We start from the raw sequence: 72,089 nt of genomic DNA, 5'->3' as shown, positions 1-72,089 counted from the left end.
TTTAAATTATTTCTTCCTGTTCACATGTGAAGTTAATGTTGGGATGTATAGAGTTAATGTGATTGAAAAAATTAAGTGTGTGTTCTGTAGACGTGAATCCCGCAATCGTGCCGTCTACATATCTGTACCAGTATAGTGGTGGATGTAATGCTGTGTTACTTGCTTATGTTTCAGCTTGTGTCATAAAAATATTGGCTAGAACTGGTGATACTGGATTGCCCATGCTTAGGCCATTTGTTTGTATATAGTTGTGGTTGTTAAACATGAAGTTTGTCTTCATTGTGGTGAATTTTATGAGGGTTGCTAATTGGTTGCTGAGAATGTCTATTGTTGTGTTATGGTCTCGGATATAGAGTTATAAAGCTATCTTGAAGGCTTCAGTGGTTGAGACTTCTGTAAAAAGGTATATGACATCGAAACTAGCCATTTAGGCTTTATGGCAAAAACTCGCAGCAAAATATGACATTCAAGTTAATACCAAATTTATTCAAAAACTAGTAACATATATGCATCTGTTCATAGGAATTCGGTTGACTTGAAGAAAACGTGTGGAAATGTTGACTTTATTCTTAATAAATTAAAATACAAAAAACATGGTTGATTACTTTGTGTCTTGATGGGTCAGTTTGTTATACATAGTTTCCGTATTTTTTGTGAATGGGACAGCAGAGCACAAAGTCAGCACTGGATAAAGAAGTAATGGCCACACAGAGTCAGCCTGATGTCAGGATCGAAAAATACTGAACGTGAAAGTTTGGTTGACTTAAAGATAGTCCTGTTACCTCCACTTCATGTAAAACTGGGCTTGATGATGAAGTTTGTAAAGACAAATTTGGAGACTGTTTCAAGTATCTACATGAGCAGTTTGATTGACTTAAAGATAGTCCTGTTACCTCCACTTCATGTAAAACTGGGCTTGATGATGAAGTTTGTAAAGACAAATTTGGAGACTGTTTCAAGTATCTACATGAGCAATTCCTAGCTTTTTCAAAAGAAAAACGTAAAGAATGAATTTTTATTGGCTCTCAGATAAGGAAATTGAATTTGGATTAACAGTTCAAAAGGCCAATAAGGAAAGTTGGAAAACAAGGGTGGATAACCTTTAAAAATGTTACTGACAAATTTTTCGGAAACAACAAGGACCAAAATTACGAAAATATTGTCAAAAACATGCTTGATAATTCAAAGTTGAGTTATAATATGAGCTCAAGTTCTTTTCTTACACTCACTTATTGAGTACTTCCCAGAAAATCTGTGTTGTCAGTGAAGAACAAGGGGAAAAGTTTCATCAAAACATCAGGGAAATGGAGAGGAGATGTTAGGGAAGGTGGAACATCAACATGAGAGATATTAGGGAAGGTGGAACATCAGCATGATGGCTGAACAAGGAGAAAAGTTTCATCAAAACATCAGGGAATTGGAGAGAAGATGTTAGGGAAGGTGGAACATCAGCATGATGGCTGAACAAGGGGAAAAGTTTCATCAAAACATCAAAGAAATGGAGAGGAGATGTTAGGGAAGGTGGAACATCAGCATGATGGCTGAACAAGGGGAAAAGTTTCATCAAAACATCAAGGAAATGGAGAGGAGATGTTAGGGAAGGTGGAACATCAGCATGATGGCTGAATACTGCTGGTTATTGAAACGAGATGTTCCAGATGCAGTACATGAAAAAAATACTATAATACGTTGTTTGGCAGACGTAAATTTTAGACACGCACATAAACCAAAGCTGGGATGAATGAGGATTCATTTTTGTTAACATAATAATAATAAATGTTCGTTGTTGTAAATAAAATAATAATTTGATCTGAGAAGAACTTTTTTCTTCTCCATTTCTAAAAAAATTCTTACGTGAAAGAAAAAAACAACTTTTTTTTTTCGAAATCTGCGTCGCTGAATTATGGAAACTTGTTCTTAAAACCAACACAACTTTCACGAAGTTTAATTTCGCAGGCCTGTGTTATGTTTAGACGTGTCAAAATAAGTCAAACGTTTACATTCACTTAATCATACTAATAAAGTTAAAAGCATACCAGAAAATTATATAATGTAAATAGATCCTTAAAATAAATCTCAAGTCACAAATTATGCGTTTTTTTGTTGTTTTTTTTCAAAAATGTGGCAGTAGTCAAAGACCTAAATAAACGGAACCTACGTGACAAGGGTTATCAAACTTTTCAATTGTTTGTTGAAACAAAAGGATTTGAAATAGAAACTACCGAACAAGTAACATTATTGTGCATACTACTAGAAAATGTTGTTTTTTATTTCTTTATTTGGTTTGAATTTGCCGTCATTGTTATCACATACATCGTAATTTAAAGGAAAACTTGGAACGGTATTACAAACATTTTGGATTCAGAGGAGCAGTGTATTAAGGAAGTGTGTGTGTGTGTATATATATATATATATATATATGACTTTTGAGTATATTGAGGACTTGACTAAGAGAGTGCACCAAATAACGACGCACGGTGGATAACACTGAAGAGGAACGATCCTGAAAAGCCAATTAAATAGTTTATATACGTGTACTACAAAAGCATAAGGACACAAAGGATTGCTGACAGCAAGGGCAAACTCTCCTTGATTAACCTGTTCTTTACAGAGCTTGTCTCGTTAATTAAAATTTTTACGGAAATTTCAATATGTGATTACACCAGGCTCCTCAGGCAGGCTTTTATACAACAGAGAACAAATAAGTTTATGATGTTAACGTCTGAACAAATAGAAATAAGATAGAAACACGAGGCTTATCAACATGATAATAAGACATTCAAACCACTCTCTCGCCACAGTGATATAGCAGCATTTTTATCTATGAATAACTCTGTCTAAGTGAATACAAAACTTGTATACGATATAACACAGACTGCAATCTGGACTTGGTATTAACAGCAAGGTTGGAGCGACTGGATTTTAGTCGTTGTTTTAGTTTCTTGATTTTATGATAATCTAAGTTTCAATTAGCGATTGGTCACAAGCGTTTTTATAACTAGATATTAATTACCAACTAGTTTTTATATGATCCGGCTGCTAATCCACTTCTGTTTTTAGGTAATTCCTGAGAAGGGGTGTTTCTATATTGGCGTTGTGCGGGATTTCATCCTGGGATGGAAAGTCTGGTGTGTTATCTACTCAAGTGTGGTCTAACTATTACTTGAGCTACTGGCTATTTTAATTAAAAAATACAAAGACGTTCATGTTGTTAAGAGGAACGTCCATATTTTGCTGACTTATATGTTAGGTTGACTGAGCAAATAATCATTTAGGTTTATATGGAAGTCTTAAATATTTTTTTCTCGTGTGTATTTTAGAGGTTCCACAATTTGTCGTTTCGTCTTCTCTGTTAAGATGTGTTATTACCGAGCCTCAGTTTCAGCCTTTATTAAACTTCTTGTTTCTCTAATGTACTGAGATCTACATTCAACAGATGTTGTTAATGGTGTTTACTTTCTCCATTGAGTTAATAGGAGGTTTGATGTATTGCGTTTTCTTTGGATACTGGTCTAATTTTATATTGTTTCAAATTTCTGTATAGTTTAAGATACATCTCTGACATGGAGGAAAATGGCATTGTATCTATAATTTTTTTCTTGTTTATTGTCGGTCATTATATTTTATCTTTACTTCCTGAATCCGAGCACCTTTATTAATGTGTTTTTCAAAAACTTCTTCCTTCTCCTTGTGAACTCTATTTCAGTGCTCTGCAACATTATTAAATCCATCCTGTGCAGATGTAGTTGTCATTATTCGCTGTTTGTCAACACGTATAACTTATTTAGGATCATATATCTGCGTGTTTATATGTTTGCAGGTATAGTTGTTCATTGGTCAAGTATATGTGTTGGGAGGTAAATTGACTGATTTAAGATCATACAGATTAAGATCCATGGATCAAATGTACCTGTAAATTAAAACATATGCTTTTGTGACCTGGATAATGAAATTTAGAAATTAACCTATTTTTCAATGTAAAAACGGGCAAATTTGCACATTTTTATTTACATAAGGTCTGAATAAAACAACATATGAATCAAGATTTATATGTATTTATACTAAAGTTATACAAAAATGAAGAGAAATGTTTAGAAGTGAGTAGTTTTTCAAGATTTGCGATTGTAATGTAAATAAATTTCACGTTTTAGCCCCCAAATATAGTCTTCCTTCATAGTTTTCGTTATACACTCCCAGATCACAAACACAAAGTTTGAAGAGAAAAATAGGTCTTTACCATTTACTTTAGGCATAAGCAATCGGAAAATAACGCTTTCTGCCCAGGAACAAATAAAAGTAAAAATTTTGTTACATAGTGTAGTTGATCGGGATTCACGGACGTATATATCGAAATGTACGTATGTATCAGTTTCTAGTTATTTCACTGTGAAGAGTTAGCAAAGTCCATGCTTACAACGTAATGCTGTTAGTGGAAATGGGGGGCGCCTCTTCCTCTGCGTTACACGAACAGTTCATCAGATGCAAAGGTACCCATGCTAATCGAGACCTTTAAGGTCACTTTCGTTTGGCGTTGTATTCAAGTATTTTGCTACCAACCTCATTCACGACATTAGCGCAGTAAAAATTTAAATGGGCTCGAAACTTGAACCATTCTTTTGACTGCTTATTTATATATTCATGAATTTTGTTTGAGATTTTTAAGCCTATGCTATTTTGGGATTTGCAGTTCTGATTGGTCGATATCACGTACATATATACATGTTGAGCATTATAGATCGAAGATAAAGTTTACATGTTTTAAGTTGCTTTCACGTAAAACTTGAGGATCAGTTATATATACGCACGTAACACTCCGCTGATATACTTATTAAAGAAAAACGTAAATATATATGTTTTTTGTTATTATTGAGGTATGCTAAGATTTTTATATATGACATTTACGTATATATTAAACTCTTATTGGACAAGAATAAATGTTTTACAGGTTTTCATGTACATATGTACATGAGCTGTGCCAAACATACCTGTAAATTCCAACACACACACACACGATTATATATATATGTATATATAATATCCAATTCTTTGCCAGCTGGTGTATATGTATATATATATATAAACATATGCGCCAGACATTCCTTAAAATAAAACAAAGAGAAATGCAATATGTAATACCGTATAAAGTGACTTCAATGCACGGTAAATCTTACTCATTTTGGAATTACAGTAGCATCAATGTCAGTAACATCCAATGTTACATGCTAGACAACAGGCTGTATCTAGACTGAGTTAGACAACAACGTTTTTTCAGTAATGTGAATCATTTAATTTTAAATGTGATTTTTTTTATGGTTGGAATGTTAAAATTAACCGGTTATGACAATCCTGCTAATCTATGAAGGAATGAATTCATACATCAAACCCATATTTACAACGTAATGGCGTCACGTAACAAGTAGGGTTTCAAAGTCATCTTGTGGCGTCACCTATATTATTTTTGATATTTATATAAATATGTTTGTATACGCGATGTCATTCGACAACGTTGAATTTTCAATGACATTCCCAACATTTATGCTTTTGCACCCAAAATTATATTGTGTAGAACCCGAGCGTGTTAGAGAATGATGTTGGAAGTACGTTTTTGGTTTTTATTCTAAAGTTGAGCGAGAAGTATCACTTTATTATGCCATTTTTTGTCTGTGCCCTTTGAAGTATGACTCTTGAAACGATACTGCAGATGGTACAGTTTTCACCATTGTTTTTAAAGTGTGCAAAACCTCCAGCACAAGTAGCTAACGAATGACTGATACTTGAGCTATAAATCACGTACCTACTATTAATAGAAGCCTCAGCCATTGGATGACGTTCTATCTCCAGCAAAACGTTAATTAAATGCCTTCAAGATCTAAAAGAGGGTTCTTTTTTTTTGCTCCGAGTAGCATTACAGTATCTACGCATGTGTAGCCTATCTAGATTCATTTTAGTTTCATAACTTGTTAATATATTTTACTTGGAATATTCACATTTTTTTCTGAGATGTCCTAAATCTTTTTTCATGTTACTGTTTTCTACTGTTGCATCCGGCGGTGACAGATAATTTAGGTTTTGCGTGGGAAAGTTTAATGTTCGAACAGAAGAGATCAGCATCTAAGATATGGAGGTTGCTGGTTCCTCTAATAAGATTTACGTCGTTTCCGTTAAAGCTTTACTACTGCATTGTCATATGTGGCGGCATCTGGTGTCAATTATCTAATTAAAGCTTCTAACGTACTTGTTAATGAAATTATTTTTTCTAAATGTCAGTATAATGTATGTCTGCAAAGAGAACACTGGAGATTAAAATTTAATGTCTCATGAACACAAAAATACTGTATGTTATAAATCTGGGTTGAGTTATTAAAAACATTTCTTAGTTGACAGACAATATTTATTTGAGAAAGAAAAATGGATAAAAGCGCGTCTTTTTTTTTCCGTCATTTCTGGTTACTAAATTAATAATATACATTTAATATTTTACATATGTGTACAAGTTGATTATAACACAGTTTATCGGCTACTTATAAAGATTTCACAAGTTAGCTGTGACAACTTGTACAAAAAAATACACGTTTCTACAAGTGAATTATGACGTAGTTTGCAAGCTAGTAAGATTTTGTTTGTTTGTTTGGAAATTTCGCACAAAGCTACTCGAGGGCTATCTGTGCTAGCCGTCCCTAATTTAGCAGTGTAAGACTAGAGGGAAGGCAGCTAGTCATCACCACCCACCGCCAACTCTTGGGCTACTCTTTACCAACGAATAGTGGGATTGACCGTCACATTATACACCCCCCACGGCTGGGAGGGCGAGCATGTTTAGCGCAACGCGGGCACGAACCCGCGACCCTTGGATTACGAGTCGCACGCCTTACGCGCTAGGCCATGCCGGGCCAGCTAGTAAGAAGAAAATCATGCAATATTTCTGTCTATGAATAAACGTAATTAAAAAATATCAAATAAATATTATACGTATTAGTTGAAAGGTAAATAAATGGAGTACAGAATATTACAACAGTTGAACAAAGGCTATTAATTAAATATATTATATCATTTAGAACGTAAATTGAAAAAGAAAACTTATTTAGATAAATTAAGGTTTGGAGTCGAACAAGTAGGAAAATTCGAGGGTAAATTCAATTGAGTAGATAAATGTAGAGGTAAGTAAAACTTATTAAACTTCCGTGAATAAGTAGGTAGACATATAGTGAGGTTTGGTAGAAGATTATATAACTTGATGCAATGCAAGAATGTTTCCACGTGTAATAATTGCGCTTTGATAACAGGAAGAAAACCGAAAACTCTTATCGTTATCGAACATCTTTCCCATGAAGACAAAATCTTCAAGAACAAAATAGGTCTCTAAACGCTATATTCGACGGAGCTGAAAACTGTGTTCTTTACTGCGTGTCGAATTTCCTGTGTTAGCAGGACAAGACATTGATGTAGGGAGGTTCAAAGAATGCGGTACGGTCGGATACAAATCACAGCTGGTCAATTGGTGAAGGAAAGACCGATTTCTGAGGATGATAACAGACCAGGTGGCTGAGGTCGCAGGAAGACAGAACTTTACCTACATTGCAGATGGTAACTGGCTGGTAGTTTCTGTCTTGAGTTAGACTAGATTTGTAAGGAATCGTTTGGAGTATTTTGTGTAATTCTACAACTTTCAGGTACAGCTTGTATTGAACAGATCCAGGCTTGTAACGAACCAGCGACGACACCTACTTCATATTATAGCTAAACAGAGAAACATGTAAAATACATCTAAAATAAGGCACATGTTACAGAAACAAAATAATGAAATTAAAGTAGACCCAGTGTCATAGAAAATCTGTAGTTCTTTTGTTTGTTTGTAGTTAAGCACAAAGTAACACAATTTACTATCTATAGTACTATGTGTACCACGGGTATCGAAACTTGAATTCTAGCAATGTAAGTCCGTAGAAATGCTGCATTGCCACTGTGGGGAACGACATTCTATAGAGAAATACAAAGTAAGGCACATATTACAGAAATAGTGAAACTAAAGTGGTCCAGATGTTGTAGAAATGTATAGGGTCAGTCTCAAGTAAAGTACTTGTATGTACGTATGTATAACGTTAAATCCATCACAATGCCCTCTTTGATCCAATGGTTGGCAATCATGTTTTCCAATTCACCCGATTTTCGTTCGATGTCTTCATTTGCGCGTCGTCTGTAATATTTAATCTGGCTTTTATGTCATCCTAGGCCGGGCATGGCCAAGTGGTTAAGGTACTCGACTCGTAATCGGAGGATCGCGGATTCGAATCCCCGTCACACTAAACATAGTTGCACTTTCAGTCGTGGACTTATTATAATGTGATGGTCAATCCCACTATTCGTTGGTAAAAGAGTAGCCCAAGAGCTGGCGGTGGGTGGTGATGACTAGCTGCTTTCCCTTACACTGCTAAATTAGGGACGGTTAGCGCAGATAGCTCTCGTGTAGCTTTGCGCGAAATTCAAAACAAACAAACAATTAATGACATCCAGGCTCACTCTTCGCCCCTACCTGTTTTCTGGTTGTCTTTAATTTATATTTCTAAAATGACAGTCTCCTAGTGGCACAGCAGTATGTTTGTGGATTAATGTTGCTACAGTCTCCTAGTGGCACAGCGGTATGTCTGTGGATTAATGTTGCTAGAAAGTGAGTTTCTGTACCCGTGGTGGGCAGAGCATAGACAGCTTTTTATGTAACTCTGTGCTTGATAACAAACAACGAACAAGAACCTAAAATGACTAAAGATGTGCTGCTCGGTCCTCAAGTATTATGTAAGCAATACGTCCACTGAAACGTGAGAAAACATGAGTTGACATTAATGAGGAAAACCAATAAAACTATGAAGCAATGATGAAAGGCTTAATGATACACGTAACAATACAAGAAGGAAGAAGAGAGTGCGAAAAGTATTTTATTGATACTCGCTATATAGACATTGTGCAAACATTACTGGAGGTATCTGATTCTGGACAACTTTCATGTCTAATTTGTGATCAAACTTTGCTATAAAGATAACCATAGAGCTTTGTAAATGAATCATTTCTCTGTTTCTCTCACTATTAAAATTAAACCTGCAATAATAGTAACGTCAACTACTACTTCGTAGACCGTGCTGCAATATACGCATGGATTTTTTGTTGTTGTTTTATTCCCCAGGCTGGAAGAATCTTTACCCTTCACTGACACAGTTAACTGTTTACGTGGTTTTCCCTCACTCGCATCCCAAAATATTCCTTTTTCGTGACACATACATTTGACAGAGTAAAGCTGTTATTCATTCTGTATTTTGTAGAGACGACAACAGAGAGGAAAAGAAAAGTTTATTTGTTGTAACATAGAAGTCTGCGGTAGAAAACAAAAATTATTTGGTAGTTTTGTGCCTATTATTTCTACCGAGATTCGGTCTAGCACCAAATATCACTACCGCATTCGTTTTCGTAGTAAACCAAATTCCTGTGTACACATATAATACTTCTATATGAGATTGTAATTTGAGGTAAGGGAATGTTAACTTTACAATAAATCGATAATTAACTTGTGGATAGAAATTTGCCGAGAACGTATGTATGGTAAACTGGTCTTGTTTTTGACACAGATATCACACGTTAATCTTCAGTCAGATTATAACAAAAGTCAAAGTATGACTTAGGGTTTGATAACTGACTGGACACATAGCTCCACAAGAACTACAATATATGTTGCCTAATTTATTAGCATAGTTTTTTTGGAATTTCTCAAATTAATTATTTAGGTAATTATGAGCTGCGCAACCTGCTCATATTATTATAACGCATATTGCTTTGTATTTCTGTGTACTGATAAACCCTTTACACAGTTGTGGTGCATGTACCACCAACATAACCTGGACAGTAAACCTGACCAAGGAAGTATCTTAATAAAATCAGATTTTTAAATCATTTTCCCGGGGCGTGGGAATCAACCAGCCTCTAGGCTTAATATTGATAAGATCTTCTTGTAGGTTAATGGCTAATTGTCAAGTGCATGGCTTAATCGTATTATAATACCGATTTAGTGTGAGATATTAAATATGGAACTAAATAATACAAAAAAAAAGGTTTGTGTCTTATTTTCCTTATGCCTATTTTTGTCCCTTATACTGCTCAATAACTGTCCGTACTAGGGGTTTATTTGTTTTGAATATCGCACAAAGCTACACGAGGACTATCTACGCTAGCCGTCCCTAATTTTGCAGTGTAAGACTAGAGGGAAGGCAACTAGTCATCACCACCCACCGATATTTCTTGGACTACTCTTTTACCAACGAATATTGGGATTGACCATCACTTTATAACCCCTCCACGGTTAAAAGGGCGAGCATGTTTGGCGTGGCGGATATTCGAACCCGCGACCCTCGGATTACGAATTGAGTGTCTTAACCATCTGGCCATGCCAGGCCACGTATTACGGGTATGTTTTTCAGTGGTTTCTACTGTAATTGCAAATGTGTGTTAACGTTCAATATTTTAAATTGCTTAAAGTAATTGTACTACCCTGTAAACAGGTAGCTACTAACATTTTTAATTTATTTCGTTACTTTGGGAACAGTAAGATATTTGCATTAAACCTTTCCATGGTGGTCAGAGTAGAAGGTCAAAAACCACTTTTAAAGTTGTAAATCGACTTTTCTAAACTGACTCGGACTTCTTGTTTCTCATTGAGTCTGGCTGGTACTGCTTTAATAATAACAGCTACTATAAACATGATAGAAAATATTAAATTCCAAATTTCAATCTTTTTTTTATCATTTACGAGATTACTTACGTAACTAAGTGCCTAGTAAATCCATGACCGTGTTATAATAACGAAGTTTAGGCAAAAGAAGTATCTCGGTTAAGGAAAGTAGTATCAGTTAGAGAAAGTAAAACACCACGTTACCCAGTGAATGAAGTAACGATTAAAGTAAAGTAGTATCAGTTAGAGAAAGTAAAACACCACGTTACCCAGTGAATGAAGTAACGATTAAAGTAAAGTAGTATCAGTTAGAGAAAGTAAGACACCACGTTACCCAGTGAATGAAGTAACGATTAAAGTAAAGTAGTATCAGTTAGAGAAAGTAAAACACCACGTTACCTGGTGAATGAAGTAACGATTAAAGTAAAGTAGTATCAGTTAGAGAAAGTAAAACACCACGTTACCCAGTGAATGAAGTAACGATTAAAGTAAAGTAGTATCAGTTAGAGAAAGTAAAACACCACGTTACCCAGTGAATGAAGTAACGATTAAAGTAAAGTAGTATCAGTTAGAGAAAGTAAAACACCACGTTACCCAGTGAATGAAGTAACCATTAAAGTAAAGTAGCGCTCTCGCAGTTAAGGAAAGTATAAGCGGTTAGAAGAGAAATATTTTGTTAATGATATGAACATTTATTTAGAGAAGAAAATATAATGTTAAAGGAGAAAAACATCAGGCTATGTAGAGCAATATTTACCCAGGAGACAACCGTCACGTGAGGTATAGTGTTTTCTTCTAGCAAAGCCACAAGGGGCTATCTGCTGAGCCCACCGAGTGGAATCGAACCCCTTATTTTAGCGTTGTAAACTTACCGCTGTACTAGCAGAGGGCGAGGTATGGAGATTGACAAATATTAGACGGGAGAAACTTGTGTTAGTTGTAGAGATTATAAATAATATAGGTTACCTGGTGTAAAATGAAGCTAAATAAACAATTAACAGCGGAAAACACATGATGGAAGTTGAAAAAAAGACGCATGTAATTGAATCACATTTTCAAATGTTTCTATTTTCCTTTGATCAAGTGTGATGTGACCATAATTATCTAAGTCTCAGTTAAAGTGCTTCCGTTTCAGCTGATACTTTTTTCACAGTTTGAAATGGTTAGCCAGAATTTCGACATTTACCAAAGTTTTTCAAAATGACTTGAAATAAAACTTCGATTGTCTCTGCAGTACAAATAAATTTACTTTTCGTGTAATGCTAAGTGTATACACAGTATGAAGGCATTCCGGATGTTGTTACGTTAGAAGCGTAAATACAACGTTAAGAAAAGCAAATAATCTGAAATCATACAGTAGTTTATAGCTAAGTAAACTTCGTGAGCCAGTTTCATACATTAGGCCTAACCGGAAGATGTTTGCCGTAGCTTGAGTTAAAGAATGTAGAGTTTGCATTCCCGATTGAATTGAAATATTGCTCCAGGCATAGACCATGAAGGATGAGACGAGTGGAAATAAAGAAAAGCTTTTGTTTTTGCTCTCCGGTAAATCGTTCTTGTTTGTTTTTCTATACAACAGTTGTTCACAGTGGGTCGGAAGAGTATAGAGAAAGCAAGAAATTGATATGTAGGAAAAAAAATAATCACGAGAGGGTACTACTGTGTTAGGTTTCGTTTTTAACATATTTTTCATTGAATGTTAACAGCAAACAGTAAACTTTTAACCAGTTAATTCAATTTCAATAACAAATTGTCGTCACTGACTTTTATTTTTCTTTCGTATTCAGCAGCTAAATTATAGTCCTCAGTTGAATTTAATTTCAATACGTGTCGGAAAGAACGCATTACTGCCTCTCGAGAGGTTCGAATGAATAGAATTACCGTTTCTCACTTTTGTATTGTTGTACCACATTTCACTTCAACTTGTTGTGCTAAGTTTCCTTTTTTTATATTACCTTATACCCCATTTTTGTTTTGAGCTTACGTCATTTTTACACCTTGTTACGCATCGTTTTGTATCACATGTGATTGCTTGTACTTTATCATATTTCCGCATCAAACTCTTTATTAAGCCTTAAAATTCCCACAGTGTGTCACTTTTTACAGCAGTGTTTTGTTATTATTGTATTATGAAACTTTTGTTGTCGAGTTATGACTGTATTATCGTATATGGAATAGATATTGGTGAATTAATACAAACTATACGTTGTGTTTCAACTATGTAGAAAAAAGATCGTTGTTTCTTGAAAGTTCTTAAATCAGTTGTTTTCTTACTATAATCTACTTTTAAAAAAAATATATAAACATTTTGGTGCAAATTTAGGTAATTCTTCATAAGAACGACATTCGTCATCCTTATATAAGAATGTAACAATGTCTCAGTTACTTAAATATTACAGATTAGGTAATACGCTGGAAAATATTTCACCTCTAGTTTAAGCCTTCCAGATATAACAGTTTTTAATAACATATTTTTGTGGCTTTGCTCGAGAGAAAGAAAACCGTGAAAACAAATCAGTTCCTAACTATTTAGGAAAATATATAAATACGTCTTACTAGGTTGCACTTTGCCTCTCCCACATTATATGTCATATTTATTTTCATTTGTTTTTATGGAATGGTTTTAAAACATTATTTAAGATAAGAAAACGTTTTACACAATTTTGTTACCTTCATAAACATACATATATTTGTTTGTTTACATTATGGACATCCATTTATACACATACATACATATCTGCCAACTAAAGTTATTTATAAGTATATTTTACATCAAATGTTAGCAACCGAACACCAAAAATGTTGGACGTACACAAGGATATAAAATATAGTTACAATCCTCAGCTAAATAAACCTACTTTACAGTCTAGTAATAAAAAGAAGAGAGCCATCTACATCTTACGATCTCTTTTTTTTTCTTTTCTTCCTCCTTATGTGTCTCGTTTAGTACAGCTTTTAAAAGGTATTTGGGCAGCTGTCGTAGAATAAGAAAAACGAACTATGTTACAAGCGTCAGGTTCACATACGTTTTGGTCGAATTATAGATGAACTAGAGTTAGATCCCACATCTATGACATTGACTTAGTCAATAAACATCAAAATATATTAACAATCTTTATAAGACATTCATTCCAGAAACTTCAATAAACGATTCAATATCTGAGAAATACCCTAGAATGTTGGCTTTTTAAACAGTATCGTGAAATCCTATTTCGTAAAAACTAGCATCATTTAAGAAAATATTTGTTTTCTGATTTTTATGATAAAATTCCAGAGTTTGGTTAGAACACAAAGGGATTTCGAATATCGGTTAGGACTCCATAAATTAGAAACGTATTAACCACCAATAGAAGCTCGGACATTTTTGTCCAATATATGTTATTAGTAAAATATATCGTGTGTTGTGTTATGTTACGTAACAAAAGAGCTACATGTGCAACAGCGCTGCGAACAACAAATACCATTTCTGAAAACAGGCCATCTCTGAATATCACTACGTTTTCAAAATTTCTTGTTCTTCTTTATAAACTTGAATGCCAAGTATCAATACTAACACCTAAAACATTTCAACCACTAAATTTGTCCAAAGTTTTTTTTATCCTTGTAATCTGATAATGGTTTGTTTTTAAAAACACATTTTAATGTCGTAAGTGAGGCATCAAAAACAGCGCACTTAGACATTTTACAGACTTACTGTACTAAGTTTGATTCAAATCTTCAAGTAACACTTGCGCTAGAATAGATAGCTTAGTCGACTGTTTACTCACAAATTCCCCCTGTCGTCGAATAGACAACACAAGTAGCGGTCAAGTTACAGATATTTGCTGAAGGCACAGTTTAACCCTTTTCCATTCTATAAAATACAAAATTTGACGTACTCAAGTTATTAACAAGGTGATATTACTTAAACTTTGCGTAAAAGCTGTTTAGACTAATGTAATGGGAGTCTTTTATGTATGCATTTCAAATATGATGGTACAGATATAGAGCGTCAGTTGTAACGTAACGTTACATAAATTCTCAGTATGAGTTCAGAGTAACACGGGACCTATGCTGGAGTAACATTACACAAACTCTTAGTATGAGTTCATAGTAACATGGGACCGATGCTAGAGTAAATGTTACACAAACTCTTAGTACGAGTTCAGAATAACACGGGACCTATGCTGGAGTAACATTACACAAACTCTTAGTATGAGTTCATAGTAACATGGGACCGATGCTAGAGTAAATGTTACACAAACTCTTAGTACGAGTTCAGAATAACATGCTAGGACCTATGCTGGAGTAACATTACACAAACTCTTAGTATGAGTTCATAGTAACATGGGACCGATGCTAGAGTAAATGTTACACAAACTCTTAGTATGAGTTCACAGTAACATGGGACCGATGCTAGAGTAAATGTTACACAAACTCTTAGTATGAGTTCATAGTAACATGGGACCGATGCTAGAGTAAATGTTACACAAACTCTTAGTATGAGTTCATAGTAACATGGGACCGATGCTAGAGTAAATGTTACACAAACTCTTAGTACGAGTTCAGAATAACAGAGGGACCGATGCTAGAGTAAATGTTACACAAACTCTTAGTATGAGTTCATAGTAACATGGGACCGATGCTAGAGTAAATGTTACACAAACTCTTAGTACGAGTTCAGAATAACACGGGACCTATGCTGGAGTAACATTACACAAACTCTTAGTATGAGTTCATAGTAACATGGGACCGATGCTAGAGTAAATGTTACACAAACTCTTAGTATGAGTTCATAGTAACATGGGACCGATGCTAGAGTAAATGTTACACAAACTCTTAGTATGAGTTCACAGTAACATGGGATCTATGCTGGAGTAACATTACATTAGCTCTCAAAATAAGATAACAGTAACGTATAGTGTGTATTTTCATATAGGAAAACCACATCGGGCTATTTGCTGAGTCCATCGAGGGGAATCGAGCCCCTGATGTTAGTGTTGTAAATCCGTAGACTTATTGCTGTATTAGCGAGGAACGTAACGTAGAGTCAATGTATAATTATTTAATATTACATATACTTCCAAAATGATATGCAGTAATTACTATTAACTACCGATCAGAAAAAGCTACCCACCTGGAATAAAATTAAATGAATACAGCCAGTCAAGCATACTTTCCTTACATTTTTACTTATAAAAATGATAATGCATTTTTTTGTAAGTTGGGTACGGTATTTTCGATCGTAAACATATAGTTGATGGTTAAGTAATGTTACACAAACCCTCAACATGAGGCGACAGTAATATAGAACTGATACAAAAACAATGTTACACAAACCCTCAACATGAGGCTACACTAACATATAAACAATGCTAAAGTAGCATTATATAAGCTTTTAACACAATATCCGATGCATCTGTTATTAGCATCGTACTTATATTTAGTTTGTACCTAAGTTCTTAAAGAAAGAAAGAAGAAAGAAAAAGCGAAACCTACAAAGTGCACAAGTCGTCTGTTCTTGTCATTCGAAAAAACACACAAAAAAAAAACAACAAGTGGATAACATAATATGTCCTGGTTTGCTTATGTTTACTGGGCAGCTGTCAAACGTTTAGAATCTCATAAAAATCGTGTTAAGCTTACGTTTCAGAGAGACTGCTATGCCATTATAAGACCGAATCGTTGACTGATCCCAGCTGTGTGGATGAATGCTCAGTGGGCCAAGGATAAAGAATAGCATAGCTTCACTAACGAGTTGCTTCAACATGAAGTCGAAAAGTTTTCCTATCCCAGGAGAGACATAATGGTTTTTACACATGGCAGTCTTCACGCTATACGAGCCATGTTTAGTCAGACTTTTCACATTAAATGTTGCTACGTTTCTTAAGTATGTACCACAGGGATGTAGTAAACTGGTATCTTACTACAGAGTGTTCGGAAGTTACTTTAACACACATTTGAAACTTAGAATTTCGAATGTGTTGATTAAAATAATTTATGATACCCTATGTTTGATCTCAGTTTCTTTTTGAATTCAGAACTATAATAAGTATACTAATACTGTAATTGTCATTGAATTAAACCAATTGTTGTTAAATACAAAGCTAAACAAATGGGCTATCTGTGGTCTGCCCACTGCGGGTATCGAAACTCAATTTGTAGGTTGTAAGACCTCGGATTTACTGTTAAGTTACCAGATAATCAGGGCTCTTTCTCTTACACTTTTTACTATCGAAGACATCAATTAAATCTTACATCTAAATCAATGTTCAATTTAATTGGGTGGAATGAATGGTTTGGTTTAAAAATAATTTTCTGAACTGAATACGATCTATTTAATTTGGGTGAATCCTTAGCTGGCATAAGTTCACAGTGTCAAAGGAACCACAATCTTCGTTTTGCTTTTTTTTAAATTGAAATTTACAGTCTGTTGGTTGCGATGCTAAATAGCTCCTCGTGGACGTGATTTTATATTGCGTTTTAATTTGAATTTTATGCTATTACATGACGTCTGCTGGTATTCTTCTGTGAACTAAGTAAGAGTTAGTTGTTGTTGGTTGGTTTGTTTCTTTTTATGTATCCTTCTCAGATAGTTTTTGAAGTTAAAATTCGTAGTATTTTCATTGCATTATATTTAGTAAAAAGTTTGTTCTAATTGGTACGACTTCAATTAAAAGAAAGGAAGACATGTGGAGAACTGAAGTTGCTTGTGAGATTACTATGGTTTTAATCTGGCACTGATCAAACTTATTAACACGCATACCTTAAGTATAAATATTCTAGTGGAAAAAAAAACGTCATCCGATCTCTTTTTTTTTTCTTTTCGATACTGAGCCCACTCGTCAGACACTGAATGTATGGAATGGAGTGTGCAATTCATAAGGGCATCAAGGGTGGGTTGTACTTACGCTCTGAGGGGTAGAGAAAATGTTAAGATGTGCTCTTTATTAAAAGGAAACACCTTAATTTTTATAATGAGCTACCTTCTGTCAAATGTTTTTGCTCTTAGCTTAATGAATAGCCGCGTGCATTGTATTTGACCTACGACCATTGACACAGTGGTATTTTTTGAGAAGTTGGTGTTAGAACAGCCGAAGGGTCATATTTCAGCAGCCTGGGGCTAGTTTTCGTAACAACAAGATAATATAGTCATTCAAGACTCTTGAAAAGTTGAAGAATGGAAACATTGTATATGTTAAAAGAATTCTGCGTGAACCTTTGACCCATTTTGAAGACTATAGTTGCTGTCTTCATATCTTAGATGTAATTATAGAGAGCTTAAAAATAACTTTCTACTTGAAGCGTAATTGTAAGCAGATGTACGTGAAAGTACAGTTGGTCTGACACCTGGTGGGAATTTATGAGTCTACTGCAGAAAAAGAAAGACTGACAGAAAGAAATTTGAGTTTTGGTTTACATTCTGTAATCCCAAGAGCCGATTTTTTAAAATGATATGATGTATTATGTCGAGCCATTTTTCAAGAATTTAAGAAAAGAAAAACAAGGAAAATCATACTTATGAGCATACTTTGTTTCTTTTAACGTATTATATTTTTAATCTAAACATACCACACAAGTGTTTTGGGGTAACCAAAGACGTGTAAATAAACAATCAGTTTCAAGTGCTCTATAAATCAGATATTTTTACCATCAGATAACACTGAACAAGTAAATCATCACTGTGAGGCTATATTAAAGTAGCAAAAAGAGAATGTTTCATTTCTTCTAAGTTTTCAAATCTTTTCATCCTCTAAACACACATAAAAACTCTTAAATTTATAAACCAAGTTTTTTTATTGAACCCCATTTATGTACATTGATAATATAATCAACAGCCAATTAAGAGTCATACGAAGTAAATATATGTACAGAAAATGAACACTTATTTACATATACAGTAAACTCTATAGGTAATGAACACTGTTATATCCTCACACAGTAAATATATATAGAAGTCAAGCTGAAATAGCCATAAAATAACAAGGAATACTTAAACATAATTAAATATTCCAAAGTGATTATTTTAATACAAACTTTATCTCAAAATTTTTATTAAGTTATAACAAAATTACATAAATAACATTTACAGTTAGCTTTCTATCTACCAACAAATAAAGATTTTGAGGTGATTCCAATCTTGAACATTCTACATCTCATTGACTGTAAGAAAAACATGATTGTTTGAAAAATAATTCAGTAACTTCCATACTTTGTCCTTGAATCCCTTTAGTATATTTAACATTGTTTAAAGCGTCAACTTGCTAATATTGTTTGAGATTGACTCAACAGGCTAGCAGTAATTAATCAACAGGCTTTATAAAATATAAATAGGGTTATGTTCAAGTTGACTCCTTCAGAACACTTCATATAGTTTTTAGTATTTACATATAGACTTTGGTTGAGATTGGTCCAATAGGCTTAGAGGAGTTAGAGAACAAACAAGTACACATTTAATCTTCATATATACATGTATATAAATCAACATGTTTAAACTCCATATTTATATTCTTACGTAATAAACGTATACGTGAAGAACACTGTTAAATCTCATACAATATATGTGTAGGTGATGAGTATATTTATATCATGTACAGTAAATATATACATAGGTAATAGTACTTTTATATCTTACACAGTAAAATGTATGGCCCTAGGATTAGGCCGTTCGAGTCATAGTTTGAAACTTGCGGGTCCACATAGTCGGCAAAACATACTTAAATCTGTGAATATCAGTGATGTGGGGTACCTTATTTGTTATGGTAACCGTGACTATTGAATGTGAAACTGAAAAAAACAACAACAACTGGTAGTTGTACACAAGTCTATTTTGCTATTGGCCACGTACCTCCTATTCTGCAGACTAGGCGGATTCGAAACTTGTCACCAAACATGCTTACCCTCTCAGTTTTGGGGTGTTCTGATACGACAGTCAATTTCATTTTTCGTTAATAAAGATAACGTAAGAATTTGCGATGGGCGGCGTTGATTAGATGTCTTCCCTTTAGTCTGTTCTTTTAAATTAGGAACGGCTAGCGTAGATAGCTTTGCACGAAAATTTTGCTAAACGTACTAAAGCGATGAATATGTGTCGTATTTTTACACATTAAAGTGTCTTTAAGTGATGAACAATTTTGACATCCTTACACATTAAGGGAAATTCCGTTCAATCGTCTTTAATTCACACTTATTAATCTGGGTTAAATTTAAGATACTGAGTCTGAGCAGAGAATGTATTGCCATTTTTTAACACTCCTACGAAAAGTGGGGCCTAATAGGCCCCAGAGCAACTTGAAAGGTTATTAATATTAGGCTAATAATTTTGTATTTAAATGAAATTGCCATTTAAATCCATTAATGAATGGATTAACGAGATTCCCACTGTCCCTATTTACTATCTAGCGAAACCACAGCCAGGGGAACGGGCTTGGAGAAATCAGGACTAGAAACGTCTTTTCGTAGGAGTGTTAAACGGTATATAGATATCACGTACATCTGTAATTAAAACCTGAATATAGTGAAGTAACTCGTTTCGATAGATAATGCCCATTCGTTTAAATCTCGAAACTGAACATCATTCAGGTTATTATAAATAGAAATAAAGCAGATTAGATAAAAAAGTGTAAGTTTGGACCCCGGAACACTGTGCGTGTTTAATTAGTATTGTTTCGTGTATTTATTTAGAGTTCTTAAATCACTTTTACACTAAACAGTTATGGCTTTCATCTAAATACAGAAAAGCTAAACTAAACAATCAGAGCTTTCATCTCAACACCGGACACAAAACATTCACAACTTTTCATTTCAAACTCCGAGTCTGTTGTATGTTAGAGTCCTTTTGAAATATGAATCATGTTCTATGACAGGATTCTTGAATTAAATTACTTCATTGGATGTAATTCATTCCCTGAAACTGCAACCAATGCAATCGTACGAACTTTATATCTACTTTTCTCTTTGAATTTATTACATACTGTAGGTCGTTCTCCATGTTAGCTGACACGTTTATCACACGTGATATAAATATAAAGCTTATTTTACAAAAGATAATAGGAAGGCGTTTGAAATGCTGAAAAACGATGTAGGAAAGATTGCAGTATCCACTTGACATTTTGAGATGAGGCTTCTCCATAATAGACACCTTATGTTTCATGATGTTACTTTTATTTAACATGACAGCTTGAAATAACCATATATACACATAACTACTGTAAACAGCTTGAAATAACCATATATACACATACCTACTGTAATGTTAGGATTCCAAAGTGGTGATATGAAAATAGTACTGTGTGATTTAAGATTTTATTTCGCTTTTTTCCACCTCCTTCTCTTTTTACGCTGTTCCATTCATAACGGTTATACAAACCTAGGTTTCTATATATAATTAGAGTTCCTTGGTCGTAGCGTTCGATTTCTATCTGTTAAAGTCAACGGACACATTTTCTGGTTTTTCATTGATTATTATTTGCTATTCTTGTAGTGTTAAACTTGAACAGAAATATGGGTTATTTGTTTACCTGAAACCAACTTTATAATGTATTTTTGTTTATATACAACGTAATTGTGTGGTTTCTAATCCTTCCGTATTATTTCTTGTACGGTTTCGTAAGGCCCGTTACGTGGAGAGTTGTGCCTTTTGTTCAACTGAAACATCACAAGTTTATTTTAACTATCACATGATAATATATTTGTTTTAATTATTTTATCATAACAGTTTGTTTAACTATCACATCAAAACTGATTTTTTAGTTGTGAAATTATAATGATTTGTTTAATGTCGCATCAGAAAAGCTCGTTTAATTGTCAGTCTCAACAGTTTCTTTTTAATTGTCATATCATAAATGTTTGTTTTAACTGCCAATTCAAAACTACCTTTTTAACTGTCACATCATAACAATATCTTTAATTGTTAAACTTTGCTTCAGTAATTGTATGCTGAGAAGCTTGTACTCGATCAGTCAACAGATTCTACCACCACTGTTGACCTTATGAAAAAGCAGAAGACGAAATCACAGAAAAGTTTATCTGAGTCATGCGTCGTCTTTCAGCGCCCCCTGTTGTTCTATTTATTTAGTTGAAATTTACGATCACTCAGCGCGGTGACTACCAACGTTGCGATGAAAGAGACCATTCTTTACCCGAAGCAGCGCCAACGAATAACTGTACAGCGTGCTGCGAATAAATGGCGTTGAAACAACTCAGAGGTCAAGTCAAGAGATGACCTTGAAGTTATGTGGTCAGGATCTCTTACATATTTCGATATGTCGTACGTTGTTTTACGTCTGTGAAAATCATATTTTGGGTTATTGTGACAATAAAATATAGTTTTGTTCTTAATTCCATACGCATGAAATGAAAAAGAAATAAACCAAGAAGTATCAATGACTGTTTTTGTATTGTTTATTTTATAGTATAATATTACAATAATAGAAGTAATAGATCCGAAATGAGCCTTTAAGTAGGCTTAAAAAAACAGCGTTTGTCCGGCATGGCGAGGTGGGTTAAGGCGTTCGACTCGTAATCTGAGGGTCGCGGGTTCGAATCCCCGTCCCACCAAACATGCTCGCCCTATCAGCCGTGGGGCGTCATAATGTGACGGTCAATCCCACTATTCGTTGATAAAAGAGTAGCCCAAGAGTTAGCGGTGGGTAGTGATGACTAGTTGCCTCCCCTCTAGTCTTGCACTGCTAAATTAGAGACAACTAGCGCAGATAGTCCTCCTGAAGCTTTGAGCGAAATTCAAAAAACAAATAAACAAACAGAACAGCGTTTAGCTTCATTCACTTTTATATTCAATTTAATTTAATATTTGTAAATATTCAGTATTTTTCATCCTTTCGTTTGACAGCATTACAAAATTCATAGTTGCATATGGATCTGGATTTATTGTTTAAAGTGGATAATATCAATATCTGAAACAGAACTGTGTCGAATGACAAACAATCGACTGAAGAAACAAATGATTTTTCCCACAGAAACTCCATTTTCGTTTTTTCACCTCCTAGCGAATTGATACGTGATTAGAACGTTTTTTTTTTCCGCTGCGTACAGACTTTTTGAAGATCCATAGCTAATGATAATACAAGGACATAATTCATATTTTTATAAACTGATCCTTCATTCTAAGGAAATGTTGTCTTAGTGTCCGATTGTCCATGACCACTTTTCTATGTTTTAAACTGAAGCATTGGAAATAGGACATTAACCCCGTCAATATTACATGTCTACTATAAACTCGGACCTATGACCTTGCATTCCGAAAAACCAGTCCTATAATCATCCAATATTCTACGTTTCGCCTCTTCTGGTAAAATAGGGGAGAGGGGGGAATGACGTTTATAATATTTTCCTTGACTTTGTAATTCAGTAGATTTGTGGTTTAGTCATGTTCAGAGTTTTTATTCCAAGTATACCTTTATTGTTAAGCCTAGTAACCTCTTTTGATTACAGGACTTCGTTGGTTAACGTCTGACCCTCATATGTCTTTATGTTTGGTGTCATCTCTTATAAGGATATTGTGTAACATTTTAATTTGTTGTTTCCTTGCAAAAATAGACGAAATTTAAGGTGAAAACAAATGTAGTTACTAAAACAATAAGAACGTTAATCTAACTTAAAAGCACAGGAGTATGCTACTAGCCACTGCACGTAATGTTAGTATCTCAACACTTGAAAGTATGAGATGTTTGACAAGTATGGTGTTATACGTATTTCAACTTAACGATGTACTATCAGCTGTTGAAAGAAATCTTTTGATTTTTAAAATATAATAGCTCAGCTGCCATTAGACAATTTCCTGCTTTCCATGGCAGATAATAAAAGACAATTTAATTTTTAATCAAAGCAAAGAAAAAAATGTAAAAGATCAGAAGGAAAGTTTTATCCAATTTTGCCAGTCAGCTGACACACTGCAGGATAAAAAACAAGTGACCATCTTCGTTACTCAGTGGCGGAATCTAGTCCACTGTTTTCGTCCATAACACCCACTGTCTCCATCTTGGCGTGGGCCTGCTGTGCACGTGGGGTAAGAACATAAGGAAACCATCTGGTTGTTAAAACATACGTTCCAAGTTACTGAAGGCCTTTTAAAAACTTCATTTAATGTATGTATAAAAGGCTTTTTATTTTTGTATGATTAGCTTACAGGAGAAACAGATTGGAGTACCTTTGGTCGTATTTTAACGGTTATATTCTTACTTCCTCGTTAATGGAATTATAACTTTTAGTACGCACGGTACATACAACTTAAGGCAGTGCGAGATATTTAAAACGTACGTATAAGACTAAAATTGGCGTGAGAAAATTGAAATGTTAAAAGGAAACTTAAACATATAAACATGAACTGGGAACTGCCTGGAGTTCAGAAAAAATAAAATAAAACATTCCAGTATCTGAGAACTCAAAGTTATTTGGAAGAAATATATTTCAAGAATGAAAATCTGGAAATTTATCAACGCAAGAATAAACCATTTGTTATCAGTTTGTGTTAACTACAATTTTTGAAAGTTAATGCTAGAAGTGAGTTTTCTTAATCTTTCTTTAATGATGTGTTCGTCTAAAACTGCTAAGTAAAGTTTGATATTATATATTATACTGCGCATAAAACACTGCTTTATTATCCGGTTTCAAATGATACAATCTGCTAATTAAGTTTGTCTTTCGACAAAGAAGTTAGGTGTGTTTAAAGACCTATTGTATCAACACATATGTCTACAATAAAAATGATAATACTCCTGAAGAGAGTTAAAAACCACATCAGAAATTTTAACACAGTCATGAAGTCGGTTAACCTGCTATCTGCCATTCTATAGTTGTGAAAAAAAGAAATATAAAGAAGTTATATAAGTCACCGACTGAAGTTAATAAAGACGAGTTATAAAGTTAATCTTTTTCACTAGTTTCAAGGAAGAACGTTCTAGGCTCTGTTCATGTTAATGCTTTGTTAAAATATTAAGCAGTTAAACTGGTATAATTTTGATTATAATGTTCGTTCTTAGGTTATTTTGTGTATTTCTAATAAATTTCATATCCTTAATTACAAAGAGCATGTGTTTGTAAAATTAACAGATCCACATGGTTTATGAAAGTTCATAAAAATAGTCTCAGTTATCAGTTGTTGTCATGCCCATCTCTCAAATAGACTAACCATCTCCTATCATTCACTTTTATACTAATGACACCAGTTTCCGCCATATAACAGAATGATAACTGATTCCAGCTGGGTGGTCTTTTTGCAAGAGTAAACAGTACCTGCTCCAGTCTTATTCTGTTGGTGTGTTGACATATGTGTACCAAATGGAAAACTATAAACTTACTCCTATATAGACTTGTGAATAGATAACCTACACACATCTCCAAGTGATTATTAGTATGTTGAGTTCACTATACGTCCAGTAACTGTCAGGTGTTTTTATGTTCAAAACGTGTTTATTTCCGTTTAATTTTAATCCAAAAAGTTTGGCAAACTCAAACGATAGTGTTTTGTTGTAGTTTTTGTCAGTTTAGTTCAAATTCCGGTCATTTCTATCAAATCTAAACCAATAACCTAGATTTTTAACAGAATAATTATCTACTAATCCATGAATAAAAGCAAAGAACAGCATTATAATATCTCAACATTATAATATCCAGTGCCGAAAACGCCCTTCTCGAATATCAGAGCTCATATGAGTAATATTAAAAGTGGTGTTCTCTTTGTTACACTAATCATAAAGTAAGCGAGAATATTCAAACAATCAAATTTTTATTGCAATTTTAACACAAGAATATCAGAATCCTTCATTATTTAATTATTTAACAGACTAAACTGCTATCATTGTGATAAAATTATCACTTAATCCTTTCACTACTACGATGACATTCAGTGTATCTCCATGTTTCTCTGATACCCTTAACAAATGTATTGATTACGTACTTTTCTATTTAAAACTATCCGCGCCTCAAAAAACACGTTGCTTCCTGTACAGAAAACATAATTATTAAAGGAATTGGAAACTAGTTTTAAGCACACGCACTTGAGAATTACTGAATTTTTTCAACAGTTACAGTTCGGTAATACTGATGTCGATTCGTGTGATTATTTAGTTGACAAATGCGTATTTATCAAAACAACAATCGAGCATTCTTTTAAAATTTCAATCAGAGAGAGAGAGTGTCACTCTAAACGTGTTTGGAATGATTCTGGTTACAATGAGGAGTTTCCTCTCATCACAAATGTGATGCTGATAAAGAAGATTCAGACAGCGCGAAATTGAAATGAAATAAACAAATGAGAACATTGGCAGGAATAAACCTCAAAATACGCGACAAAAGCAAGAACGTTTGGTTCTATATTAGGCGAACACGGTCGACTCTAAGCGCTGGTACTTTTGGTGATATAGGTGGCATTCAAGTTGACAAACAGAATTTCACCCACTTGATTATTTCACCTTGTTTGTAAATGAGAGCTTTGTCAATTACTTGGTAAGTGAAATAAACACTTACACCCAGTAACATATCAATAAGGACAAACTGAATATCTGTTGGGTTGACATTTCTTATGGGTATTGGTTAACTGATCCAGAGGTTACGAAATGTGTCAGCAGTGAAAAGGTTATTAATAGTAAAGTACATAATAGAATGAAAATAAAAAATGTGAACAATTTTGTATTATTAGGAAAATAAAAACATTGTTTTTCTTAGCACTAACCACCTCTTAAGTGCTTCTTAATGTAGCCCCAAGGTGGCACACCTGTAAATCTATGGATTTGTAACGCCAGAAATCGGGTTTCGATACTTGTGGATGGCACAACACGGGTAGCCCATTGGGCAATTATTTGCTTAACTATAAACAAACAAAACATTCTTAGTGCTTATCGACCTTAAAGTGCTCGTATTTTTTATCACTTATTATCTTCAGATTGTTCGTATTTTTTTAAACTAACCACACTTGAATATCTGCATTTTTATGAACTTACCGTTCCCGAATGCCCACCTTTCCTTAGTGCTTACCAAACCTAATATTAGCTGCACGCAAACACTATATCACATAAGCCAGACTGAATAACTTGGATGTATTTTAGTCTGCCTAAACGAAAGAAGTAAAAGTTACCAACTTCGTTACTTTAAATAGATGTATTCTACCATGTATAATATTACAGTAATTCATCGTAAAACTTAAATAATTTCTCTAATTTGTCAACCATTCATATGTTTTTCATACCATCGCAAAAAAGAGAAAGTTTTTAAAACATTTGGTGTTGGTTTTTAAATTATAAACAAAAGTATATGTTATCCACATTAAAATATTTTTCTATTGTAAAATAGTGAGAAAAAAGTTTGTCTTAGAAGAGTTATGTTTCAAGATTACCCAAATCTTTATTTTTTTCTGATAACTTTTAAAGATTATTAGACTTTTGAAGTAAATCATCTCTTTCCTGAAAGAGCGTTTTTCGTTTTCCTAACACAGCAAAATAAGAGGGAAAATATTTTCTGGATTTTATGGGTTTTCGAAAACCTAGAAATTTGTCGTATATTGAAGTTTTCCTCCCGTTACTTTATCTATAATGTTTGTAAAACCACGCTCAATAGAAAATACCATCTTTCTTTTTTCTTCTTGTGTACTCCGTAAGAGAACGTTTTGTTCTCGTGGCGGGATATTATTTTTCTTAAGTTTACCCCTCAAGTATAACAAGGACTGTTTTCTGTTTCCGGAACAAGCTCATGGTGCGCTACTGCTGCACCTTCACTAGAAGGTCAGTTAAGATCTTTTTTGATTAAAAATATTAATGAAAAAAAGATTCAACATTCGTCTCAGTCAAGGCTCTGCTCCTACAGGAGAGATTTCTTTTCCTCACAAATATTTGCCCTTTATCAATAACATTGCAAACTGAACAACTGTTCCATATATCCAACATTCCAGGTAACCACTATTTAGGGTTAGTATTAAGATACACGGTGCCCTGAAGGGCCGACTATACATCACCGTATAATCGTTGCTATCACGAATTATTCAACGTTCGGAGACAATAAAAGGGCTCTAATGAAACGTTGGCTCTGATAAAATGTACACAACATGAATAAGGACCAGGTCGACAGACTCAAAGACTCTGAACTCGTTCCTTGTCTTCAATAATTATTTATTTTTATCTGTAGAGTTATCTATTTTTATCATACCCCCTCCGAATAACATTATATCTAATCTGATGTTTTGATGATCGAATGATTGAAATTTTCGCTTTTGTTGTTGTTAATGGTTGGTAACTAGTGAAAACAACAACGTTCACCTTTCTTAGTGAAAAGTCTAGCATGGCTGAGTTTATGGGCCACCATTATAGTGCCTATTAAGTGGAAATATTTTGATTCGATTACCTCGTTCTAAAAAACTCAACTATATACAGATTTAAACGTCGATAAACGTCGTTATTTAACAACGTTTTGTTTTGTTTTTTATACAAAATTATTTTCAAAACCATCAGAGAACAATGTAGTATAGTAAAAGGATTCCGTTTAAAATAATTACTGGCATGACTAGGTTTTACTGTGATCAGGTGTATGCACATTTTATACATTGGAAGTTTTTAATTATTTTTGTGGTTTGAAAAGTATTTTGAAGGTATTGTTTTATTACTATGACCATCCTCACAGCTATGCTGTATATTTACGTTAATACAGCAAACGATTATTTGTGAATCATGAAATTGGCTAAGATATAAGTTTTCTTTTAAGATTTAAAACTAACAGATTTATAAGCAAGGTTTCAAAAATTGCTTTTTGAGTTTTAAATCCATCAGATTTATGAGCGAGGTTTCAATGACTACTTTTTTTTTACACTTTCTGTTGCTTTAACTGATAAATATAACAAAACACCTATTGTGTCTTGAGTAAATGCAAAGTAATGAACAATATAAACTTAAGACCTAAAAAGAAACTCAGGGAATATAACTGGATGTTCATTAGAATCCCAGTTGATAGGAGCCAGAAAAAAACAGGTGTGTTATTTGTTTGTTATGACAGTAAATCTTTTATCAATGACTCTATACAGTTTCTTCTTTTAAATTCAAGAACTTGAGGGGGTAGCACCCGCCTACACACTTCACTGTTATCTACGAATATATAAACAAACGACGTGAATGGTACGATTCTGCTTGTCAGTTGAGGACAAGAGTTACTACACATGTGTGATGTGTTATAGTCCTGTTCGGGTAGTGTGCGTTATCGATATCTTTTTAGATGACTTTCCACACCAGAAGTCTTCGTTTTGAAAGCCTTTAAGTATCCCTATTTTATGTGATAAACTTAACTAAAATGAACGATGAGATATTACTCATTTATTTTAATAAATTAATAAATGCTATTAATATTTCGTAGTGCCCTCCGCGAGTACAGCGGTATGTCCATGGATTTACAACGCTAAAATCAGGAGTTCGATTCCCCTCGGTGTGCTCAGAGATAGCCCGATGTGACTTTGCTATAAGAAAGAAAAACACACACACGCAGTATACTTCATGATACTTCACAAGATGTGCATGCATAGAATGTAAAAACACACACACGCAATATACTTCATGATACTTCACAAGATGTGCATGCATAGACATGTAAATTGTTTGAAACTTATATACAAAAACGTATATTAAAAATTAGGAAGACAATTAATCTTTGATTAAAGAGCTCAAACGTTGTTACACCAGTTCACTGGAATCGCAGACACACCGAAAACAGACATTTCTACGATAATAATCGTTCCATTAAAACAAAGAAAATTCAAGGTTGTAAAAAAGGTGGAAATCTACTTGAGATACACCTGTCCATCAACAAGGAGGATCTTTTAGAAACGATTATTCAGCAGTTGAGATATGTTGTGTATCATAAAGAAATTAATTATGAGATTTTATAAATAATTGTTTAGCTATTCAGGTATGCTGTTTATCACTCTAAAATAGGTACAGTATTTTATAAACGTTCATACAACCATTGAAATATGTTGCTTATTTTATAAACGTTAATACAACTGTTGAAATATGTTGCTTATTTTATAAACGTTAATACAACTGTTGAAATATGTTGCTTATTTTATAAACGTTAATACAACTGTTGAAATATGTTGCTTATTTTATAAACGTTAATACAACTGTTGAAATATGTTGCTTATTTTATAAACGTTAATACAACTGTTGAAATATGTTGCTTATTTTATAAACGTTAATACAACTGTTGAAATATGTTGCTTATTTTATAAACGTTAATACAACTGTTGAAATATGTTGCTTATTTTATAAACGTTAATACAACTGTTGAAATATGTTGCTTATTTTATAAACGTTAATACAACTGTTGAAATGTGTTGCTTATTTTATAAACGTTAATACAACTGTTGAAATATGTTGCTTATTTTATAAACGTTAATACAACTGTTGAAATATGTTGCTTATTTTATAAACGTTAATACAACTGTTGAAATATGTTGCTTATTTTATAAACGTTAATACAACTGTTGAAATATGTTGCTTATTTTATAAACGTTAATACAACTGTTGAAATATGTTGCTTATTTTATAAACGTTAATACAACTGTTGAAATATGTTGCTTATTTTATAAACGTTAATACAACTGTTGAAATTTGTTGTTCATCATTACAATAACAAGCACAACATAATAGAAATAATCATACCATACAGCTATTGGAATATGGTGTATATTAATTTGACACTCAATGTTGTAGAGAGGCGAGAATAAAAGCATAAACATATCTTTAAACAGAATAACACTGATCGACTTAGTAAAAAAATTACAATAGAGAGCTGGACTTTGCTGCCAAGCCTAAAGGATATGCTACTATGACATGAACGTTTAGTACGTATTACAATCATAATGGGCACGGTAAAGCTAAGAAAAGATATCTCTCCAAATACACCCTTGACTTTCACTTCTCATTCTTAGTTTTGAAACAAAAATACGGTTTTCTACAATCTTAAAAATAAATCCACCTTTGTCACCTTCATTCTCTGTGGTGTCCTAACATAAACATACAAATCCCGAAAATTATTAAGAACAGTGGAAAAAATAACGTTCTTACATGTTATCATAGCTATATTAAGATTTTCTGATAACATGCTTAGATGTTAATCTGTTTCCTTAGGTATGTTAAGGTATTCTGACAATATTTTTACAGATTATCCAGCTTTCAGAGCCATATTAAGGTTTCCTGATGACGTGCTTAAGCGTTAACCTGTTTCCACAACTATGTTAAAGTTTCCTGATAACATACTTACATGGTTACTAGGTTCTATAGCTATATTAAGATTTTCTGAGTTTATTTTTTTCACCAGTTTAAACATTTTCTGTAATTTTGATCATTGACTAGCCCATTGGATCTTCTAAAGAGAAACTACAGTCAGACTTCCTGTACTTTTTTTAGTCTTCAGTTTTTCTCAAATTTCAAAGTCTTTGCAAGTATTTAGTTTTGTACATTTCCATAATTTCAGAAAAAAATCATGAATCACAGGTACACGTATAAAGTCAGTCAAGTTTCACTAGCTACATAAACAGCGTATAATCATTTATGCTAAGGGAACACGAACCAAGTTACTTTTAACTTAATCTCCATCACCAAATAAAATAACTAAATGGCAGTTTCACCTTAATGTATGGTGTCGACATTCTTTTGAAGACAGAACTATTGGCCTAAACTTTAATTAAATATGAAGAAACAATTTAACGTACTTGTAATAACCTTTTGTTTACATTCTCTTTTGAACGAAACATTTTAATTCTTGAGTTTTAAGTACTTTCCAATAATTCATCCTTTTCAAACTTGAAATTAACATTGTCATAAATCTTTTGAGAAACTGAAACCAATTTAGCAAAGACCTATATGTAAATATGTATGTATGTCTGCACATGACTGTGTATATAGTATAAGATTTTTGTGTAACTTCAGAACGGCATTTTGACTGTGTAAATTAAAAAGTAAATTGTTTTACAGATCGATAAAACCCACATGGAAACTGTAACTCAGTTAATGTAATACGTAATGCATCGTATTGATCCTGTCTTTGATTAAAAAGTATCTAGTTCTTGTATAATATGGGTTTAATCATTCTTCTTATACCAAGAATACCCTGAAATTGATTTTCGTATTAAAAAGTTAGTGGTACAAAACCAAGTTAATACTAAATTTATAAAATTTAGTTTTATTTTCAGCAATTCTGTTTAAAGATATTTAAAAAAAAAAAACAATAATCTATTTTCTTCATTAACTTTTAATTTACATTTTCAGGTGATTAAAATACACTGCATACCAAAATGTGTAATAATAACTGTATTATGTACCATTCACGTATTTTTTCTGTAAAGGTTTGTAGCTTTTAATCAACTATATAAAAGCTTATTTTGTATCAATTCTTAAGCAGGAACTATTATTTCATTTCTTTATCAATTTTTGGTTGTTGTTTGTATATGTAAATATATATCATTATACATTTATCCAAAATGGAGGTAAAGTAACGAAAATGTCTCATCATTTGTATGTAGGTTTTTATTTTTTCTGATAGACTAGTTATATAGAACCTAATCTTATACTTCTTGTGGTGGAAGTAAAAGATTCTATGGAACTTGATCTTGTATATGTTTAGGTGGAAGTAAAATATTCCATAAAACTTGATCTTATATTTTTTTCTGGTAGAAGTAAAGATTCTGTAGAACTTGATCTTTTATTGGTAGAAGTAAAACAGAAACGTTGCTATAAATAAAAGGAAAAACAAAACAAGAATAGATTTCTCAATCTCAATAAACTTGGCATGGCCAGGTGGTTAAGGCACTCGATTGGTAATTTGAGGGACGCAGGCTCGAATCCCCGTCACACCAAACATGCTTGCACTTTCAACCGTGCAGATGTTATATTGTGCGGTCAATCCCACTATTCGTTGGTAAAAGAGTAGCCCAAGAGTTGGTGGTGGGTGGTGATGACTAGTTGTCTTTCCTCTAGTCTTACTCTGTTAATTAGGAACGGCTAGCGCAATAGCCCTCGAGTAGCTTTGTGCGAAATTCCAACCAAACCAGAAATTAATCTCAAAACGTATAACCTTAGGAATTCTGTTTCTAACACGTCACCTCGCGTATGAAATATTAAATCTTTTTTTTTTTTTATTTATTTATCAATATTCTCATTTTTTATGCCATTATATTTTATATAAAATTACTAACATCTGAATTTATACACTCGCTATTAAGGGCGCTACGAATTTAAAAAAAAAGATTTACTTATAAGTGAGTGAGGAATGAAAGTGTTGTTCATTAGAGATAATGTTTCTCTCTTCGTAATTTTATATGCTTTGCGACATTTTTCAAAGTTCTAAGTGGATAAGTAAAATGGATTAGACTTTATCTGGTTACCTTATTAATGTGCAGTCTATAAGGTTGCAGTTAGATCTTGGTCGCTTTGAGATGGCTAAAATCTTCTCTTGGTATCTTCGGAAATTTTAATGATAATGACGTAGCAATCTGGATAATATATATATATATGTAATCGTCAAATTCATGTTGAACATTTTATGTTACAAATCTTCACTGTGCCGGTGATAAATTTGACATCATTTTTCACCCGAAACTTGGTTTAAGTGGTTAGTGAGTACATTAGTTTTAGAGGTTTATTGATTACGACAGGACTCTTTTAAAATGTGTGAAAGAATGAAGATTATGATTTAAAGCGAGCCTGGCAGAAGACATATCTTCTTCTATGTCTCAGCGGTAAGCCTCTGGGGTTATAATGATAAACACTTTGTTTCGATACCTGCGTCAGGCAGAGAGCTCATAGTCCTTTGTGTAGCTCTGCAAATAGCAACAACCAAACCAAATTCTTCCATGAATAGTTGTGATAAGTATTTAATGTTCCTCTTGATGACGAGAAACCCACTTGAAATAAAAATGTATCTCAGAACGGTTGGTATAGGTATTAACACATTTATTGAAAAGCAGAGAACAACATTTCGACCTTCCTAGGTCATCCTCAGGTTAACAAAGAAAGTTTGCAACTGACCGTTGCTGTACACCTGTCTTAGGAACAAGAGTATAAACAGGCACGGGACTGTAGGGGGCGCTGCAGTTAGATGTTAGGTTATTAGTATAGGTATAAAGATGTTCCTTTATATTGGTTTAATTTTGGTTTTAGTTACTGTATAAGTAGGGCTTCTTTGATTTTGCGTTTGTTTATATTTCTTTCCATACTTAGTATCTGGGAGTTTTCTGTGGTTATGTTGCGTTTGTTTGATTTGCAGTGTTCAGAAACGCGTGAAGGTGTATTTTTTTTTGCCCTTTGAATCTAGTTTCCATTTTTTGCTTGTTTCTCTAATATAGAAGTCGTGTCAGTTGTTGCATTGTATTTTATAAATTATCTTGGTGTTGTGTTTGTTTGTGTAGTTTTTACATAGTATGGACTTTAGTTTTGTACCTGGTTTTTGAATAAATTTGATGTTTACTGGAATGTTGCGTTTTATTATAATTTTTTTTCAAATGCTGGTTGTTTTTACTCTGATGTTGGGAACATATGGTATGCAGCAGTATGAGGTTTTGTAGTTTATTGTATCTTGAGATTTATTGTTGTTTGTTTGTTGTTGGTCTAGGTGTGTGCGTATAATTTTTTCCATGGTTTTTTGAAGAAGTTTGTTGTTGTTTTATTGTGTTGATTTCATCGTTGATTTTATCGGGTGAGCATAGTTTTGTGCCTGCGTTTATTTGGTTTCTTAATATACGTTCTTTTGGACTCAGTACACAAAACAAAACAAAAACTCAACGTATTAAGAAACCTATTTCCCCTCTCTTTTATAAACACTTTCATTGTAGTATGTTGATTAGTGAATGTTGTTTTTATTTTGATAATTCAATGATAATATATATTGTTAACATCATATTATTTTTGTCAGTTTCTGTATACTGACTTCACATATTGGTATTATGCCACATAATTGCCTACAATAGATTATTATTCATCAGTGGTCATAATCTCGTTTTTCTGGAACTAAATATTGAGGAACTTATAGTAAAAACAATGTGTAGCTGTATTATTTCTGTTTTCATAGTTACATTAATTTTGGCATTGCCATCCATACATCATTTTACATATAGAAAATACTTTTTACTACTTGTTTTGATGTTTTCTTCCCCAGACTGAAAGTTTGCACATTCAATGAATGTGTTATTAAAACTTCATATTATGTGTATTGATTTTTTATTCCTTCATTTCATACATAATTTAGGGATTGTCACCCTAAAGACACTCATTGTATAGTGTACAAAGCATTGAATATTCTACATTATACAGTTATCTAATGTTCATCTATTATTTACTGGTACTTCCTATTTCACCCTGTACCTATACTTTGTAAAGAAACACCAAATGTCTGTACGAAAGCTATCTTCTAGGGGTAATTCTAGGCACTACCGTGCTTAGTGATAGCTTGTTCCAAAGTACTCTTTAAAATGTTTTTATTCTGTCGCACTAAAGCCATTGAAGACAAGAAAAATAAAAAATGAACACTTTATTTCTTTAGCTAGATTCCACTTCTCCAAAGCAAAAACATTTTCAATGAAGCTAGGAGTCCCACAGTCTGTAAAACACTCCATAATGACCATTAGCTGCTCAAATAAGGTTACAACTCAACTATAGCAGTTATTTATAAGCATGGGCACTCACAGAAATATTTTCTTGGAGAGGACAAAATATGTCTGTAGGAAATTATCTTTTACAGTTTAAACACAAATTTAATATTTTAGTAAAAATTACTAAAAATATTTAGTTTACGTGAAATTTTATGTGAAATTTAGTGGGCAGTAAATGCCCATTCCTGAAGACGACCATGCTTATAAGCATCATGGAGTAATAGATTGAATAAGGCAGCCATTTTTTTCTCGGCGGACCCCTAGTGACAATATTCACCTAAAACGCATGCGCTGTGTAGAATGTAACGTGAAATTATTGTTTTGAGCTTGTTTATTATTGTGGAATTTTATAAACGCCTTTGCTTTATACTTGACTAAATAAAAAATACTCTTCAGTATTTCACCCGCTAACTATATCCAACGAAACTACAATCACAATGCAAATCATTTGAAAGTTTTAGATTTCGTGTTGATTTAGTCAGCAAAACAGAAATGTGCACTTAAACATTTGCTATACTCTTACTGTGTATATGAGAATTTTCTAGGAATTTTGAAAACCGTTAATGGTTTATTTTTCTCGGGTACGTTGATATAATGTATCAAAATTCACGTGTTCACTACAAACAAATTAACTTTTTCTGTCAGTATACAACGATTACCGCATCGTTAGAGTAATGTGCTGTTGATCACGCTCCAAAATACACTATAATCACACAAATGTAGAGTGTTTCCATGGATACAATTTCTGCATAATTTCGTTCACAAACAAAACACTTTAAGACCTTAGAATACGAAATACGTAGGCTCTCACAGAGAAATTCAGAAGTTCTATTTTAAGGATATATAAAATCAATAAAAATTTTTATCAATTCTTGAACAGAATTTAAACAAGCATAAAATTTATTTTACTTTATAAATAGATGTGTTTATGTATATTTTATAAGAAGGTAAAGTGTACTTGTGTTTGGTTGCTTTATGTGAGAGATACCTTACTGAAGATTACAGACAATCAGTTGTGGCTTAGTGTGAGTGATATTTTACTGGATATAATACAAAATCAGTTGTGACTTAGTACAAATGGTATGTTTAAGGAAACAAGAGGATTTGTGTCTCAATATAAGATATAACAAAATAATAGTTGTAGTTCAATGTAATTGGTATCTTACTGGATATAACACAATAATAGTTGTGATTCAAGGTAAGTGATATCTTAATGGATACGATGTCTGTCCAATGCTTTTAAAAAGTTTATGAATTAGTTTGTCAAAATTTATATCTAAAATGTTAAATATGATTGTAATTGAATGCTGTAATAATGGATATAACATGATCTTTAATTGAATTTGATACTTATAATGATGGTTAAAGAAATAAAATACTTTATATGACTTAACAAAGCAATAGAAATGTAAGGGTAACTTGATACATAAGAATGTTTATGCTTACTCTCCTATATGAAATGTTTTCCTGAACGCATGCTCTATTACAACTGAAGCGCAAGTAATTAAAGTGTGGAAAGAGCTGGTGTAATATAAATAAGTATTAACGTTTTTTTTAAATTCAGAATCTCTACAATAAGGAACGTTGACTACAGAAACTTTTAAATTACAAAGCAGTATAGAGTTTTATACGTTTAATCAATATATTTTTTTAATTAGGCTATCCAAACTAGTAACTTATCGCTATCACAACCAGAGCATTACTTAATACAAAAGATACAAGTGGTTATCTGTTTGTTTGTTTTGAATTTCGCGCAAAGCTACACGAGGGCGATCCGCGCTAGCCGTCCCTAATTTAGCATTGTAAGACGAGAGGGAAGGCAACTAGTTATCACCACCCACCACCAACTCATGGACTACTCTTTTACCAACAAATAGTGGGATTGACCGTCACATTATAACGCCTTCACGGCTTAAAGGGCAAGCATGTTTGGTGCGACGGGGATTCGAACCCGCGACCCTTAGATTACGAGTCGAACGCCTTAACTCACCTGGCCATCGATTAATTTATTGAAAAAAATTGTATTAAAACAAGTCCAATCACTGGAATACTAATCACTGTCTTACTTGTATCTTTAAATATTTATGAGTTAGTGGCAAAACACTATTTTAGTTTACTTCCCTACAGCTAGCGAAACTGTGTTGTGCACATTCATTGTACATGTGTGTCAACCAATTTGTTCTTGTGAGAGTTCTTGTTCTCCATTTGCTTGTCTCATGAGAAATGGAATCCTGATAGAAACTAATCTAATCTAGGGATTGATTGATCTCAGTTGGGATACCACATGTGTACAAACTATTTTATAAGTAAATTGGATAATTTCAAATAATGTTTACAAAAATATATTGTAGTACAGTATGTTTGACGAAGATTAAAAATAAATAGAATTTTTGCCTGTGAAGGCCTGTGTAACAAGACAATATTAATGTTGGCCAGTTAAGTTGCTTGTTGTTTTGACCATTTTATGTTTTTATTTTATTTTTCCTGTCTCTGCTTGCTAAGCTTAGAAGCACTTCTGTAAGATAAGTGTGAAGTTTATCATCTGAGTAAATGTCCGTATTTTAGTGTGTTTGGTCTACCGGAAAATACTCAAAATACAAAGTCTTAGGCAATGGGGTGAAAACATCTTTAAGACACTAACACTGTGTATTCGGTTCCGAGCCATCCGTCAAGCACAGTGAACAGATGAACACAGAGAGAGCTGCTTCAGATCAATGCAGACAAAAGGACTCGAGATGTATGGATAGCCAACATCTTCTGTAAGCTTTTCTCATCTGTGTCTTACTTCATCACCAACGAATAGAAAGACTTTGAGATAGTGAATGGGAACAATTTTGAAAAAGCGGAAAAAGTTCTTTATATTTCAAAGTGGTTTTTCTCTTTTTGTTCCCAAGAGTAGAGATATTTTATGTTCTCAAAGTGTCAATCTCGTTGCATCCAAACTTCTGTCAAAGAAGAATTCATTAAGGAAATGAGCTTCTGGATCATCATATTTAGTTTTGTTTAAGTTAGCATCATAAAAACAAGATAAACGAAGTGAAGAGAAGGTTGATTGGGAGCTTATATATCGATTGTTCAGTTGTCTTTAATAACGGGACCGAATATCTATATGATAAGTAATCTTATAGAACCTAATAGTTAACTAGATACCAATGTGGCGATCAGCAAGCAAATACCCATTTCAGTAGCTAAAGAATTAATATGGGCATTGATTAAATTGGTAAAAGTAGAATTGGTATGGGCATTGTTTTAATCTATAGTAAAAGGATTAACATTGACATTGTTAAAATCGTTAGTGACAAGGCTAATACAGACATTGTTTAAATCAGTGGTGACAAAACTAACACGGACAATGTTTAAATTACTGGTGAAAAGAATAATATGCACATTGTTTAAATCAGTAGTGGTCATGTCCGATTACAGAAAGGTGCAAGAAGGGTCATTTGCCTCTGCTTTCATTCCACAAAATATTGCACATATTATAATGTAAACTTAACATCGTAATTAAACTAAATATTATTATTATATTTTTATTGAAACTATAAATTTCTGTTTGTGTTTAAACAAACATAATGTGTGTATATATGTGTAAAAACGGCCGGTATGGATAGAGAAAACTCTATGCAGAGGAGTGAACAACGTTTCGACCTTCTTTAGTCATCGTCAGTGAGTTTCTCGTCATCACGGACACATAATATATATTATTTTATTATGTTGACTTACACTGTAAACGGATTTAGAACGCTAAAATCAGGGGGTTCGATTCCTCTCGGTGGACTCAGCAGATGGCCCGATGTGGCTTTCCTATAAGAAAACATATACATTACAAAAGCTGCTTTTCTGCCTTTGAAAATATTTTTGTGGACGCCTAAGGTAGTGACTAGATTAACACGAGCAACGTTTAAATCACCAGTAAAATTATTAACATGGAAATTTTTCAAACAAGTAGTAAAAATATTAATATGTCACTGTTTTAACCAATAGTAAAAGGTTTAAATCGGTAATGACAAGATAAAATAAGCAATGTTAACAAGCAATGTCTAAATCAGTGTTTAAAAGATTAGTATCTACATTGATTAAATCAGTTTTAAAAGTACTGACACGGATGTTGTTCAAACCCGCACTAGAAATATTAACGTATGAATGTCATTACATCATTATTTTTAAACCAATAGTATAATAAGAATCAAAGGCATGTTTTCTTCTTGTTTTTTTTTTGTTAAGCGTAAAGCTACATAATGGACTATTTGTGCTGAGGTCACCACTGGTATGGAGACCCAATTTTTAGCATTGTTAGCCCAAAACCTCACTGCTGAGTCATTGAAAGGCATGGTTTATCAAATGATAGATTTTTAATTTTTAAAACTACAGTATGAAGACAGCTTTGGAAAATATTCTTCTGAGATATGTTGATTGGTTTCGTTCAATTTATTTCACATAAAAGAAAATATGTGGTACCAGAATCTGGGTTAAGATGAGAACTTTAATGGAAAGAAATGATTAACAATCATAAAGTACTTGTTATCAGTCACCTTAGTACAATAGTAATTAATACACAGCACAACCATAGTCTAAGTTTAAAACTAAAATTCAAGTTGTTATTGTTGTTCGTAACTAGAAGAAAAATATATCTGTAGAAGTTTATTGTGTGTTTTTAAAGACGTAGGTGTTTGTGTGTCAATTATTTTATTGACTAATTTTTATTAATAAATAACGATAAATTTAGTAATCATTATATGATTTTTTGCATTATTCAACACATATGAATTTAGTTAAAAGGGGGTCTAATCTATTTTTAAAAGATGTCTAACGTCAACTAGTTTTGTAAACTCGAGCATGTTGTTCGAAAAATACAACGCTGCTGAAATAGTCATGCCGACTAGATTGCTGAAAGGTTTACCCGTAGGAACATGAGTCAGGAAGGCTAGAGGCAAAAGGCGTTTCATACTACTTTCTGAGCATGTTGTGATAGATGAAGACAGATGAGCATGTTGTAAACACAATAACCTTCATGTCATGGAATATAATAAATGCTATATGCTTTTGACCGTTAGGGCTTTCACAAAGGGATATCTGTGCATCGTACTTATTTAGACGAAATAATAGTGTATGGGTTTGATCATTAGCAGCCTATACAAAGTAATACCTATATATCTTGCTTATTCCGTGCGCTTTAACAGTACAAGACCTTTACCATTAAAGTCTTGCATAATAAGCTATCTAAGTATCGTAATCTTATGAAGAGAAACCTAATTATTTTATCCCAGGCGTCCCTGTGCCTCTGAAGTCTTTGCACTTTATATAATACAGTGAAGACACAAGCCGACGACAAAATCAACAAGCTAAGTTGATGTTAAGCCTAATAAGACTTCCAGATATTTTCCAGACTTTCAATATTTGATATTGTGTAATATGTTTCACAAAATTAGCTACATTGTGGGAAAATGTGCCTCGTTTGTAATGTAGCAGTGAGAGAGAACGATACAGTGATGTTTACACGGTAAAAATTATACAGAATAGTGTGTGTTATTCAACAGTTGAAAGATGGATTAGAAAGTGAGAATGCAAGCATAAATAAAGTAAGAAACGAGGTAGGAATGGGCTAAGTTACTGACAAAATTTAGTTTAAGACTAACACGAAGTAGGAATGGATGGGAGTTTTTATTCAATTTTTTTTATAGTTGTGTAAGAGCTTATTTTTATATATATTAAGTCTTGAATGTGAATGAGCTCTAGGCCTATCCTTCCCATAACTTTTCTAAGAACTATCTCTCAACATTTCCTGGCTTTTAGTGATAATTTTGCTATATTTGTTTATTTCTTTCACCTATCCAGAGTGGCAGCCTTTCCTTTGGCTGCATTAACGGCTAAAGCTTGTTTCTCATATTTTACATTACTCTGTCTAACCTTATATCTATTTTTGCAACAATAGTTTCTTCACTGGGACAAAGACTGTCTAGGCTAGCAACATAAGGTTTTATCATTTTCTCTCGTTTTGCTTCTTTGAAAGTCATATTTCAAAAATCTCACTGTTTGAAGTACAACCTTAGTGTGAAAACAGTGCAGAGGTAAATTATACATTCGAGCAAAGCAGCGTCAGGCTTTGTCGGTGGTAGCGTTCGTCTTCACACAGGAAACTCATGTCATAGGCACCGACTGCTATGGTAAAATATATACAAAAAGATAATTAAAATTGATAAATAGATGTTTTAATATATATGGTGTTTAGAGTTGCCTATTATTCATTGAAGTGGTGAGTAAAAGGCAACTCAAATCACCACATATGTAACGTACTGTCCACCACATATAGCCTAATCTTGTTTGTTTGATTTACCTTTGTCCAGCGTTACTAAAAGAAAGCAGAATTCTCCGAAACGGATGTAAGTGACAAGAGGTATATGAAATTGATAGATTAGGCTTAATATTCATTTTTGTATATTTTTTATATTGACAACGTTTAGGATCAGGACGCCCTTCTTCTGATGATTTAAAACTTTGATAGAACAAAACGTTATACTTTTATGTTATGATAATAAATGTAAACAGTAGACTGCTTCCTGGTCCCTGAAGAACCTTAACTCGTTTTATCATAAAACTCAAGCATACAAACTCTTGTAGTAGACAGGTCGGGGGAGCGACCCATTAGCGGGCATGAACTGGCTGAGGCTAGATTGCTGAGAGGGTCTGGAGGTCAGATTTTGTTTACAAACCAAATTACCGTGTATATAGAAGTCCGGGAACAAGAGCAGACCTCCTGGTATGTCGTCGTGAAGTGCTAAGAAAACGTACGTTCATGATATGTTCCTCGAAAGAAGTAAAGAAAAACAAAACCCAGCTGAGAACTTGAGTGAAGTGGAAAGAGTGAAGAAAAAAAACGTAAATATGTTAACCTCGACAAGCAGAATATACACTAACACAAATGTAGGTTTAATAATATACAGGTTGACAAATTAAAATATATAATTGGCATTAACGGAAGTTCCGTTTGTTGTATCAAATTTAACTATGGTGAAAAGTAATATAAAAATACAGTTATTAATTAAACAGTTCATTCACTCTGTAGAACCGAATGTTAAATTATATGTAATTCCATTATATTATTTATACGCCTAAATTAAGTTACTAATGTACGCAGGTAAAATCACTTAAAATTCCCATAAATAGTAAACACAATCAAATAATAACATTCAAATAAGTACTGACTCAAAACGTGATAGGGCAAACAACAGACTCGAGAGATGTAGAAATTTTTATATTAGCAGTTTTTTACCTTGCCTAAATTGGGGCTATTAATTCTCGCTCTGCTAACAACTAGATATCTTAGAAGAGAAATAACCCAAGTTTAATATTGTGTCAACAATGCATTAAGCTAAGACGATTCGAATCGATAAGGTTTGGTTTATTTTGAATTTCGCGCAAAGCTTCACGAGGGTTATCTGCGTCTAGCCGTCCATAGTTTAGCAGTGTAAAACTAGAGGGAAGGTAGCTAGTCACCACCACCCACCGCCAACACTTGGGCTACTCTTCTACCAACGAATAATGGGATTGACCGCAACTGTATAACGTCCCCATGGCTGAAAGAGCGAGCATGTTTGGTGTGACGGGGATTCGAATCCGAGACCCTCGGATTATGAGTCGACCATTTAAAACAAAGAAAAAATAAGTTTTTTCAACACAAATTTAAAAGAAAAACCTAATCTAGTTTAAAAGAATAAAGCTAAGCTAATTCAAAGCAGTGCACAAACATATTTTAAAACAGTAAGGGCCAGCTTAAAAGAACTTTTATAAGTAAAACCATTTGAAATGAATTATACACCTAAGATAGTACAAAATAAGATTGTAAGACCATATAAAAACAAAACATGAAGCTAAGGCCACTGATAGAAAGTAATAGTGTAAGGCAGGTGGAAAAAATAAATTGGAGATTATTTCAAACAATATACAAATTTAAAACACATTGAACATATAGAGTTAAGGCTCCATAAAACAATGCATTAGGCTAAGGCAGTCGAAAGTAAGATATCAGAAATAGTTTAAAACAGTACAAAGAGCATGAATATAGCGATAATCATTTATAACAATGAAAAACCTGAAACAGAGCGAACAATAAAAATAAAAATTTAAAACAATATATAGACTTAAAACAGTTCAAAACAATGTTTAGGTTTAAGACAGTTTAAACAATGTTTGACTTAATATTTTAAAACAATAAATTTAGAATATATTAAAACAGAGTATAGACTCGAGATAGTTTAAAACTATAAAGTTAAACTCTTCAAAGCAGGTTTGTTTTTATTTAAGCACAGAGTTATACAATGGGCTATCTTTGCCCACCAAGGGTATTGAAACCAGGTTTCTAGCGTTGTAAGTCCGCAGATATTCCGCTGTGCTACTTGTAAATTAAAGAAAGAACAAAACATTTAAAGCAAAGTATAAACATGAAACAGTTTACGGTTGTTCATTTTCTTACTAATAAATAGACAGTGGTAGTTTTATTTTTCCAACATCGTAAAATACTTTGCATTTCGCTTTGTAAATACCTTGAATCTGCTTATTCCTCGTTTCCCGCTGGCACACCGATAAGTCTACGGATTTACAACGCTAATATTAAGGGTTCGATTCCCCACGGTGGACACAGCAGATAGCCCGCGGTGGGTTTGCTATAAGAAAACCACTCAAATGCTCAGTGATCAAGCGTTTCGATTTGAATCTATATTAAAGAGATTCATTTACGTAGCGTTTTGCTTGAGTACCTTCAGTCACAATATATCCGTCTATCAAACGTTTCATTTTGTAGCTACATTAAACATAATTATTCATAGAGCGTTTTATTCTGAGTGAATTCAATCCACCCGTTTATTTAGCGTTTTTTTTTTTTTGAAACTACGCAGAACTAATTGGCTTTAGCAGCTTTTCAACTTGCAGTAAACCTTTTGCCCAACACTGTTATTTATTTCATGTATGAATACACATACCATAATAATAAAATAAAAAACAAATTGGTATAAAATAAAAATTTGGAGAGATGAAACATTCTACGATATTAACAACCAAAATATATATTTGGAAGATCCTAAATTTCTGAACGATTTATTGGTTACTTTTCGTTGCTAATAATTTCCGCTATACGTTAGCTAATGTAACCCACGAATGGCCGCCTCTCAGATTTACTCAGAACATCTTCAACACGAAAGTTTTATGTTGTTAATCACGTTCGTGCAGACTTCAAAGCCATCGTTCAGGATATGCGAGTTAGAAGCAAATATAATGTGTAATAGAGAGTACACAATATTTTATGTTTAATCTTTACAAGGCTTTGCGATGTATATCCTCAATAATAATCACCACACTTGGTGATGTTACTAGACGAACGTAACAACATTCATCACACTATATGATGTTTCTAGTTTTTCTTAAGTAACAACAGCTATTAATGGCTCAGAGGTAAGCCTGAAGGCTTATCACTCTAAAAGTCAAGGATTTAGACCCATAGAATGCACAATGTATATGGCCCTTGTGTAGCTTTGCGCTTAAACATAAGAAACAAACATTATCCACATAGCCACTTCAAAGAAAATTTCTTAAGTAACAAATATTTTCCATGTGGTCATTTTCTAAAATTCTTAATTAAGCAGCAACGACCGTCCATACGGTCATCATCGACACAGCTTTATTAAGCGTTAACAACTTATGATAAGGCTAGTTTCGACATAACTGTATCAAGCGTAAACACTCATCCATATCATTAGTTTTGTAGTAATTACGTATTTAAACACAAATAACCAGAATATAAAATATTTCATTTCGCCTTTGACGTTTCTATGTAATTGTTATTCTACGTTAGTACTTGTGTTGTGATGAAACTAAATGTACTTATATATACTCTTCAAAAAAAGAAACGCAAAAGACAAAATTTGAGACATATTGTTAACAAGTTTATTCCGGGTAGTTCTGTATGACATGTGTGAAACTTTGCACATTCACTGCTGAACATCCAAAGTCTGCAAAGGCGAAGTCCACGCTCACGAGTTGAAGTTTAACGTCACTCAACGTCATTACGAGTATGCCCCCATGAGCATCAATAACTGCTTGGCATCGGAAACGATGAGATGACGAATCACATCCTGTGGAATAGCTGTCCACTCAGCCTGCAAAGCTGCTGCAAGCTGAGGTAGAGTCTGCGGTTGAGATTGTCGCCGTCGCAGACGTCGGTCCAACTCGTCCCAAAGATGTTCGATAGGGTTTAAATCTTGTAATCTGGAGGGCCAGGGAAGAACGCTGATGTTTGGTGTCTCAAAAAGACAGTGGTGAGTCGAACTGTGTGAGGACGGGCGTTGTCATGCTGAAAAACGTCGTTGACTTTCACCATGATGGGTTGCACATGGGGCCTAAAAATCTCGTCGACGGTTGCGTACGGTCTGATCGGAAATCCTACGCAGCCCTGGTATGGTTGAGGCAGTAGACGTCGCAGTGGTGGTCCTATCCCGAAGGTGACGTAACCGGATGTTGCGATCTTGTGCGGGCATGGTTACACGAGGTCTGCCAGATCGTGGACGGTCACGAGTTGATCCATGTTGTTGGTGACGATTCCATAGCCTTGTGATGGTGCTTGGGTGGACATTCACAGCTCTGGCAACATCTGATCGAGATCCGCCTGCTTCCAAGCGACCAATGGCATTGTTGCGTTGTGCTTCAGTCAGTCTTGGCATAATTGTATTGCGTGTCGGTGGCTTAACACTGAGCTATGGAAACCGAGAACCCGTCACTTTTATAGGGATTTTGCACATGTTGCACTTGCAGATCTCTCAAACAAATTTATTGGACACGAATGCGTTTTGGCGAAAAAACTGATGTTTTCCTCCGTTTTCAAAGTGCACAACTTTTATTGTCATTTTGGTCTGACAATCAGTGCTTTAACACGTGTAACATCACATACTCTGAGCTTGTAATGTTATTACATATATTTCTCTTTAAAATAACGAAAATATCCCTTTTGCGTTTCTTTTTTTGAAGAGTATATATTGTGATGAAACTAAATGTACTTATATTGTGATGAAGCTAAATGTACTTATATATATTGTGATGAGACGTGTGAAGTGTCAGGTAAATAAATATCGATTTGTCATTTTCACCTATTGCTTCCACACAAATCACGTGTTATAATAATAATACACAAACGGAAATAATTTTCTGCAAGTACTTATAAATATTTCTAACATAAGAGAGTAAGTACAAATGTGAATGGAGAGAATATAAAGTTGTTCAGTAAGTTTCAATAAGCAATGGAAAACGTAAAGTCATTTTCATTCACTCCTCTCTATAAGTTGTATATATTTGCATATATAGGTGGCGCTATAAATATAATTAGAATTATATGAGAATTGCTATACTTATATTTAAAACTATTGGTTGCTACCTGTCATTTTGATATCTGCTTATTATTAATGTTTTAGGTTTAGGTTTGTTATTTGTTTTAGTATTCTAATGCTCTCTAGGAAACATTTCTTTAAAATGACTAATGATGTATTTTTAACTAACATTAATGTTTTGTTAATATTAACAAACTAATTTTAACCAAAGATCTAAATTTCATTATAATTTCAACCCTAGGTTGCATCTGTACGTACTATAAAACCTAACCTACCGTTTTATAATCAGCAACGGCATCCACTCTCGACATACACTGAGAGTTTAGTAGGCCACAACTCACTCTAAACTTACACTCACAGCTTCCTAGGCAATATCTTTAACCCTTGTGTACCCCTACACCAACACGTCTCTATAGACTACACTTATAAATCTGGATTTGGTATTTAATGGATAAAACTTGCATCCACTCTAAGCCTACACCCATAGCTTCCATGGTTACATGGAACCACCTAGTAACCACCTCTACACTGCCATTTACAGTTTTATACTTTGCTTGTTAAATCTACTGGAAGTCTGAGCATACAGTTTTAAAATGAGAACCTTTATCAACTCTATAAATCTTCATCTACAGTTTTCAAACACTTTTAATCTAAAATCACAACATTGATTACATACAAGATAGAAAATAAAGGCACCAAATCTGAAGTGTTACTACAGCTGTTCTGAAAGTTGTAGTGTCACTAGTCATATATTTATAAAAGTCGTAGTGTCACTACCCATATAATTTTAAACAGGTCTAAACACGGTAACATTACATATACTAGAATAATTTAAAATCTGTTTTGAATTTGTTTGTTTTTTGAATTTCGCGCAAAGCTACTCGAGGGCTATCTGCGCTAGCCGTCCCTAATTTAGCAGTGTAAGACTAGAGGGAAGGTAGCTAGTCATCACCACCCACGGCCAACTCTTGGGTTACTCTTTTACCAACGAATATTGGGATTAATCGTCACATTATAACGCCCCACGGCTGAAAAGGCGAGCATGTTTGGTGTGACGGAGATGCGAACCATCGACCCTCAGATTACGCGTCGCACGCCTTAACCCACCTGGCCATACCTGGCCGTTTTAAATTTAAAGAGATAATTAGTCATAAAGCGGTAATTTTTTTTTTATCCTGAGAAAACAATGTTTATATTAAACTGAAGAATGCATACTACATAGACCTCGCCTTGTACAAATTTATCTTAACTACGAAATTCAACTTGGATCAACATCTTATGATGTAGTGAAGGTATTCAAATACGGTTCTGAAATTACGAATTATTATTTTTTGCTTCAACGCAGTGTGAAGTTGTTAAAATTAGTAACAATATTGTCGAAAAGACGGCAGCACTATTTATTCAACAATTCCCTTCTTTCTTTTTACACGTTAAAAATCGTTGTAATTTACATGATTGTGAAGTAAAATAAATTCAGTTAAAATATTTATCGCCTTTCAAACCAGCTGGATAAATAAATCCATAACTGGCTAAAAATAAGACCATGCTAAAACAATAATAGATACATTATAGTTAAAATAAAGTTTTATGTTTAAGAACATCCCCCCCATCATTAATTCCCGTCACACCAAACGTGCTCGCCCTTTCAGTCATGGATGCGTTATAATATTACGATCAATCCCACTATTCGTTGGTAAAAGAGTAGCCCAAGAGTTGGCGATGGGTGGTGATGACTAGTTGCCTTCCCTCTAGTCTTACACTGCTAAGTTAGGGACGGCTAGCGCAGGTAGTCCTCGTGCGGTTTTGCGCGAAATTAAAAAAACAACAACAAAAAAACAATCTTCGTCATTACGACTTAGCGTGTCAGGATTTTGACACTAAAAATCGGTTTTCCAAACCTGTGGGGGACACGGCACAGAGAGCTCACTGTGTAGATTTGTGCTTTAACAACAACAACAAAATTTTAAATAGGAAGGAGTAGCGATTTTTAATAAAAGTATTGTAGAATTAAAACCAGTTAAGTTTGAATAAAGGGAACGGCATCTATAAAAAAGGCAATTTATATTAACTTTAAACACAAAATATATAAAAAAGTGCATATCTTTATTATTTTATTTCTCAAGAAATTCGGGACAAATTGATTAAATTCTGGTGTTTGTCACGATATCAAATTACATGCATTTATTTTCTTTAGAAATTCAGAATGAATTGATCTAATCGTAGAGTTTGTCAAATATCAAATTACACGAATTTCCTTCCTCTAACAGTTCAGGACGAATTTATCTAATACTGGGTTTTTCTCACTATGTTAAATTACATAAAATTCCATTCTCTAAAAATTCAGGACGAGACGATTTAATATACTGGTTTATGTTACTCCGTTAAAGTATATTATTCTCTTTTGTCGTTTGACTATATATAGAATGAGTTGATAAATATTCGAATCTGTTATTATGTGTCAGGTTTCACAAAACTACCGTTTAGCTCTGTGGTTAGCGAGTTCATCAAATATTATTGTTTGTTGCTATAGCTGTCAAGTTCAGTATCTTTAGCATGTCCTTTCTTTAAGACTATAGAATGAATTCATTCGTCACTGGGATCTGTTGTTAGGTGAGGCTATATGACTTTAGACTATGTTTTAATCATCATAAGCTAATCATGACTATTATGTGTTGATAGGATCAGGTATGCCTGACCTTAGCTTTATTTTCGACTCTATTTAACGAATTAACTGAATTTTGATCCTTAATTGACCAAGATCACTTTTAACCTTTCTTTCTCTGTGACTCTTGTATTGCTATTCTTTGATAAATCGAATGATAAAACTTTGATATTTATTTCCAATACCACTCTGTCTGACCATTCTAAATCAAATACTGGTGTTTGTCGCCAAGTCCAGCTGCATACCAAATGTAGCAGAATGAGTTGATCAAACATTATTTCCCGGTCGATGGGTCGAGCAAGCTACATGTGTTTAATATCTTTATATGAATCTAGTCTAGTGAACTAACGCAAAGCTAATTAGGCCTTTCAAGAGTTTCCTCTACAATTAATCAATCCATTGCAGGCTAACATGAAAGAATTTGATTTTTATAAGTAACGATGTATAGTTTTTGAAACATGAAATTATGTGGAATATTATATATATGTTTGTACATGAATAAAATCTCCTTTACCTATACATTCCATTGCGTAAGGAGTGATAGAGCATTTTTTTAAAGAACTGCGATAGTTTTACTAGGAACATCCTCGACACGAGTTAGAGGATAGAAACTCTGTATGATGCACTAGGTTAGAAAATATTACTTCGTATAAAAACACAATAATTAATGTAGTTTATATGGATTTGTCTTCTATAAACAATATTAATTACAGAGCTACGTTATTTTCAATGTTGATATCTTTTTCCGACATGCCCCCTCCTAGTGGGTCAGCGATAAACTTGAAGGCTTATAATGCAAAAACTCAAGTTTCAATACTCTTTGTGAGCACAGCACAAACACTCCAATGCTTAGTATCGTGTTTAATAACAAACAATCAAGACTTTAGGCATAGTTACATTAGAACAACTGCAGAGAAGGTTATTTCATATCTGTATTTAAAAATCTAACGCTAATGAACATTTGCAATAAAGATTATTCCATTTAAAGCTAATGAAGAAGTGCAGAGAAGGTGTAATGCTCAATATATATATCTTTTGTGCTTTAACTGGTTGAGCATTCATTTGACTTTATTATCAAGACAATGTCGAGTTACTTATACACGTTCTGTACAGACTAATAAATCATCTTATGTTTCAAGCTCGGATGAATGACTCGGTTGGGAGAGTTGGATAAAATCTCACCCTTTTCACTACACTCAAGACTTACATGCAGAATAAGGTAAAGAAAGGATAAGCCGAAAGCCTTGCGTTATTTGTCTGTGGAATCTTGCGGCCACCTTGTCGCCACTCGGTCGTGTGCACGTTCCGTGATGACCATTGTCCAGCTTACTTAGTGATCTCTTCCATTAAGACCAAAGAAAGCCGACATAGAGTCTGGACAGACATCACTTGAGTGATGGAATTCATGGAATTGTTTTAGCAGAAATTCTTCAGTTTGGCATTTTACTTATGGTCATCCACTTTCCGATTTCCAGGAGATTATGACAACATTCACTAATGGATAGGGAGTCATCATAATATGATTTCCTAAAATCACATACCAAGTAAAAACCACGTGATTTATGAGTACAAAAGATATGGATCGTTTAAAAACAACATAAGTCTATACATACAAGAATCAGACTTTGACATGAGTATTCTTAGAAAGATTTAAGTAAATCCAATTTGATTTCCGCATGAAAGCGAAGCTGATTTCTCCAGTGAACAACAGAATATTGAAAGTATCTTTCAAGTAGCTTAATTTCTAATGGAAAATAAGCGTATTAGTTTTATGTTGAGGTATTGTATAGATAAAAAGAACTTTGAAACGTGCTCTGCTCTCACTGGTATTACTGGTAAAAATGAAAATAATGTCGTTACACTAAAATCGTCAATTTTTGTTAAATTATTTCATATAAAATAAGAAAGGTCTCATTTAAAGAACACGTCTTTCATCAGCAACGCTTTAAAAATGTACATCTTTTGAATTACTTTATCAAATATAATTTATGACGAAGAATAATTTATGTATTTGTGTGTTTGAAACGTCACGTTGCGGAGCAACTGATGTAAATATTGTTTACGCAGTCAAAAACATTTAGTACTTTGCTGTTATTACTAAAATGCAAAACTGAAAATTTATATGTATCCACGCACGGACCTAATGAACCTTTATATCGTTTTGGTGAAGATATTCATCCATACCCTGCGAAGTATTTACATAGATGTACAACAGATAACAGACAGTACTAAACATATTTGTATAGACAACTGTTGCTTAAAACAAAAGTTAGCGAGGACCCGGCATGGCCAAGTGGTTAGGGCGTTTGACTCGCTATCTGCGGGTCACGGGCTCGAATTCCTGTCGCATCAAATATGCTCGCCCTTTCAGCCGTGTGGGCGTTATATGTTACGGTTAATTCAATAATTCGTTGGTGGAAGAGCTGTCTCACACTGCTAAATTATTGACGATGAGCACAGATAAATTCGTGTAGCTTTGTGCGAAATTGAGAAACAAACAAACACACAAGCAGCGTGAGCCGTTGTCATGGCAGCAGTTGTTTTAAATTACTTTTCAGATTTGTATCTGAAATAGACAAATAAATGGAAAGAAAAACATTCGAAGTTAATGTGACTTTTATTACAAATTTTGGGTCTAGTAATTTGTAATTGCTTAACATTTATTGTTTGTTATTAAGAACAAAGCAACATAGACGGCTATCTGTGCTCATCACGGGTATCGAAACCCCGATTTTTTTTCTTGCTTTTCTCCCTACGTTTGAAATTATATATGTGAATTAGCGTCTCCGGTTTCAGGTTAACAGCGTGATAATTTTGAGTTTCCAAATCACTAAAGACTACAGATATCAATAATACTTCAGTTCCGATGAGTTTTGAGAAAACGACACTGAGCATGAAATTCTTACAGCTACACGACATCGTTATGTGAGCACATACGTTTTGACAGTTGGAATTCAACTTGGAATAGAAGAAGAAAAACTTGATGCTAACGTTGACACAAAAAGTTCAATAGAAACAGTAATTTTGATAGTCTAAGCTCGTAAGAGAAAAATTACAGCCCAAACAGTAGGCCTGGGTCTTTTTTTTTTTTTTTGTTTAACGTAGACGCTGAAGTATAAAACAAGACGAAGCGAATCTGTCGTTCTCAGCTGAGGAATTCTTAGAGTGGAAAATAACAATTATATCTTCAACATTCCGCTTGAGTAAAGGGCATCAGAGATGCTTCGTAAAGGGGGCGTCTCACGAGTTAGAAGACGCTTCCTAAACGAAAGAGGAGGTAATTGAAAGATTGCACAATAAGCCTCGATGCGACATCAGAACGCATTTATAAGATTGATCACTACTATTAAATCATGTTAGTATGTTCGGGTATTAGTCTAATGAAACTGGCTGATGGCAATCCTCTATTGGTTCATGTTATATTAATCTTACGTATTGTGTCCAGCCAATACTAAAAATTGAGAAGTGAGTGTTCTGCTTGTAATCTAAATCTGTATGTTGGTGTTTTTCTTTCTTTCTCTTTCTAAAGGGTGCTATTGAGAAACAGGTAAATAAGAGATGGCCCCTTTTACACAGACAAGAATATTTTTTTCTTGGAACATCTACTGCTCGTAGGCCACGTCTTTTGACGTAAATCAGTAACACACCAACATTTTTTAAACATGCCCTACCACATATGGTTGTCGACTGCCGTTGTGCCTAATTAATACCCACAAGCTTACCCTAAAACGTGATATGGGAATTTTCCGGAATCGTTCCAGTATTTTTCTGGTGCTTGACGCCTGTTTCTAATTATCTGAAAATTAAAGTGGAATTCGTTTTGAAAACTTATGCTTCTTGCAACTTCACCTCCCCAGTACACACTGTGTTACGAGTTTTGTTTATCACTTAGGAACACAAACTTCTACATATGGTGGTACTACATAATTTATTAAACAAATCCAATGCAAATATAAACTGTGGTTTGTTTTGAATTTCGCGCAAAGCTACACGAGGGTTATCTGTACTAGCCGTCCCCAATTTACCAGTGTAAGACTAGAGCGAAGGTAGCTAGTCATCACCACCCACCGCCGACTCTTGAGCTACTCTTTTACCAACGAATAGTGGGATTGACCGTAACATTATAACGTACCCACGGCTGAAAGGGCAAGCATGTTTGGTGCGATGGGGATTCGAACCCGCGACCCTCGGATTACGAGTTGAGTGCCTTTTCCACCTGGCCATGCCGGGCTTATAAACTGTGACAATTAACTTAGACGTGTTTTTTTTTAGTATTTTGTTTGGTTATGAAACTCCTTATTTAGATTATAATCCACTATTCATTTCTGTTCTGTAAATTTTCCAGCATGTTAACTGTTTACAGGTACTGTGTTTTACCTTTTTAACTTTGTTTTAGTGCTGGACTACGTGTCTCTCGAGCCTTTATTCTAAAACTAATAAATGGATTAAAAAAAATTACGTACAGCGTTGTGGGAGGCATGAATGCGTTATAAGTGTCATAATCAAATCCCACTATTCGATGAAGTGCTTCACGAGTTGGCGGTGGGTAATGTTAGCTAGCTGCTCCCCGTTAGTCTGTCATTTCAAAATTGGGAACGATTAGAGCAGATAGTTCTTCAGTAGGTCTGCTAGAAAATTCGTAATAATAATTTTATTGTTGAGTAATTGTCGAACTTAATTCGAAATTTGTTGGTAGATTTTCCAAGAAAATTACAGTGTCAAAACAGAAAAAGAAATAATTATAACATACAATCTGGATATTAGCAAGTAGAATGGTACCAGCATATAGGAGTGGGGATATAAAAGTCTCGAGTTCGAGACGTGGTTATCAAGCTTTACATTTTTGACTGATAGTGCGCTGTAAGAGTGACGATTACTGCTTATTTGTTAGCTCAATTGTTCTTGTCCGTAATCCAAAATTATATACAAATATATCAAAATCAAAGGAATTAGTCAACTAGTCGTCTTACTCTTTGTTCGCCTAAAATAACGTCTTTCAGATAAACAAACAAAAACCAAGCGAAATTTAGGCCCACATTCCCGTCAAATAATTTTAAATGCCAGTTTTATGTAAATTCAACATTAGCGTGAATGAGTATGTAGCTCCTTCCCCTCAGCGGCACAGCGAAATATATCTACGGACTTACATGCTCGAATCAGGGTTTCGATACCATTTGTGGCAGAGCACAGATAGCCAAGTGTGTAGCTTTTTCCGCAATTACAAACAGAAATGAGTGCGTAACCTCAAAACAGGATTAATTTTCTTCTAAATCTTCTGTAACATTAGAATACTAATTAATATACTTATTTATAGAATTGTGTTGATTTTAATGTTTGCTAGCATAAACTGAACTTCAAATTGTGATGCACAACTTTTCTGCCTACTATAGGAGCTGTCTACTTTTAACAGGGAATTTGTTTATCATAAAGCGTGCCGGATGATAACAATACGATACTGAGAGTTACTGTACTTCACGAAGAACTGAACATACTCAATCATATCAATTGCAACCCGCTAGTACAGGAGTAAGTCTATGGATTTACAACGCCAAAATCAGGGGTTCAATTACCCCCCGGTGTGCTCAGCAAATAGCCCGATGTGGCTTTGCTATCAGAAAACACACGCATATTAATTGTATCTAAAATTAAAACTTTGTTGTTCTCATAACTCTCAAAATAGAAGTATCACATTAAATACATTTGTATTTAAGAAGTCTTAGCTATTGCTTAAACAGCGGTGTAATATTATGGAAAAAACAACAAACAAACAAATTATCTTGAATAGTGATTTTAGAGTACTTGCAAGTGTCTAAAAGGCGTATTATTTACAAATGTATTTAAAATAGTGTTTAAATTCTGAGGTTTAATTTTAATTTTAGATGGACGTGGCTCAGTGTATTCAGAACATTTATTAGAGTTTCGGTATTCATTCTTCAGTTGCTCACTTATTCAAATGTAAACCATCTTGTCTATTAAGTTATTGTAAGAAAAAAACTGTTAGTATCCCGCTCTCTTCTAAATCTCTTTCTTTAGTTTTATAACTCTGTCCACCGCGTTTCTTGAGTTTTCTGGTTTTGGCTGCCACAACTATATGATGTTCTGAATGCTCTACGTCTCAGCCTGAATTGTTTAAATTTATTGGTTTGAAGAAATATGGCTTTCCAATGAGAAAAATTTGGAAGACATAACAAGAGTAAAAAATTCAGAATTTGGATTGGTTCAATGTTGTTCTACAAAAGGTTGAGTATTACATTACATTAAAATGACTTAGAACATGCAAGTCAGCAAATCACGTGACAACCACAACATACATAATGTCGTAGGTAAAATGAAATTTATCAGAACTATATTTTAACATTGTTTGATATTTCGCAGATACTAAACGTCCATTTAAAATTTTCCACCTTTAGGAATGGTAAGTAGTACCTTTTGCTGGTGCAAAATATTTATACATTCTGATCCTAAAGATGCGATCAGATTGTGGATTTAAAATTGTCAAGCCAATGACATTTCTTGTACTTAATATTATTGGTAAACAAATGAATATGAATCGAAAAGGGGTATCAGGATCATCCAGGAAAAGACCGACCACAAGTCATAATCCAGCGGTATCTTGTAGTAGGTGAGTTCCGCGAATCCATAGGTCAGAGTAAAAATCCATCCAGATGTCCTGGGTAACAATGGATAATATAATCAAAAAGGATTTCTATTTAAAGAAAGCGACTTAAGTCACCTGAACACAAACTACTCTTATGACATATACATTCAACTATCGCATACCTCAAATAGGTGAGAATGAAACAGGTATTTATGACATTCTATGAAAAGACAAACTGCTCCAGCCTATGGATTTCAGTGAATTATCTATTTTGAAATGAATGATGAGAAACCGTTGTACTTGTACACTAGATGCTCATGGAAAGGCTGCAGACAGCAATGCTATGTTTATGACATGAAATGATTAGAATGGAGCCTTTTGCAATGGAAACTGTTGTGCAAGGCTATTATCAATTGCAAGAGTCTTAGAAAGTGTACGACCAAACGTGGTGCCATGAATTGTAACCACATAGTGATGCGTCAAAATTGTTTTAATGTAATGCGCTCAACCTCTGTATAACCTCTCATTAGAAACTTGATTTAATATTACCTTTTTTTTTCTAACCTCTGCAACTACAGATACATTTCTGCTTATCTATATGTATTTTAGATATTATTTTATTTTAAAAATATCAAACCCACACAAATGTAACAGTATCGAAGGTATCTTCTCCAAGACAGTAACTAAATATCTTTGTATATTTTGTTTGTACCAAAAACATGTTATATTATTCTCATCACACTCTATTATACCATCGCTGAATTCAAAACCTGAAAACCTATTATGAACTTGTTCTTAATGTACGGCTTATCCTCGTTTGTTTGTTGATTCTAGAAGGAGTATTTAGATTTCTGCTTTTCATAATAACTTGAAAGTATTTTCATATACGACATGATCCTGGTGTAGATATTTTTAAGCATTAGAATATTTATTATTGAGCAGAAAATTAAATAGTGTGTTTTACGTGTTTCGTGTTTTATATTTTTGTGAAACAAATTTACATTTTAAAAGAACTTATTGTAATGTATTTACTGTTATACATTTATTTTAATATGTATGTTTGTTTAACTTTAATGTATACTTAGAAATGCATGTAACATATATTGTTAAATGGGTATTGCAAAAGTTCCACCTGTTTTCTAAATTTGTGGAAAATTCTCGAGCGTAAGAAATAACAATGTACTATGTGTGTATATAAAATGCTAGTGATTGCCAGTATTACTGTCAGGTTGAATTTTCGAGAATCTTGCCTAATGAGTATGAAAGCAAGCAATCGTAACACGCGGGTAGACAGTTTAATATTGTTTGTTTCTGCAGTCAGATCATTATAAACTTCGGAAGCTGTAATTGTAATAAGCGCCTATTAAACAAAGAATTATAGATATTTTGCTAGGTAGAGATTTCGAACATTACAAAACATTCAACTCCAGAGACCTAACTTTGAATGTTAGTATTTTTACGAAGACATTGTATGGCTTCAGATGTGAAAACTTACGTGAGATCAGACAAGATATAATAGAGCTAGCTAGCATTCCCGCTAAGTGAAGTGTATCTATGTATCAACGTAGAATTGATTCGTTCTCCGTGAACCATCGATAAAAGATTCAGTTTCAAACCAGATTGAAGACTCGGTATTGTTTGCAAGTTTGTGAAACTGTTGTATATAAATCATAATTTGTAATAACCATTATTATAAATTGTATTGTTGTTTTTATGTTAACGTGTATTTGTGTTAGAAAGAAAATTGTGTGTATATCAATCTTGTTGGCAAATATCATAAGTTTAACACATACTGACATTTAAGTAACTTTTAAAATAAAATTAAAACTTCCGGGTATTTGAATTCATAATACCTTAACATACGTAATATAATAAATATTATAATAAATTATAATACGTAACCATACAAATACATGTTTTTCTTAATTTCAAGTGCACAGAAGATAATACACCGTCACTAATCGGTTCGACCTGCTTTAAATGAGTTCTAAATGCCTGATTTTTTTATTATTGGACCTTAACTCGACAAAGTAATGCTTAATTCACAAAAGTCCGGCCAAATGATGTTCTCACAAACTGAGTCGACTGGTTTAACTGGAGAGTCGGTTCAATTATTACTTCATAAACCAAGTTGACAGACATATCTCGATAGTCCGGCCAAATGATGTTCTCACAAACTGAGTCGACTGGTTTAACTGGAGAGTCGGTTCAATTATTACTTAAAAACTAAGTCGACTGGCATATCTCGATAGTCCGGCCAAATGATGTTCTCACAAACTGAGTCGACTGGTTTAACTGGAGAGTCGGTTCAATTATTACTTCATAAACCAAGTTGACAGACATATCTCGATAGTCCGGCCAAATGATGTTCTCACAAACTGAGTCGACTGGTCTAACTGGAGAGTCGGTTCAATTATTACTTAAAAACTAAGTCGACTGGCATATCTCGATAGTCCGGCCAAATGATGTTCTCACAAACTGAGTCGACTGGTTTAACTGGAGAGTCGGTTCAATTATTACTTCATAAACCAAGTTGACAGACATATCTCGATAGTCCGGCCAAATGATGTTCTCACAAACTGAGTCGACTGGTTTAACTGGAGAGTCGGTTCAATTATTACTTCATAAACCAAGTTGACAGACATATCTCGATAGTCCGGCCAAATGATGTTCTCACAAACTGAGTCGACTGGTTTAACTGGAGAGTCGGTTCAATTATTACTTAAAAACTAAGTCGACTGGCATATCTCGATAGTCCGGCCAAATGATGTTCTCACAAACTGAGTCGACTGGTTTAACTGGAGAGTCGGTTCAATTATTACTTAAAACTAAGTCGACTGGCATATCTCGATAGTCCGGCCAAATGATGTTCTCACAAACTGAGTCGACTGGTTTAACTGGAGAGTCGGTTCAATTATTACTTAAAACTAAGTCGACTGGCATATCTCGATAGTCCGGCCAAATGATGTTCTCACAAACTGAGTCGACTGGTTTAACTGGAGAGTCGGTTCAATTATTACTTAAAAACTAAGTCGACTGGCATATCTCGATAGTCCGGCCAAATGATGTTTTCACAAACTGAGTCGACTGGTTTAACTGGAGAGTCGGTTCAATTATTACTTAAAAACTAAGTCAACTGGCATATCTCGATAGTCCGGCCAAATGATGTTCTCACAAACTGAGTCGACTGGTTTAACTGGAGAGTCGGTTCAATTATTACTTAAAACTAAGTCGACTGGCATATCTCGATAGTCCGGCCAAATGATGTTCTCACAAACTGAGTCGACTGGTTTAACTGGAGAGTCGGTTCAATTATTACTTAAAACTAAGTCGACTGGCATATCTCGATAGTCCGGCCAAATGATGTTCTCACAAACTGAGTCGACTGGTTTAACTGGAGAGTCGATTCAATTATTACTTAAAACTAAGTCGACTGGCATATCTCGATAGTCCGGCCAAATGATGTTCTCACAAACTGAGTCGACTGGTTTAACTGGAGAGTCGGTTCAATTATTACTTAAAAACTAAGTCGACTGGCATATCTCGATAGTCCGGCCAAATGATGTTCTCACAAACTGAGTCGACTGGTTTAACTGGAGAGTCGGTTCAATTATTACTTAAAACTAAGTCGACTGGCATATCTCGATAGTCCGGCCAAATGATGTTCTCACAAACTGAGTCGACTGGTTTAACTGGAGAGTCGGTTCAATTATTACTTAAAAACTAAGTCGACTGGCATATCTCGATAGTCCGGCCAAATGATGTTCTCACAAACTGAGTCGACTGGTTTAACTGGAGAGTCGGTTCAATTATTACTTAAAAACTAAGTCGACTGGCATATCTCGATAGTCCGGCCAAATGGTGTTCTCACAAACTGAGTCGACTGGTTTAACTGGAGAGTCGGTTCAATTATTACTTAAAACTAAGTCGACTGGCATATCTCGATAGTCCGGCCAAATGATGTTCTCACAAACTGAGTCGACTGGTTTAACTGGAGAGTCGGTTCAATTATTACTTCATAAACCAAGTTGACAGACATATCTCGATAGTCCGGCCAAATGATGTTCTCACAAACTGAGTCGACTGGTTTAACTGGAGAGTCGGTTCAATTATTACTTCATAAACCAAGTTGACAGACATATCTCGATAGTCCGGCCAAATGATGTTCTCACAAACTGAGTCGACTGGTTTAACTGGAGAGTCGGTTCAATTATTACTTAAAAACTAAGTCGACTGGCATATCTCGATAGTCCGGCCAAATGATGTTCTCACAAACTGAGTCGACTGGTTTAACTGGAGAGTCGGTTCAATTATTACTTAAAAACTAAGTCGACTGGCATATCTCGATAGTCCGGCCAAATGATGTTCTCACAAACTGAGTCGACTGGTTTAACTGGAGAGTCGGTTCAATTATTACTTAAAAACTAAGTCGACTGGCATATCTCGATAGTCCGGCCAAATGATGTTCTCACAAACTGAGTCGACTGGTTTAGCTGGAGAGTCGGTTCAATTATTACTTAAAAACCAAGTTGACAGACATATCTCGATAGTCAGGCCAAATTATGACCTCAAAAACAAAGTCAACTGTTGCAGCTCAACATGCTCCCTTGTTCTGACAAACAAATCCGATAGGCAAAGCCTAACTGTCGTTTCCTAATAATAACGTTACAAACCAAGCCAACAAAGCATAACTGTCGTTTCCTAATAATAACGTTACAAACCAAGCCAACAAAGCCTAACTGTCGTTTCCTAATAATAACGTTACAAACCAAGCCAACAAAGCCTAACTGAAGAGGTCTGCCAAACTGAGTCCGTCAAAAGGGTAAGACTGGAAACTGAAATTTTCAAGACTCAGTTGCTTGACTGGCTGAAGCATCTACCCTGCAGGCAGGTAAAGAGGTTAGAATCCAACTGAGCCTTCGTTATTTTTCCAAGTTAACAGCACGGTGTATTGTCCTAAATAATGATCGATTAATGTAAACACATTTTGTTTGTGTGAGCTTCAATGTGTTATTGCAATTTCTAGATACCTACGGAATCACGTATGAGCACGTGAAGCTATTTAGAATTCCCAACACTACTACTAAATATTGCACTTAAGAGTCATAAAGTGCAATAAGTTCGTTGTGTGTTTCAAGAAGATGTGAGGGTTGAGAATTCGTTGAATGTATAATAAGTTGCGATTAGAATTTACTTTTAAGTCAGGCAGTTAAAGTTTTAAATTGAATTTTGTCATAAAAACTATGTTAAAATATTTCTCAGACACCTGTTTCTAATACCAAAGATAATATTTATTATAAAACAGGTGTTAATCTCCAGTGTATAAGTATGTCAGTTATTGTTGTTTGTAATTAAGCACAAAGCTTCAAAAAGGGTCATCTGTGCTCTGCACACCACCGTTATCGAAACTCGGTTTTAAGCGTTAAACATGTCAGCTCGGTTTAGAACTACATAAAATTATTCTAGTTAGTCAGATAACATCTGGCTTTAGAGTGTTTATCTCAGATTTTAATTTCTTACCGCCAACCACAGAATGCAAGACAAACTGAACATAAAGACTATCCTTTAATTCTAATAAAAACAAATTGAATGAGTGCGGACACTGTTCTACAATACCAAATATCAAACACTATTATTAATTATCGTGTAACTGAGAGGCAATAGAAACGTAATGTATTAATAAGTAAACCACTTCACACCTTTCTGCTGGTTTATGAGTGGATAAAGAGTTGCATGGCTTAAGCTGCTTATAAATCTGTACAGGGATTCTAATTTAAAACTGAAACTGATGAGTAAAAGTAATGAAGGCAGTACTATATGTTAACCACACAATATCTGCTATAATTGTTGCCTACGAAGATAGTTGCGGGTTACTAGAACTCAGTCAGGTTGGATTATGATACGATACATCCAGGAATGGCCGAGACGCCATTTGTATTATTAATTACTTCAATAACAACACTACTAACCTACATAAACGTAGGATTTGTTGTTTGTTTATTAAATCTCCCACAAAGCATCTCGTGGGCTATCTACGCTTACTGTAACTATAGCAACAAGCTAGAGAAAAGGCGAGTAGTCAGCACCATCCACCGCTATCTCTTGGGCTTTTTTTTTGTAAAAAATAGTAAGAACTACCAGCCCATAATAATACGTCAGCTACGGTGAGGTTGATCATGTTAGGTGGCGAATTTCGGTCTTGCATAACGAATGTCCTAATGATCAGGCCATGTCATGCCTATCAACTTTGGAAATAAGGAGTAGTTATGTAACACAACATATATGTGTCGATATCATATTTTGTAAGGAATGTTTTGTCTCGCTCAGTTTTCCATAGTGTTCAGAATTTATCGATTTGTTTTACATTTTATTTGTATAAAACTTAAGCAAAAACATGTAGTTGTAGAGCTGTTTAATTTTAGTCGTACACGTGAACTTCTGGTGACACAGTCTCTAATATAGATGTCTTCAACTAAAAATGATGAATATACGCTAAGAAGAACTGTTAGAACTTATACAGGGGAGTTTCTGACTTGTAGATAGCTTACAGATACCCGTGTAATATTTACATATTACCTTACTTAGGGCTAACCTAAATATATATCCTCGTGAAACCAAAGATGTTTGCCCTTTCAGCAGTGAGGGCGTTATAACGTTACTATCAATCCCACAATTCATTCGTAAAGAATTGGGCAAGAGCTGCCGGTGGATGGTGATAACTAGCTGCCTTCCATCTAGTCTTACACTGCTAAATTATGAACGGCTAGGGCAGATTGCCCTCGTTTAGCTTTGTGTAAAATTCAAAAACAAACAAAACTAAATCTATTAAGTTAGTCATAACATGTGACGCGATATTGAGGATTACTGCCGAAAGGTCTTCTTTTATTTAGAGATTATTCCACAACTGATACATTAGTGCAGCGTGATGAAGAAATCTTGATACTTGAATAATCTACACACTTGGAATTTTAATCACACCAGAAAGAGTTTGAAAGGAAACTATGATAGCCTCACCACCAGTCTCTCCTACACCAATCAACCTAACAATGCTTACACATACTGGTCTGATTAAAACTTGCGTTACTGGACAAAACCTATCCTTCCAATTACTATTATCCCAACCTAACAATACTTGTACGAGGGCTGTTCAAAAACTACGCGGACTGTTTGAATTGCGCGGCTCCAGTTGGTTCCAGGAGAATCCGCTTGGTGTTGCTAGGTTCGCACAGATCAGCTGATTACGACGCCATTTCCCGATTGCAGATATCTTCATTTGTGTATTAGCTACGCGGTTTTAAGTGAAGTGCGATTTTTTCGTTTGGCGGATTTCAGAATGAATGACCTGAAGGAGCAACGACTTGCTGTGAAATTTTGTGTTAAACTTGGAAGATCTGCGATTGAAACTTTTGCTATGCTCAACACAGCTTACTGTGATGTTGCTATGAAGCGTACGGCATGTTTCAAGTAACATGAACGTTTTAAGGATGGTCGACAGTCCATTGAAGATGATGAGCGTCCTGGACGTTTTTCCACGTCAACTGACGACCCACACGTCGACAAAATCAACACCCTGGTGCGGGCAAATCAACGTCTGACTGTCAGGGAGCTTGCTGAAGAGTGTGGGATACCAGTTGCATCTTGTTACGAGATTTTGACCGAAAAATTGAAGATGCACCGCGTTGCTGCGAAATTCAGCCCTCAGAACTCGTGATTTTTTGGCCAAACACTCGATCACTGTTCTTTCCCACCCCCCTACTCACCTGACCTTGCTCCTTGCGATTTTTTCTTGTTCCCCAAACTCAAAAGACCCTTGAAAGAAAGAAGATTTGAGACGATTCCCGAGATTAAGGCAAATGCGACGAAGGAGCTGGAGGACATTACAAAAGAAGCGTACTAGGACTGTTTCAACAAATGGAAACACCGTTGGGATAAGTGTGTGCGTTGAGGAGGAGAGTACTTTGAAGGGGTCCCAGACCTGTAACTTCTAAATAAAGTACATTTTGTTTTATGACGTCAGTCCGCGTATTTTTTTAACAGACCTCGTATGTACTTAACTAATTAAGACTTACACTTACTTGTTTAGGTACGTATATTAAACTTGTTTTTCCAGCACCAAATAAAAAAAACAAAGGTTCTTCGTAACAGCAATGCCATAACCGCGATACATGTGGAAGTTAATTCCATTTAATATTAATTAACTAAATCTCCAGATCAAAGAGTTATATAACACTTTATGCTAAGCTACCGATGCTCTTTGTTTGTTTTTTTTGCCCAATGTCAGTACATACAAACACGACCACTCACCGGATAAAACATTCTGATTCTCAACGTTTTACTTTAATAGACTAATAACACTTGTAATTAATATAGTTAATAGCTAGATCACACTTGATAGATCGATATTTTTGGAATAGAATTATTTTTGTTGCTTAGTTCTATTTTTAACAAGCTGAAGACATTTTATTTCTCAGCGTATCTTACAGTCACTGAAAGGAAAAATGAGTGAACTTTTACTGGAAAATTCATTTGAGGTTTTAAGCCAAAGTGTGTGAAAACTGCACATGAGATCTGTGTTTCGTAGACCTCATGTTCTATGTAGAAGGTTTCTTTTGTCTTCCACGAGATTTATTACGTTATATTAAAACGATTTGAAGCCTTGCCACGTCTATATAACCCATGTAGCTACAGCGGGTTATACTCTATCTGACTCCTACATCCTTACAATATGCTTGCAGCGTAGTTTCCATTCCAAAGGCTCCGTCATGAGGCTGTTACGTTTGAAGCACACTTCCCTTCCCTTCTTGCTTTCCATGATCCATCTAGTGTACGAGGGCGACTGTTTCTTAGTGCTCATTTTAAAAGCTGGATCTCACAAAAGTCCATAGCCATTGCGTCCGACATTTTGACAGGTATGTCTTTGTATGAAATAGCATGAATACAATTTTCATTCTTCAGATACTTGAAGTATGCGAATATTGAATAAACGGTATAAACGGAAACTTTATGTCAATGAAACTATACTATTTCAAATGCAGATCTTTCTTTATTATGCCTGGGTCACGTACGTAAATGGTTTTTGCCACAGATCTTTCTCTTCCTCCTTCTGGATAATCCTCGTTCCTCCAGTTGATCTGCATTCCTTTGTTTTTCATTGCAGTTTATGAATATGGGATATTCCCATGTTGAAAATTCTAAATCCCTGATTTGACCCCAGATTTCTGGTATGAGTGTGTTTGTGTGTTTCTCTTATAGCAAAGCCACATTGGGCTATTTGCTGAGCCTACAGAGGAGAATCGAACCTCTGATTTTAGCGTTGTAAATCCGTAGACATACCGCTGTACTAGCGGGAGGCCTGGTATGAGTGTATTAACATTTTGAATACTAAAGGATGGTTAAATGTCCTTCCCAAAAGCGATTAATTATCGTTGGCATCACACTACTTACAAAATACCAAACATGTAGTTCTCATATATCCGTTCCACTACTACGTCGTAACTGTTGTAATTTTCACGCGACTTGTTTGTACAATCAAAATCATTTTAACATAACATACTCAACGTTTTGTGTCCCAGAACTCATCCGATCTGGAACACTGCGCTTAAACGTTTTTACTCGTTATAAAGCTAAAGAGTCTTCCCGTTTTATCTGTTTACATTTGTAACGCTATCTTAGGTAAACATTGTAGGTACTTTTATACTTGTAGAATATTCATAGTCTAAAATCTTCTTTCTTTAGGGTTGTTAACAAAATACTTTACGATTAGTTGATTCTTATCGTAGTTATAATAATATTTTACACGACTGTATGTGGAAATAACCATCTGGTACATTAATAAGCAACGTTGAGATAACAACGGCCATGAAGCCATGGAAAAATACAACTTCGAATCGTCATTTACCAAAGGCTCGTACTTTATAGAAATGCTATTTATATTATTTTTTGTTGGTATTATAATTTTCACGCTAAAAATATTCAAATTATTACAATATAACAGACTTCCGAAAGAGGTATAGACAAACAAATTACCTTAGAGAGTTGACTCAGAAGTCGGAATGTAAGACTAAGGCATCTATCATATCATGTCTTCTTCCTGTTCCTTTACATGTATATATATATAAACTTGGAAGTGATTTTTCTCCGTCATCATGATTGAGCACTGCTTTTGAAGGAGAAACGGTCAAAGAATATTTGCGTCCCACAACAGAGAGAAAGGCGCGAAACACTACGTACGTCCTCTAATGAAGAAAATGGCTTCAACAGAAAGAGAATTTCTGCCAACGTTTAGATAATTAGAGCTCAGCTCTAACAGGATTGGAGCTAATCACCAGAAAGAATGACGACGCTGTATGAAAAAGATGCTTCATCGTTGGTGATGTATACATGAGGTGAAACTTTCCACGTGCTTGATTAAACCTAACAGAACCTTAAGATTAGCACACGCTACATCTTTCTGTCAACCATATGGCTCAGAACGTTTAGAATTAATATTCCTTTCATGTCGCTGGTTTTTACTGTGGTTTTAAACCAAGTTAAATTGTTATTATGTAACTCATGTCTTCAAGTTTAAAAAAAAATATATTTACGTGATCAGAAACAAGATAATTACGAAATTCGATTTTAACGTGGAACGAAATTGTTACATCTCTCTAAATAACCACAAAATTGTAAGGGTTATAGTTTTGAGAAAATCTATTAAAGGGCTCGAGTAAAAGAGAAGAGAGTGAATTTAATAACAAAAGAAAAATTAAAATATAAAAAAATCAGTAAATACAGTCAGACATGCATTATGCTTGAAGTTATCTGAAGAAATGAGATTGAGATGAGATGGTATTCAAAGTGAAGTATCTAAGTTACCAAGACAAGTCCCATTATAGAAGTCGAGCGTGCAATAACGTGAAAATTATAATTAATAATTAGTTTACTAAATAAAACTGTTGAGTACAGTAGTTGTTCCTACGACTTATTTTGTTGATAACCATTATTATTCCCATTCTAAATTTCATATTATTAGATATTTTACTTAATACAGAAACAGGAACACAAGTGTATACTAACCGTAAATTAGTACAAAATAAATCCGTCTTCCAGTATATAGAATTGGCTGTTACAAATAATATATGTTACTGAAACTGTCGACGTTATTCTAATATGGTGACATAGACATATTTTTATTATACAATAAACTAAACATTTAACGATTAAATAATGTTGGCAAGAAGAATGAGCATTGACCAAGATGAAACGTTCAGAACATAAAATAAATATTATAATATATAATAACTGAACCCTCTTTTGTTTCCAATGCAAATAGGATTTTTTGGCTTGTTAATTAGGAACTGTTCTGATTTTTATTGAGCGAATACAGATTTTGGGTGTTACGATTACAATTAAACTGGTATGTAGATTATCTACTTTCAGTTTTTATTCATAAAAAAAGCTGAAGTAGTCATTAAGTTTCTTTTTGTTCTTTGTTTCAAACGGAAGTTGAAGGGTCATTGTTTATGACGAGACTTTTAATTTCTTAACCAGGGTGTATTCAATGAAACCGTTTATTTTGTGTGACTTTATATCTTTGTACAGAATTTCTGTCTAAGCGGGTTTTATAGTTTATTGCAAAGAGTTATTTAGAAAAAACATACACAGGAAACAAACAGTCTCCATTTCAACTTTATATTAATTAGAATTGCGTTGTTTTAACTTCGGATATGGTGACAGAAGAGGCCTCTCATGGCACATGAATGCCGTAATAGATCATTCTTGTCCGTCAAAGAAAACATGAAGTGTAGAATTTAGAGGAAGATTGTTGTCTCAACAAGTTTTATTTTTCTTGACAGAAAAGCTATATTTCTAAAGCGTTATTTTAAGGCAATTTGGCAATTTGCTCTGTTAAACAAGAAGCTTGTGACAGTTCCTTTCACTCCTTTTACTTTTTGTTGGTCACTGAGGATACGGTATGCCAGTCACACTTTATTCAAACTTTCTGAAGAAACCAGCATTGTTTGTACTTTTTTTTTATTAAAACAAAAAATACAGCTAGGTAGCTTCATGTAGTTTCTGTGTGTATCAGTGTCACATAAGACCTCGATTATATCATTAAACATGTCAGCTCGAGTTTCAAATCAATAAACATTTAGCATCAGGATGCTTAAAAACTGTTGCTTCACTGCTAAAAAAGATGCGTATAGTTTGTGCGTTATTAAAAGCGTTACCAAAACATTGTGTAAAAAGAACTAATGATGATGTGTGGCTATTTTTGATCTGATTAACTTGTCTAAACTTTTTGGTAGAAATACAGCCCTAATATGACCTGTGCTTTCCTTCCGTGCTCCATATATTGTGTTCCAGGCAGTTTGTTATGAAATCTACCACAATTATAAAGCTCAACTGAAAATTTTGCTTTACATTCTTATTATTTAGAAATCATCTCTTGAGTGGAGAGGAACGATGTTTATCACTCATATATATTTGTTTTGTAGAGAATTTTTGACTTTTTAAAGAAATCGTTAGTTGCTGCATGTATCTAGTAACTCAGTAAACATCTCAAAATGATTCATAACAGTTAGTAAGAATAGGAATTAATCTCCAGTATACATATATATGTGTGTGTATGTACTCAGTTTTTAGGATTTCTCATTACAATATTCCTTTCATAATACTTTGGGTTTGCCCTCGGTTTTCGTTAGTTCCCTTCTAAATAAAAATGTCTCCCACTAGTATAACGGTAAATCTACAGATTTACAACGCTAAAATCAGGGGTTCGATTCCCCTCGGTGGACTCAGCAGATATCCCGATATGACTTTGCTATACGATAACACACACACACACTAAATAAAACTTGCAGTTCTTTGTTTGACTCTTGTTGCAGAATGTTTTATAATTATGCAAGAACAGAAACTGTTAATATAAATTCATTGAATTTAGGTTAAAAACGATAATGTCAGTGCTGACAGAAATAACCCACAATAAGCTTCGTCCTTAAGTAGCAGATATTATTGAATACATGGTAAGAATGGCTTTTGTGGTAAAAAGTGTGATTTGTGTAGTGTGTGTTTATTTCTAGGTATGGCTAGCGAACCAGTAGAATAGTGACACGTACATGCTAAAGTAAAAGTTCTCAAGTCCATTACAAAATACTTACAATTCCTGTGTGCTATATAAGTACCCAATTAGCTACACCTTGTAACGTTTAATATACCTCAAGCTCGTTCGAAAGGTACATTGATATAACTCTTAAAATCTTCACAAGGAGGTGTTTATGGTACTTTTAATTTGAATACGAAATTATGGTTAATATTTATATTAAAACCCATATTCAACAAGAATTTATACTTCATCTGTATGTTATGTAAGATATTTTGGTAATAAAAGGATGTCTATTCCATTATTATTCGACAAGCTATCGATGTTTTTCAAAACACATAAATTTCATTTACTTATGCTTTCATTGTTTGTCAGTTATTCTCTTTTTACGTTATTGTTACGTTAGCTTAATAGAATTGGCTGGAATATATACACATATATATATCTTTATTATTTTTCTTTATATTGTATTTATATTACTTTTGTTATAACAATTATCTTGCACGTATGTGGAGTTATGAATAATATGTCTCCTAAGCTGACCGATATTACTGAGATTACAGTTTAGCAATCCGATATGCAGTTCAAGTTTAGCTGCTTCAGTGATCAGAGAATGAGAATTTAACTGACTTCAAAAGAAAGCGCCGTTTAATGCCGGGGATAGCAAAGGTACCTTTGTATAGGAAGAAATGTTCGTGTGCTATGGCTCAAAATAGTGGAGGGAGGCAGCTCCCTTCATCTCCCTCCCATTTATAGCTTTAATTTTAAGTCCACATTACGCAATATAATTTCTAGTACCATTCCAGGCAGAATTAAAGTTTCTGAAACTCGACTTAGCATCTGTTGAGTGCAGGTGGAAAGTGAAACCTTTATGATTGTTCTCATTAGTTCTGTAGGCAGCATAATTCAAGACGACCAGAACAAGAAATATATTATCGTTGTCGTCTTTTGTTCTTGGAAGAGAGATTGCTTGAAGATGTATTATTTATTTTTAATAGAAAGTCTTATTTACTGAAAACCTTGCGTTTAGTCTCATCTTTTCTCGGCTTATTGGAAATTTCTTATTTTAACATGAGACAACAAATTATCTTCAGCCTTCTGATATTGTGGTAATAGTGTATCTGTTGGTTCGGAGTTCATTTCAGAATATCACAAGAATAATATATTTATAATAATGTATCTGTTGGTTCAGATTCTATCTCGGAATATCACAAGAGATATATATTTATAACAGCTTGTCTGTTTATCGGAAGTTTTGCAAAAAGCTACACAATGTGCTATCTGTGCTTTGCCCACTACAGGTATTGAAACCGATTTTTAGTAGTATACATCCGCACAAATACCGCGTTGTCACTGAGGGGCATTTTTAATAGCACTTTTTAATATTTGCCTGTTAGTCCCCTATTCCCAAATAATATACTCACATTTATCAAATGTTGAACGGGAAGCATGTGACATGAAAACGGTCCACATTCATTCCTTCTGATTATTAAGACAAAACCAATGTATGAAGCTGCCTAGAAATGTTTATTTCATGTGATGGATTGGATAAGAAGTGATAGAATATCGAGGTGGTTTCTACAGCTTAAACTGACAATATTTGATATTACTAGGTGTGAATTATTCATATTTGGCAATTTTTATGGTAATAGCGGAAAAGTTGTAAACGTAATGTTCTCAAACAGACTGGATGGTTTATCAACACTATAATTCTAATCACAGTAGAATATTCCTTATATTTGCATGTGCAAGAATGATTGATCATTTGATGTGTCAGGTGATTGATTGTTTGAGTTCAACAGATGTAGGGATGTAAGTTTATTAACTTTCGTTAGTGTGAATAAAAGTCGGTAAGACCAAGGACTTATTGGAATTTGAAATGTGTATAATAATTTGTGCCTATCCAGCAAGAAGGATGTAATCGAGCTGTCTTGTAAAGTGTAACAGATATCAGACTGAGTTCCAGTTGTCCGATTCCCTTGAACAATGGTCAGGATTCTATAATTTTCAACTAGCACACTTATGACATTTGAAGAACTGTTATTTAGCGAACACAGCAGCCTGAAAAACTTTTATACAAACATGAATCCACAGTTTAAATTAATTTTAGAGAATACACTGTAAGTAGTGTCAGACTGTCTGGTGTGTGTGTGTAAGTTTTCTTATAATAAAGCCACAGCGGGCTATCTGCTGAGTCCACTGAATGGAATCGAACCCCTAATTTTAGCGTTGTAAATCCGTAGACTTACTGCTGTACCAGTGGGGACGACTGTCTGGAAGTGTATGGTGTGTTTTAATAAGACGCGTTTAATCCTTTTCTAGATTTGGAGGAAGTCACGAGAAGCACGTGACCCTTGTTTTACTCTGCGGGAAGTAGCATCATGGTGTGAAAACCATCAGGTGTTAGGTCGTTTGACATTTTTAGGGAAGAGCAAATAATATCCAAAGCTTACATCGTTGAACAAATTTTGTCGATCTATCATTGCTTCATCTTGACTCTTATTCATAAGAACTCTTCCAGGACGATAATGTAACAATACAGTCAACTTTTTTAAGATCCGAAAATGTTTAGAATGTCTGAATTCACTTATCTTCCTTTCCTAGCTCAGCCACCTTATTTTTGAATGAATATGAACGTCACATTCACTACCATGAAATTCTATTAGTATCTATGAACCACTTGTAGCGAGTAAAACTCAACGAAGAGACAACAATAACACAAGACACCTTCAAGCATCCCATAGTGCACGTGCCATATCAGATCCACATTATTATCCCAGTGAGAAGTGGTCCAACGCGATATTTGGTAGGGTGATATTAAATAGGTTGACGAATGTACCTAACTTGTACTTCCTCTGAAGGAACATATGTTTTGCGTATTAATTTTCTGAAGTTCATTAAAAAAACTCGAAGACTTCACCTACGGACAACATACAATGACTACTAACACACACAACGACTATTCATGATCAGAAAAAATTCGGTGTCTATACCCTGACCAACATAAAATACCTTGACTATACACTAACAATTTACTACATATCACAAG

The 72,089-nt window shown here is 34.1% G+C and overlaps 1 long non-coding RNA gene across 2 annotated transcripts; it reads right to left on the bottom strand.

Moving 5' to 3' along the window:
• Positions 1-27,498: 27,498 nt before the first annotated feature.
• LOC143229544 (uncharacterized) lies at positions 27,499-66,329 on the bottom strand. 2 transcript variants are annotated; one of them, XR_013015931.1, is made up of 3 exons: positions 65,986-66,329; positions 39,054-39,134; positions 27,499-29,141 (listed from the first exon to the last, which is right to left on the bottom strand). It is a non-coding gene; the product is annotated as an uncharacterized LOC143229544 (long non-coding RNA). The 2 variants fall into 2 exon arrangements; XR_013015932.1 differs by lacking the exon at positions 27,499-29,141 and adding an exon at positions 32,183-32,415.
• Positions 66,330-72,089: the final 5,760 nt, after the last annotated feature.

Source organism: Tachypleus tridentatus, chromosome 10 (genome assembly GCF_004210375.1).
Source record: "Tachypleus tridentatus isolate NWPU-2018 chromosome 10, ASM421037v1, whole genome shotgun sequence".
NCBI lineage: Eukaryota > Metazoa > Arthropoda > Merostomata > Xiphosura > Limulidae > Tachypleus > Tachypleus tridentatus.
The sequence above is the reverse complement of the archived record's forward strand: the minus strand, read 5'-3'. Positions and strand labels throughout refer to the sequence as shown.